This window comes from Erpetoichthys calabaricus, chromosome 4 (assembly GCF_900747795.2).
Source record: "Erpetoichthys calabaricus chromosome 4, fErpCal1.3, whole genome shotgun sequence".
In the NCBI taxonomy this organism is placed as follows: Eukaryota; Metazoa; Chordata; class Cladistia; order Polypteriformes; family Polypteridae; genus Erpetoichthys; species Erpetoichthys calabaricus.
The window spans coordinates 307,613,658-307,685,746 of record NC_041397.2 but is presented as its reverse complement, the minus strand read 5'-3'; the positions used below and the strand labels follow the sequence as shown (position 1 = coordinate 307,685,746).

At 40.0% G+C, this 72,089-nt stretch overlaps 1 protein-coding gene across 2 annotated transcripts; it reads left to right on the top strand.

Moving 5' to 3' along the window:
- Positions 1-15,971: 15,971 nt before the first annotated feature.
- On the top strand, positions 15,972-30,597 carry LOC127527356 (olfactory receptor 8H1-like). Of its 2 annotated transcripts, none has more exons than XM_051925918.1 (3): positions 15,972-16,216; positions 23,946-23,998; positions 29,491-30,597. In XM_051925918.1, the coding sequence occupies exon 3, from the start codon at positions 29,510-29,512 to the stop codon at positions 30,464-30,466; it is 957 nt and encodes a 318-aa protein (XP_051781878.1). In that variant the 5' UTR covers positions 15,972-16,216; positions 23,946-23,998; positions 29,491-29,509; the 3' UTR covers positions 30,467-30,597. The 2 variants fall into 2 exon arrangements, with proteins under 2 accessions (XP_051781878.1, XP_051781877.1); XM_051925917.1 differs by having other exon boundaries at positions 15,972-16,231.
- The last annotated feature ends 41,492 nt before the right edge of the window (positions 30,598-72,089 follow it).

Genomic DNA, 72,089 nt, shown 5'->3' with positions numbered 1-72,089 from the left:
TTAAAAACCAACATCATTCAGTAAAGGATATTACCACGTGGGCTCAGGAATACTTCAGAAAACCATTGTCAGTTAACACAGTTCGTCGCTACATCTACAAGTGCAAGTTAAAACTCTACCATGCAAAGCGAAAGCCATTTATCAACAACACCCAGAAACGCCGCCGGCTTCTCTGGGCCCGAGCTCATCTGAGATGGACTAACGCAAATGGAAAAGTGTGCTGTGGTCTGACAAGTCCACTTTTCAAATTATTTTTGGAAATCATGGACGTCATGTCCTTTGGGCCAAAGAGGAAAAGGACCATCCAGATTGTTATCAGCGCAAAGTTCAAAAGTCAGCATCTGTGATGGTATGGGGGTGTGTTAGTGCCCATGGCATGGGTAACTTGCACATCTGTGAAGGCACCATTAATGCTGAAAGGTACATACAGGTTTTGGAGCAACATATGCTGCCATCCAAGCGACATCTTTTTCAGGGACGTCCCTGCTTATTTCAGCAGGATAATGTGAAGCCACATTCTCCATGTGTTACAAGAGCATGGCTTCGTAGTAAAAGAGTGCAGGTACTAGACTGGCCTGCCTGCAGTCCACACCAGTCTCCCATTGAAAATGTGTGGCGCATTATGAAGCGCAAAATACGACAACGGAGACCCCGGACTGTTGAACAACTGAAGTTGTACATCAAGCAAGAATGGGAAAGAATTCCACCTACACAGCTTCAACAATTAGTGTCCTCAGTTCTCAACGCTTATTGAGTGTTGTTAAAAGGAAAGGTGATATAACACAGTGGTAAACATGCCCCTGTCTCAGCTTTTTTGGAACGTGTTGCAATAATCAAATTCAAAATGAGTGAAGATTTGCAAAACAACAATAAAGTTTATCAGTTTGAACATTCGATATCTTGTCTTTGTAGTGTATTCAATTGAATATAGGTTGAAGGGATTTGCAAATCATTGTATTCTGTTTTTATTTACGTTTTACACAACGTCCCAACTTCATTGGAATTGGGGTTGTACTACTAATGCTTTGTTTTCACTTCATAATTATCAGGATTATGTTTTTAAACCAGCAGGGGTTCTCACAGTTGCCATTGGATGCATAAAAATTTAGAACTGTGACTTTGTAAGAGTTAACATTGTAATGTAAAAATGTGGACATGAGCACCCTAGGAAACAAGTTATCAGAACTATACTATATTATTTCAGTGATTATTTACCACTCTGATGCTGATCTTTCTGATCATAAAATAGGTCATTACGATACGATACGATAGCAATTGACAAGAAAAATTCATAATTAGAGTTGTGGTATTTGAATGTTCCTCTAGAGTGCTTCTTTCTCTTGCAAGATTTGGCTCAAAAACTAATCAGCATATCGTCATCTCATAACAGGCTTATGTTTTGAGTTTGGTATTTTTCTGTACAGCCATTTTAGCTCTAGACCATCCTTAAGACACTGTGACACACTGAAACACACCAGTCATCATGATATCAATGTTTTTGGGATCAAAAAACTTCACAATCCATTGAAATCTGGAGATCAAAATTTTTGATGAATCTAAAGCTTTCACTTCTTATGGCAGGGGAGGGAACAAAGCAAAATTTGACTCAACCTGTTTTAAAATGACACACTACACTTGCAGTAGTTCTCATTTCATAAATGGTGGAGCTCCGATCTGTGTAACAGAATACAACACACAACACCAGCATGTCATACTGCTTTTACTTCTTCTCAAAGGTAAAAAAAATGCTAAAAGAAGCCTGACCTTTCTTGAAAGAGTTATCACTTTAATGAAGACTAAGGTTTCACCGTTGAACAAAACTACCAAGTTAATAAATGTGTGTGTTTGTTTTTCAATTTCATTGTTCCAGGTGGACCTCAGACCCTGGAATGACAAGCAACACTTCTAACTCTGTGTTGGAGTTTGTCCTGCAATGTGAAATCAAACTCGAGCTAAGAAGCTTTGCCATTTCAGCACTCTCTTTAATTTACTTTGTGACACTGTTTGGGAATTTGATGGTTATTCTCATCATAAGAATGAACCACCATCTTCAAACGCCAATGTATTTATATATCGGCACCTTAGCGGTTGTAGATTTGCTTAACAGCACTAACATTATTCCCAAAATGGTGGCTGTCCTTTTAGACTCTGTAACTGTTCCCTATGGACTGTGTTTGCTGCAGATGCACTTGGTGATCTATTTAGAAATGGTGGAATCCCTTGTTTTTGTGTACATGGCTTGTGATCGTTATGCAGCTGTTCTTTATCCACTACGATATCCTTCTCTGATTACAAATAAAATTGTGTGGCTTAGTTTAACAATGTCGAGTATCATTAGTGCACTAGGCCTTACACCCGCTATGGTCTTCATCAGTGAACTTGTTTTTTGTCAGTCTAATGTCCTGCCTTACTGTTTCTGTGATTATGGTACAATCATTAGTGTAGCCTGTATTGACAACCCAAAATATTTTACTCTTTTAGCGACAGCAACATCATTGTTTGGATTTTTCCCGGTAGCAGTTATTCTCTTTTCTTATTTAAGAATTGCTCAGGCAGCACTGAGCATTTCATCTGTTGACGGGAAAAGCAAAGTTTTGAGCACCTGTCTTACACACCTGCTGGTGATGTCACTCTTCTACCTACCATTGATGATCTCCTACATTTTAACAGGTAGTGGTGTGAATCTGTCAAAGGAAGTATACAATATTCTGGTTGTTATTGCCAATGTTGTTCCTCCCATGATGAACCCAATAATATATAGCTTCAGGAACAGAGAAATAAAAAGTACCTTTTACAACTTATTCAGAAGAATAGGAATGTCATCAATGTCCATCAGTCACTGACTGAACCTCTGTTGCCAAAACTGCATTCGGCAGTTTCAAACAGACACACTTCTGTTTGATATACATTTGTCCGCAATGGTTTATTTCATTTTAATAAGATGAAAAATCTGTTACCTGTTGGATCATTCTTTTGTACATATTTGCTAATATCATTTAACAAATGTCTATGTCATGTATTTTTGAGTTCTGTTGTTAATTGTTGTGTTCCAGCAAAATACAATAATATCTCTTTTAGGAATTACAAATTTTTATATAAATCTACTGCACTGTGGCAATGGTTTTCACAATACTTGTGTCCCAAGTTAGACTTTAAAACTGGCTGAGTTATTGTCCTAACCCTAAAACAATATGCCATTTAAAGGACAAACAATAAGTTGCCACACATTTCCAGAGAATACAAATTTTGCAAAAATATCATTTATACAGTAAGTTTATACATAATAACATGGCCTTCATGGTACAATTTAATACTCATTTACTACAAGAACTGGAGTTTTTTCTACTTTCTAAAAATGTACTGTAATATTGCATATGAGGTTACATGTCTGATTGTGTATATACTTCAAAATTGAACAATATGGCAAAATATTCTTATGAGTTTATAAGGCACTAAATGAATAGAAGTTTTGTTTTATAAATGGAAAAAAATGGCATATTTTGTATTGACTGACATGGATACTACTGAGAGGAAAAAAAAATTAAGAGAATCCAAAAGAAGATTAAGAGGAGACATGATTGGTTGGGAATGAAGGGAATTAGTCCTACGGATCGAAACTGTGAGTTTAAAATGAATTCATCAAGAACACGACGACACAGTTGGAAACTTATTGAGAGTTAGGAAATTTTTCGTCACACACAGAAAACCACAGACACATGGAATATGTGACTAAGTAATGTGGTAGACAGTAGGACTTTCAAAACTCGACGATGTTATATTAGAAGAATTAACTGTCTTTGTGTTTCTTGTACAAGTCACCTAATTGTATAGCTATTTATGGTTTCCTAAGAATCAACAGCAGCAAGAAATGCAACTTACACTTTTTTTCAAAAAGAAAACAGACACAGTCCAATAAATTAAATAAATAAGTAGAATCTATCATAGGCATTCATCTTTCTATGTGCAATTCAATTCAAAATTTTGTCCTCTGAATGTTGGCTATGAGCTATGGGTAGTGACCGAAAGAACGAGATCGCGAATACAAGCGGCTGAAATGAGTTTCCTCCGCAGGGTGTCTGGGCTCTCCCTTAAAGATAGGGTGAGAAACTCAGTCATCTGGGTGGGGCTCAGAGTAGAGCCGCTGTTCCTCCGCATCGAGAGGAGTCAGATGAGGTGGCTCGGGCATCTGATCAGGATGCCTCCTGGACGCCTCCCTGGTGAGGTGTTCCGGGCATGTCCAACCGGGAGGAGGCCCCGGGGAAGACCCAGGACACGCTGGAGGGACTATGTCTCCCAGTTGGCCTGGGAATGCCTTGGAATTCTCCCGGAAGAGCTAGAAGAAGTGGCCGGGGAGAGGGAAGTCTGGGTATCTCTGCTCAAGCTGCTGCCCCCGCGACCCGACTTCGGATAAGCGGAAGAGAATGGATGGATGGGTGGATGTTGGCTATTCTTAAAGACAATCTATTTAATAACTGCACACTTTATGCAATTCTGGAAATGTACATTTTCTTTGTAGCAGAGAGTACTGAGTACATTTGTACTTCTATTGTAATTTTGAAGTGTTAAAGTTATATATATTTTGTGCACTGGGGGTGCTGTAGCACCCCAAACACTGATACTAACAGGCTCGAACACAAGTTGCCAATAAACAAGAGGATTTTATTTTGGGAAACCCTTCTAATAAGCGTTTCCCATGCCACAACCACAATATAATACTAATGTATATCTGCTACATTTCTCTTTCACTCTGTCACACTCTGTCTCCTCCGCACCCCTCTCAAGCTTTGTCCACTGACTCTGGCTCCCAGACTGAAGCAAGGCTGCTCTCTTTATACAAAACCTGAGAGTACTTCCTTTGCCTGAAAGTCCTGTCCTGGTATCACTTCCTGGTGATGCTAGAGCCCAACCAAGTGGGGCTCACTAGTCCCTTCTACACCCCCTGGTGGCCCTCATAAAACCCAACAGGGCTGAGCCAAAGACCTCCTGTTTCAAAGATGCCCTGTGGGGATCTGTGGTGCTGTCGTAACCTGGGGGCTATCATCTATTGTTCCTGGGAAGACAATGCCCTGCACAAATTTTCTTCCCGGTCCTTACAGGCTTTGGGCATCCCTGCCAGGAAGGCTTCTCGGTTTGCACCGTTCGCAATTTTATATAAAGTATCAGTGCCCTAGAGAATGTTTAAGAAAAAAACACATATTTGGTTTGGTTTACCCTTGTGCTCCACAGTTTAAAATTACAAATGAAACAATTCACACATGATTAAAGTGCACATTGCAGATTTTCATGTAAGGGTCTTTACAAACATTTTTGTTACACCATGTAGAAATGACAACACTTTTCCTGCATGGTCCCCCCATTTCAGGGCATCATAATTTTTGGATCACGGCAATGGCAGGTCTATTAAAGCCATCATATTTAGGACATTGATGCATGTCCCTTGCATGCAATAACTGCTTGAAGTCTGTGTTTCATAAACATCATCAGGTGCTGAGGATCTCCTCTGGTAACACTCGGCCAAGCCTCTAATGCAGCCACCTTCGGCTCCTGCTTATTTAGGGGACTTGTCTTCTTAAGCATTTTCTTCAGCATATGGAGGGCACGCTCAATAGGATTGAATTTGGGTGTCTGGCTTGGCTATTCAAGGATTTTACATTTTTTTAGCTTTGAAATACTCCTGTGTTGCCTTAGAAGTTTGTTTGAGATCATTAACTTGTTGTACGATGAAGCACCATCCACTGAGTGTGGGGTCATTTACTGGAACTTGAGCAGGTCAGATGTTTCTATAAATCTCAGAATTCATTTTGCCATTGCCATCAGTATTTCACTCATCAGCCAAGAGTGCAATTAGTGTCATTTCAGAGGTCTTTTGATCCAGTCTCAAAATGAGTTTATTCCAAAAAGTAATAAAACAAAAAGACTAAGCAATGAGCCAAAATGGATAAATAGGAATATTATTTTAAAAAGTAAAACTGAAAATATCACTCTACAAAAAAATTTTTAAAAATATAATTCTGATGAAGAGGAATACACAAAACTAGAGCAAGAGATCAAAAAAAGCAATTGAAATGTCAAAAAAGAAAATGAAATAAAAATTGCTAGAGAAGTCAAAACGAACAAGTAGTTTTTTCAGTACTACTCCATTAAAAAGATGATTAAAAAGAATTTAGGAAATGGAGAAATCATTGAAAATGAGAAGGAAATAGCAAATAAACTGAACAATTTTTTCACCCAAGTATTTATAAAGGAAGGAACAAGAACGAGTGGAATGCCTCATGCAGAAGTAAAAATAAACTCTGAGTTCGTAGATTTTAAAATAGAACAGTCAGATGTGCTTCAAACCCTCACTATGCTCTCATAAAGACTCGTAAAACCCTTGGACCTGATGGAATCTTACCAACGGTATTTAAGGAAATGTAGGAAATCATCTTGTTAGGTATATTTGAGAAGTCACTTCAGAAAGAAGTACCTGAGGACTGGAAAGATGCAAATGTAATGCACATCTTGAAGAATTGAGACAAAATGGATCCTAGTAATTACAGAACAATTAGTCTTACTTCTGTGCCATGCAAAATTATGGGAAATACAGGGGTGGGCAAAAGTACGGAGCGATGGGAGCCCTGGCGGCAGGCCTTCGGGTCACCTTGGTGTGCTAAGTCAGAAGGGCACCCCAGAACCTTTCTCGGATGTCTGGTCACAGCTGATATGTTTCTGCATATTACTTGTTTGGCTGCCATCAGGCATCCTGGGACACACAGCAGAAGTCCTAAGAGGCCACAGAGGGCCTAGCCATGCCCGGGGGTGAACCGTGCTGCCTGAATAGAATCTGGGTCGGCCTGGCAGCCCTCCCAAAGGCTCACTCTCCGTCCACCCTTACCTAGGAGCAGGAAATGTGGTGTACAGGAGACCAACTTCCTGGCGTCGAGTGCAGGCCCAAGTTCCTTCTGATCAAGGCTAAACCCATGGATGGTGTGAGGCCAGTGGTGACCCTTTTCATGGTGGGATCAGGTCTCCTGAGAGTCGGGTTGTTTGGGAATGCAGACCAAAGTGGGTGATAAACTCCATCCAAGGCTAAATACTAGCATGAGACCAATAGCCAACAAGTACCGTAAGGCAAAGTTGAAAAGAACTTTGAAGAGACAGTTCAAACCCCCCTGTTTACCTCTTGGTGGGTTCACGCCCTTCACCCAGTAGATCCTACCCAGAAGGCCACCTTGGTCAGCCATTCTGGTGTCAGCGAGCTCGGTCCCTGCTGGCCGCTGTGCTGCGTCACCAGGGTGGGGTGCTCCCGTGTTCCTTGTGGTGCCAGAGGTTGTTGGTGAAGTTGGCTCCCCACCCGAACCATCTTGAAACATGGACCAAGGAGTCTAAAACGTGTATAAATTGGAGGGTCTTGCTTGAAACCCTGTGGCGCCAGAGGAAACTCTTGTCCTGACATGCAAACCGGTCATCCAACCTGGGTGTGGGGCAAATGACTAATCAAACCATCTAGTAGCTAGTTCCCTCTGAAGTTTCCCTCAGGATAGCTGGCACTTGCCGAACGGAGTTTTATCCGGTAAAGTGAATGATAAGAGGCACTGGGGCTGAAACAATCTCAACCTATTCTAAAACTATAAATGTATAGAAAACCCGGCTCGCTAGCATGGGGCTGCGGCGAGGAATGCAGAGGGGCTAGTGGGACAGTTTTGGTAAGCAGAACTGGCGCTATGGGATGAACTGAACGCTGGGTTAAGGCACCCGATGCCGACACTCATCAGATCCCATGAAAGGTGTTGATTGATGCAGACAGCAGGCCAGGAAGTTGTAACACGCTAAGGAGTGTGTAACAACTCGACTCACATGCCGAATCAACCAGCCCTGAAAAAGGATGGCGCTGGAGCGTTGGGCCCATACCAGGCCGTCGTCAGCACTGGTGGCCACAAGGATGAAGCTGCGATTAGTAGGAGAGCCGCCGGGGTGTGCATTGAAGCCTAAGGTAAGGGCCTGGGTGAAGCCGCCGCAAGTGCAGATCTTGGTGGTTGTAGCAAATATTCAAACGAGCATCCTGGCATGTTAGAACAACGTAGGTAAGGGAAGTCGGCAAGCTGGATCCATAAATTCGGGATAAGGATTGGCTCTAAGGGCTAGATCGATCAGGTCAGGGATGCGAAATGGGGCTGTCTCCAACACCCCACACCACTCCACGTTAGGGGTGGTGGCGAAGGCTCGGGGCCAGTGCCTGACCTTGGCCGGCTCCTAGAACCTGGCTTAGAACTGGTGCAGAATCAACCAAAAAATAAAAGACTGGTCCGGTTGATAGGATGGGTACATGACCAGATGTCCATTCACTTCTGTCCCGGGGCTGTGAAGACCCTGAACTCTGACTTAAAGGTAGAGGAGGGGCTTAATAGTCCAAAAGGTAGGGGGTCATGAAACTTAAAAGAGGCAGGAGTGGTATGGGGCTCAATGGAGTAGCAGAGGTCATGTAGCTGGGGAGGGCAAAGGTTCGTGTAACCGAGGCAAGCAGAGGGTCATGTAGTTTGCAACAGGGGCTGGAAAAAATTCTAAGTCCCCTCAGGAGCAGAGGGCCATGCAGGCTCAGAGGCAGAAGATCATTTAGGATGCATAGGAGGCAGATGTAAACCTACTTTTGCCCACCTGTCCCGGCTAAATGACCCTCTACCTCTGAGCTCACATTACCCTTGGCGTGGTGGGCAAAAGTAAGTTTACAGTTGTTTGTATTAAAAAAGACAGGCAGGTTATGATTATTCCAGCGAACTGACAACTGTAAAACCCTGTATAATAAGAAAAAAATGCCAGTGTTTACATCTGGCAGTGCTGTGCTGAATGTGCATGTGCCCAAAAGGAAGAAGTCTGACTGCATTCTTGGTACCATTGCTTGCATCCTGAAGTGTCTAGATCTGGAGGTGAAAGCAACCATTGCACTTTTCGTAACTGATCTTTTCCTGAATAAATAGTGGCATTGCACATTGTGATATGTGGCCAGCCTTTCATCCCAGCCAATACCCCCAGGCCACCAGGTGGACCCCTTCCCGCAGCATGGAGGTGCCCCGAATGCCAGCAGGGAATACTGGACAATGTAGTTTTTATTCCCAGCCCTGTTGGATACCTTGTGTCCACTAGAGGATGCTGCAGGGAGGCACAGAGACTATTTGCCTTACACCCAGGAAGTACAGCAGAGTCACATGGACAAAGGGAATGATGTGTTCCTGGGTGAAGAAAAGAAGGATTTTTTTATCTGACCCGGAAGTGTTCCAGGTCACATGAACAGAGAGGGTGAAACGCTTCCAGGTCAAGGACTTTAAAAAGGACAGTGAAACACCAGAGCGTTGAGCTGAGCTGGGTGGAAAGGTGGCAACGCGTCTGGGAGTGGAGGATTGTTTATTGATTATTGTATTGATTTATTATGTGAGTATTGTGGAGTGTAGGTGCTTTGTGCACTTTATTAGTGTCCAAATAAATAATTATTGGACTTTTACCTGGTGTCTGAAGAGTGGTCAGAGGGTTCAAGGGGTCAAGAGAACCTCAAACTGTCACATGTACTTTGTCAGCATTCCTATGTGGATCAAAAAAAGGAAGCTTTGCTGTCTACTTTGACTTTACGCTTTAGGAAGATAAGCAAATAAATATAGATAAACAACATTCAATATGGCATTTATATAAGTAACATATAAATGTTTTTCATATAACGACAATGAAAAAACATAATCATAAACAGAACTTTGCACGATACCTTGGAGAGCTCTATAGGCCATGCTGTTGGCAGATGTGCAGCAGATTCTCTGGCAGGATGACGGCCAACTTGTTGCTGCATCCAAATGGTGCCATCTTTCACCTTTATGCCTGGTGCAGCTGCATTGTTCTTATATGTGAGTGGATGTTTCTTGCAGGGAGGCCTTATGATCTCTTTCTCCGATGTAGAACCCTCATCCTCATCTGAATTCACCTTTCTTATAGAATGTCTTTATTAGAAAACAGCAGTGTCAGATCGGGGGGAGCGTGAATGTGACTGACAGAGTAAAACTGAATAAAAAAAATGCTAACTTTTATAAGTGCCATATATACTGCTCAAAAAAATTAAAAGAACACTTTCATTCAGAGTATAGCATCAAGTCAATGAAACTTCTGGGCTATTGATCTGGTCAGTTAAGTAGCAGAGGGGGTTGTTAAACAGCTTCAGCTGCTTTGGTGTAAATGAAATTAACAACAGGTGCACTACAGGAGCAACAATGAGATGACCCCCAAAACAGGAATGGTTTAACAGGTGGAAGCCACTGACATTTTTGACTCTGCATCTGTTTTTTCACTCGTATTGCATTTGGCTACAGTCAGTGTCACTACATGGTAGCATGAGGCGATACCTGGACCCTACAGAGGTTGTCCAACTTCTCCAGGATGGCACATCAATGCATGCCATTGCCAGAAGGTTTGCTGTGTCTCCCAGCACAGTTTCAAGGACATGGATAAGATTCCAGGAGACAGGAAGTTACTCTAGGAGAGCTGGACAGGGCCGTAGAAGGTCCTTAACCCATCAGCAGGACCGGTATCTGCTCCTTTTGGCAAGAAGTAACAGGATGAACACTGCCAGAGCCTACAAAATATCCTCCAGCAGGCAGGCCACTGGTGTGAATGTCTCTGACCAAACAATCAGAAACAGACTTTATGAGAGTGGCCTGAGGGCCCGACGTCCTCTAGTGGGCCCTGTGCCCACTGCCTGGCACTGTGGAGCTCGATTGGCATTTGCCATAGAATACCAGAATTGGCAGGTCCACCACTAGTGCCCTGTGCTTTTCACAGATTTACTCTGAGCACTTGTAACAGAAAGGGTCTGGAGAAGCCGTGGAGAACGTTATGCTGCCTGTAACATTGTTCAGCATGACAGGTTTGGTGGTGGGTCAGTGATGGTATATCTGGGGAGGCATATCCATGGAGGGACGCACAGACCTCTACAGGTTAGACAACGGCAGCTTGACTTCCATTGGGATAAAATCCTTGGACCCATTGTAAGACCATATGATGGTGCAGTGGGTCCTGGGTTCCTCCTGGTGCACGACAATGCCCGTGCTCATCTGGCGAGAGTATGCAGGCAGTTCCTGAAGGATGAAGGAATTAATACCATTGACTGGCCCCCATGCTCACATGACCTAAATCCAATAGATTGCCTCTGGTACATTATGTTTTGGTCCATCCAACACCTCAGTGACGCCCTGGTCCAGATCTGGGAAAGAGATTCCCCCAGGACACCATCCGTCATCTCATTATTTAGCATACCCCAACATTGTTAGGCATGCATAAAGGCACATGGGCGCCATACAAACTACTGAGTATGATTTTGAGTTGCTGCAATGAAATTTTGGCAAGATGGACTAGCCTGCTGCATCATTTTTTCACTTTGATTTTCAGGGAGTCTTTGAATTCATCCCCCTGTAGGTTGATAATTTTCATTTCCATCAAACGATGTGGCATCCTTTTGTTCCCAACACATTACCCAGTCCATATCAGTAGAGATATCCAACAGGATTTTTTATCCCATTGAGATCTCATGTGTTTTCAAAGTGTTCCTTTGAGCAGTTTATTTACATAGGCTGTTACAGACTTAAATCAATTGTATATTTTTTATTCTATAATAATAACAATAACAGCAGCTCACTACACAAAATGGTAAAGGTAGGAAGGTCCCACAATCAAACCCACAACCTCTTGATTATGAGTCAGCAGTTCTTACCGCTGCACCACCCAAGTGGTCGTACCAGTGTTGTACCCTAACCCAATTTCTTTTTCTTTGGTTAAGTTCTTGAATAAAAGCACACTTGTTTTGTTATACTTGTACCTTTTGTGAATGTATTTATTGAATATTTGGACTTCAGTCTTCACACATTATACACTTCATGTCAAAATTTTGTAGTTAGAACTAAAACATGAAAAAAGTTTCTGTTTTAGCTATGTGTTCAACATTTCTTGCCTCTCATTTCCTGGCATTCTACACTTACACAGATTGTTGTAGACATGAAACACACATGAAGTGCACGTGTTCCAAATAACAATATATTATTTACCCTGTATAACTCCAGGCACCTCACACCCAGATAAACAGAATTTTGTCCAACTTGAGCTGCGGCAGTGTGGGGAATGGGATAGCAGGCTGCCTGCTGCTTGTGCTGATCAACACATTTACAAAACAAAAGACACTGATGAAGAGGTGCGAAGGGATTTAAGGTGGCCCAGGATTACAAGTTTTTTTGGTAGGCTTCAGTGTTAAAGAAAACGCCTGGTGCAGATGTACTCAAACCAGGATCTTTTCTGCTACCCCAACACTACCCTAATGTTATATAACAATAAAATTTGAAAAAAACAAGGCACTTAATATTTTTTGTAGGTAGTTTACCTTTAGTGCATCAAACATTCTTTCTCAGACTCAGGATTAAAGATATTGTGGATTATGTTAAAGTATTTTTAACATTGTTTTAAATGTTTGTTGTAAACTTGAAATTAAAAGGGACACAGTCCTGCACACCATTTAACATTAGGCTTTATGGGAGCTACCTAAAACCACAAGCTCATTCAGGAAGTGGTCCCCTGAGGCAGAGCAGGCTCTGAGAGACTGCTTTGGAACTACGGACTGGGATATCCTGCAGGGGTCACATAGTGAGAACATTGTGGAGGTTGTTGGCTCCACTACTGGGTACATCAACTTCTGTATGGACATTGCAGTTCCAGTAAGAACAGTACGCTGCTATGCTAACAACAAGCCATAGATTACAAGTGACATCAAGGGCCTTTTGAACCAGAAGAAAAGGGCTTTTAAAGGCGGTGATCAGCATGAGCTCAAGCACGTGCAGAAACAACTCCGAGCGGTGAAGGAGCAGTACAGGAAAAAGCTGGAGCAAACATTGCAGAATAACACCATGAAGGAAGTGTGGGATGGGATGAAGATCATCACTGGCTGCAGCTTGAAGTGGAGTGCCTCCAACGAGAGAAACAGGGAGAAAGCAAACCTGATGAACAACTTTTTTAGCAGGTTTGACCACCCTAACCCACTCTCACTCTCACCTCAGAATACTGCATTCTCTACCCATCCTTCTGCTGATACCAGCATAGGAGAGAGGTCCCCCCACCACCACAATTACAGCAGCCCAGGTAAGCAGAGAGCTGAGGAGACTTCGGGCCAGCAAAGCAGTGGGTCCAGATGGAGTATCGCCACGACTGCTGAAGGCCTGTGCATTGGAGCTGGGGAGTCCTCTACAGCGCATCTTCAACCTTAGCCTGGAACAGGAAAGAGTCCCGAGGCTTTGGAAAACATCTTGCATCACCAGTCCCAAAGGTATCACTTCCTAGTGAGCTGAAAGACTTCAGGCCTGTCGCCCTGATGTCACATGTGATGAAGACCATGGAGTGGCTGCTGCTTCACCACCTGCACCACCAGGAGAAGGTGGGAGCGGAGGATGCCATCATCTATATGCTACACCGATCCCTCTCCCACTTGGACAGAGGCAGTGGTGCTGTAAGAATTATGTTTCTGGACTTCTCTAGTGCCTTCAACAGCATCCAACCTCTGCTCCTTAGGGACAAGCTGACAGAGATGGGAGTAGATTCATACCTGGTGGCATGGATCGTGGACTATCTTACAGACAGACATGAGTATGTGCGTCTCGGGAACTGCAGGTCTTTCATTGTGGTCAGCAACACAGGAGCGCCGCAGGGGACTGTGCTTTCTCCGGTCCTGTTCATCCTATATACATCGGACTTCCAATACAACTCGGAGTTCTGCCACGTGCAAAAGTTCGCTGACGACACTGCTATCGTGGGCTGCATCAGGAATGGGCTGGAGGATGAGTATAAGGACCTAATCAATGACTTTGTTAAATGGTGCGACTCAAACCACCTACAACTGAACACCAGCAAAACCAAGGAGCTGGTGGTGGATTTTAGGAGGCCCAGACCCCTCATAGACCCCGTGATCATCAAAGGTGACTGTGTGCAGAGAGTGCAGACCTATAAATACCTGGGAGTGCAGCTGGATGATAAACTGGACTGGACTGCCAATACTGATGCTCTGTGCAAGAAAGGACAGAACCGACTATACTTCCTTAGAAGGCTGGCGTCCTTCAACATCTGCAATAAGATGCTGCAGGTGTTCTATCAGACGGTGCCCTCTTCTACGTGGTGGTGTGCTGGGGAGGCAACATAAAGAAGAGGGACGCCTCATGCCTGGACAAACTGGTGAGGAAGGAAGGCAGGCTCTATTGTAGGCACAGAGCTGGACAGTTTGACATCTGTGGAGGAGCAACAGGCGCTGAGCAGGCTCTTGTCAATCATGGAGAATCCACTGCATCCACTGAACAGGATCATCTCCAGACAGAGGAGCAGCTTCAGCGACAGACTACTGCCACTGTCCTGCTCTACTGACAGACTGAGGAGATCATTCCTCCCCCACACTATGCGACTCTTCAATTCCACGGGGGGGGGGGGGGGGGGGGGGGGGGGTAAATGTTAACATTATACAAAGTTATTGACTGTTATATCTGCCTCGCACTCTCCACCTTGCATTTTTTTAACTTGCACTGCATTTTCATCACTCTTTAACTAATATTGTTTTTATCAGTATGCTGCTGCTGGAGTATGTGAATTTCCCCTTGGGATTAATAAAGTATCTATCTATATGGAAGGAAATTCTCTAAAATGATAAATTGTTATTATTGTTGTTATTTTTGTTATTACAGTAATCCCTCGCTATATCGCACTTCGCCTTTCGCGGCTTCACTCCATCGCGGATTTTATATGTAAGCATATTTAAATATATATCGCGGATTTTTCGCTGCTTCGCGTGTTTCTGAGGACAATGGGTCTTTTAATTTCTGGTACATGCTTCCTCAGTTGGTTTGCCCAGTTGATTTCATACAAGGGACGCTATTGGCAGATGGCTGAGAAGCTACCCAACTTACTTTTCTTTCTCTCTCTCTTGCGCTGACTATCTGTGATCCTGACGTAGGGGGTGTGAGCAGGGGGGCTGTTCGCACACCTAGACGATATGGACGCTCGTCTAAAAATGCTGAAAGATTATCTTCACGTTGCTACCTTCTGTGTGCAGCTTTTAAGTATGCTGCACGGTGCTTCGCATACTTAAAAGCTCAAAGGGCATGTATTGATTTTTTTATCTGTCTCTCTCTCTCTCTCTCTCTCTCTTTGTCTACTCCTGACAGAGGGGGTGTGAGCTGCCGCCTTCAACAGCTTTGTGCCGCGGTGCTTCGCATACTTACAAGCCAAACAGCCCTATTGAATTGTTTGCTCCTTTGAAGAGGAAGATATGTTTGCATTCTTTTAATTGTGAGACTGAACTGTCATCTCTGTCTTGTCATGGAGCACAGTTTAAACTTTTGAAAAAGAGACAAATGTTTGTTTGCAGTGTTTGAATAACGTTCCTGTCTCTCTACAACCTCCTGTGTTTCTGCGCAAATCTGTGACCCAAGCATGACAATATAAAAATAACCATATAAACATATGGTTTCTACTTCGCGGATTTTCTTATTTCGCGGGTGGCTCTGGAACGCAACCCCCGCGATGGAGGAGGGATTACTGTATTATTATTATTGCATTGACTGTGATGTGAGTCCTCTATAATAAACCCCTGAAGTTAATGCAGCTCTTTATTTTTCTAGGAAAACACTAGGATTGATGTTTTATCAATCAAAGGCAGTTCTCTAAAATGCACATAACAAGCAATTCACTTGATATCATTTTTTTTCAGTTCTCCATGTTGTTTACTAACTTATCACACTTACTGTGATATGAGCCCTCTATAATTAATCCCTGAACAAAGAGCAATGCTTCATTTTCCTAGGGGGTCACTAAGAAAAACATAAGCAGCAGACAAATAAACTGATGCTACCCACAAGAGATTCTTACATTTTCATGCAGCCATTCCCACATGTTAGCCTTTGTTTTAGGAGGGTTTATTTAGCAGTGAGTGTTTATTTTGCAGGAGATTGGTAAATTGGCTGCATTCTAAAATCTTTCCGCTGATACATTAGCCAAAGTGTCTGTCTTATAATATAAAATCAGAACATTTCAAATGACTAAAGTTCTAGGTTTGTGCCAGAAGTATACTGAGAAAAATGTTAACAAAACTCTAAGGTTTATTAAAAAAATATATGAGAGTATTTTTAAAAAATTACTGGTTTCAGTGGACAATCACTTCACCAATATTTCACATTTATGCAAGGTATGATCATTTAAGGTAAGATTATTCACTTTATATTAATATTTATTTCAAATTATTAAAAGAACGTTACATATTTCATGCTAATAATGGTAAAGCTTTATTGTCTGTCTGTGGTCAGTGTTGATCCAATAGATAGATGGATGGATAGATAGAACTTTATTACCCAGCATTTCTTTCTATATGTTCTACAAAAATGAAAAAAAAAATAGAAAATGGTGTAACGTTTAGGTATGTTTGAGGGTTGTGGCCTTCAATGGACTGAGTGCAATAGGTAGTTTCTGGAAACATCTAAATTTGTTTACGGGTTGTGACTCTCATCTCATCAGGATTGGGCAAAAGGCTGTAAACAGCCCAGGGATCTCACTTACCAACAGTTTGGGTGGATTTGAGTATGCACACACCAAAAGAAAAACAGGAAAATGTATACACCCAAAAAATCTGATTTATAAAACCTGGCGTACACAGATTTCTACTCAATTTACCCTTTATAAATCACAATCACCTTGTAAATATTCATACAGGAATGTGTGTTGAATGCCGCTCTAAAATATTCATACCTGTATATGGAAAATGCTAATCAACCTCATACATCTGCAATTACAATGCTGCAGAACTTCATTGGCTGATAGAGCAGCCATACTCATGATGTGTCAGGATCCCGCATTCAAGAGTGTCCAGATGTGCTCTGTAATTGAGAACACAAGATCATGCATGGCATTATAGCACCTCTGTTCTGTGTTTTGGGGGTCAGGGAAAGGCATAAGGCGCTGTCTGAGCAGGTAGGCACTAACACCTGGTGTATGTAATGACATGATATGCTGTTACAATAAATAGCTCAGGCCATATGAAACACTGAGGGTTCAGCCAGTTACGTTACCACCAAGGGAGTCACCACATACAGCCCAGTCATGTCTGTCAAAGCTAATTTGGCTCAAAATAAATGATTCATGGGCTGACTCAGACCACTGAGACATGACATTTGTCAGCCTCCTCTTGTCATCACATATGACTTGTGCATTTAATGGAATGAAACTGCTCACAGTTAACAAAAGCAGCTTCATTCATACTGGTTGCCCTTATTTCAACAGAAGTACAGTAGAGTTATCCGATTACATTAGGAGAACTGAACACAGCTGCAAATTTCATTTTTATGTTGGTAAAAATATGTTATGGCTAATGTATGTACACCTGCACCAAACAAAACATGGATGTAGCACCTCATCGGTGTGCAGTTAATGGTTTCGAGTGCAACAGGCATGATGAGATATTCCTGGTGTGTCAGCCAATTCCTTGAGAAGGGACCACAGGTAGTTGATGTAAACTTGCAAAAAACAAAGTTTTACAGTGCAAATATGCAGCATTGGCCCTCTTAAAAGGGAAGTGAAATACAGTTTGTGCATCATATTACACACTTCTGAGGTGTAATATATTTGTCACGCACATAATAACGGCTTAGTGATATGAATTTATTATGTGTGTGAGTTGTCATTTTGTTGGTTTGGCTGCATTTCCTACTTGATCGAGGGTGCCTGCACATCCCAGTTTCTCAAAAATGTTACATACACATCGGTTAGAGTTATATATATATATATATATATATATGCATGTTCCCTTCTAATTATATTGTGGCGATCTTTGTTTCAGTGAAGCAATGTTTTATTAGATGCTTAGCCTGTTAAAATGAGGACAATTTGATATTCTTCAGTTACTGTATTTATCAGGACACATAGCCTGAAATCAAGACTGTCCTTGTCACCTGAATGTCAGGCCACCATAGTAAATTATAGTGACATTGAAATAGTAAATCATTATAATGTACAGACATTGAGCTTGGATAAGTGCAAGGTAAATTTTCTCTGTGTCTAATGGCTTACACACCGCAGGGTACTTCATTCTTATGTAGATAACTATTTATTCTCCTTGCTTGCATTTTATACTTTCATGGTTAGTTAGATCATTTAATTTACATGTTACAACTTAAAGGATTGGCGGGGGTGGGTGGAGGGAGATGTATTCAGCGGTTTCCTTGTCAGCTTGACATGCTGATACAGGGTTACAGCCTCACGTGTAACAGTGGCAATGACTTCCTTCTGTACAACAAGTCTGATGATTTTTCATTTACTAGTATTGGGGATCTGTTTGCTGTCAGTAGCAGGTGAAACTGAGGAAACTCTACAAAATATACAAGTTGGTATACCTGCTGCCAAGGTAAAACTGAAATAGGAAACTAATTCATAGGTGAAGTTGCATGGAACATTTTACCAATGTAAGATAGATCAGTTTGCAAAATCCCCAATGCTTTTCAATGGGAATTTTTCAAATTTTAAAACTGTGTACAGCATGATCTATTCCATATATTTCAACAAAAATGGAACTGTCTAAACAATTTCCCTTAAAGAACAAATGTGCCACATTTCAACAACATTGGTCCATGGGTGAGCTGAGTTGTTTCATGTGGACAGACAGACAGACATACCTATCGCAATAAGTGCTTTGCACAATATATTCAAACACACCCAAAAACATAAGTATGTATTTACCAATACAATTTCTTTTTAGAATACATGGAGGGGGAACTGCAGATGCATGATAAAATCTTCAATAGTAAATGCAGGTGGAATGGAAAATGGTAAATGTAGCACCTTGTACCATACCTCTGCATTCAGACAATGACGGTAGATTTTTCACCACATGGACTTCAAAAGACTAAGAATTGCAAGGGTTATAATTGTGGTTGAAGTGTTTTTCAATCCAGCACAGTTGTTTGAAAGAGAAAGTGTTAAAGACATTGTAAAAGTGGCTTCAAAATAATACAAAATTCGGTCTAGTGCAACTTTTTTTCTACATGCATTAGTTTGTATGTGCACCCATTCAAAAATATAGTTAAATTAAAACAGAAATTAAAACAAAGAAAAGTCAGACACCTGTGGAGTAAAAAACACAAACATCATGTAGAAATATGCAAACATACAGTACATTGAACATGAACACCATAACATGCGTCATTATAGCATGTGATTGAAGATTCCGATGTATAGTAAGATAAATGTGAACTATATTTAAGAACATTTTTTCCATCATAACTGCTTCATCAAAATCATTCTAAATGATGAACTAGGATAATTGCTTCATTAAATAATTCTGCATAGACAATGTTTAAATGAAAGTGTTTCTGTCTGTGTGCTTCTTTAATTCCATTTCCTGTGTGTAAACAAGCGCACACACTACCTTATGATTTTTGCCACTTTTCTATTTTGTTGTCAGTCCTACATTTTTTCTTTAGCTCTTAGGCTTGAACATTTCTTATACAAATGTTTTTATGTTAAGTTATGGGTGCTTTGGCTGTCTTAAAGGATAAGTTTGGTAATTTTCAAGTCAAAGTGTATTTCTTCATAAACATGCTATATATGCATTTGCCACACATAATTGTGTTCTAAACTTAAGTTCTTTCCAGAAATTTAACAACGTATCTTGCCTGCTCTGGCACTTTACAATGGAGGCCAAGGGGCATGAAAGAAAAGCTTAAAGACCAAATACTTCCATTTTTCAAGCCAAGAGAGCTGTTGAGTGTTGATCCACGCCTTCCATGTTTCTGACATTCTGGAAATACTTATTTTATCATATATTCCTGGTACTATTCTCTTGGTAAAGAAATTATTTTTATTCACCTAATTCTAACTTTAATACGTAAGTGAATCAAAACAAAACAACGATGTGGCACAAAACGTTTACTGTGGTTTGGTGTGAGTCGGAAGGAAACCACACACTGTGTGGGGGTGAAAGGTTGTTGCTAAGGAGATTAAGTGCTGAGATATCATGCACTGCTGGTCTCCTTTTAAAATGGTTGAATCTCATAATATTGGTGTGTTTTGTTAAAAAATTACATGTATAAACTATTTAATGTTGTGTGTGTAATCATGAGATGTGGATCAATACTCAACAACTGTTTTCGGTAGAAAAATGGACGTACAGTATGAGGGGGTACCTGGACTCTGTACCTGGCGTGCAATCTAGACTTAGTTGCGAATTTTAGCGCTAGCTGTAGCATACTTAAAGTATTCTATAGCAGCCTGCCAAGTGGCATTGCTCTGTATTGTTTGTACAGCATTCTGTGTTGGTTTTTTCTTGGTGCTTATTAAACATGTTCTGCGATTTTTGTAATGGGTGATCATAAAGAACAGCGAATCTGTGTTAAATTTTGTTTTCTCTTAGGGCAAACAGCTGCTGAAACTGTAGTGATGTTTGAAACTGCTTTTAAAGAGGAAGCTTTAAGTAAAACACAGCTCAACGAGTGGTTTTCGCGTTTTAAATGAGAAGAAATGTCACTTGAAGACCAACCAAGATCTGGCTGACCTTCCACAATTAGAAATGACAAAAATATTGAAGAAGTTCACAATGCAATTTACGGAGATCGTCGTCGGACTATTGAAGAGATTTCTAAATTGAGTTGTGTGTCTTGAAGTTCTTGCCACCCTTCATACTCGCCTAATTTTGCTCCGTACGACATTTACTCATTCCCACATATGAAAAAAAGAACTCAAAGGAAAGCGGAGAGTATTTTGAAGGAGACTAAAGTTTCAGTAAATAAAAATTATTAAAACTATTTTTTTTATTCCAGTTATTTTTGGGTATCCCCTCGTATTTTGTACGTGTTTAAGCTTTTCCTCCGTCCCCCATAGATTTCAATGTTAAGTGCCAGTGCGTGGAAGATATTTATTTGCATATATAGTTTATTTGTGAAGAAAAAACTTTGACTTAAGAAATATCAAATTTATACTTTGAGCACTAGTTGGATAGGATTAGTTTTACCATCAGGAGGTGGGTAAAGTGATTATTACTGGAGGAGATCTGTAATTTTAGTTCCATCTAAATCATGTGATATGTTCAATGCAGTTTTTTTCTATACAAGATTATTTCTTTTTGGAATATGTGAAATTTTGTTAGTGTTTGCTTGCTACACACCTGTTTCAAGTTTTTCTGAGCAGGATTCTTCAGCCGAACAGAGTACTCTTTCCTACCTTATCCTTCTCTCTGCACACGTGCAGACGGAATTTTTCAGTTCCATCTTGGGACTTGAAAACTATTTTATGTTAAATTTTGGTTGATTTTTTGTGATGAAATTTAAAGTTGGCATGAACTTATACATCTCGCAATTTTGATGTAGCCATCATCATTATTAAGAATCATATTGATAACTTGTGTCCAATATAGTTTAACTTATTGAACAAACGCTGCTAATATATGAATACTGAGTATCTGATGTTGATGTTGAGGTATCTTTTAATACTGTCCTTTGGAAGTTGTACTGTATGACAGTATGTTCATACAGTAGATATTCATTTTGCATGACTTTTAGGGCATTATTCTAATGACATTTTATCCTCACTGGTGCTGATAGCATAACACATTATGAAATACAGTGTCTCTCCATAGCTACTAAAGGCCAGCTACTTCATCGGCCACCCTTCAACACCACTCCTTTTCTGCTCTGTCAATTTCTAGATAAGTAAATTTCTGCTTTCCTTGCTTGCATTTTTTTAAGCAAAGATATAAATTTAATTTACCTTGCTTGGTGTGATGGAAAGCAGCAGGAGAAGTGAGACAATGTGTGATGGAAGCATACCAAAACCCAAATCCAAATTAAATATAACATTCCAATATTCTGATGTGATGGAGAAAGTGGGCATCATCTTATAAAATAAAAAAAATATTTAAAATATTTAAATTGATTAAAAACTCTCTCTTAGGTAAATTTCAAACACTAAACTAATTTATAGTTGCACGCAAACAGAATATTTGCCTATTTTAAGATAAATGATTTCAGAAATTTACTTTCATACTGGAGGTTTTTGCAATTTCCAATATGTGCACAGCATGCTTTTTTTAAGATATCTGGTCGAAAACAGAACTTTGCCAACTAATTACCTTAAACAATAACCTACCAGATTTTAGTGAAATCAATCCTGCGGTTACCAAGTTGTTTGATAATGACAGACAGACATAACAACAGCAGTAGGTGCTTTTAGCATTTTATGCAAAATGTATCTAAAAAGAGGGTAAATGTTCTTTACAAACCTTGACACAGAGGCATGACTTTTGAGTTGCTTAGCTTTCATCAAGTGATTGACACCTACAGTTTACAGAAGGAATAATCTTCATTGTTTGATCACACTCACTCAGGTCATGCTGCTTGTGACCTTAAAACGAGTTTCCAAGACCCCTTCAAAGAAAATCAAACGAACTTATGTCATTCTTAAACTCTGAACACACATTTCACAAACACTGAAGATCCACCTAAACCTCTTGTTATCTTCTATATTACCTTCTGCTACTGAGATATAAACCAAGGGCAACAAAAAAAATGTTGGGGATACCTTTTACTAAGTTCATAAAGAATAAAGAAAATGCTGTAAGGGACCTAAAGATTAAGGGTTCTCATTTGGTGATGGATTAACGCTAATCAGTGTAGCTTTGTCAGGAGCTCTGTCCAAGGGGATGTGCTTTTGTCCAGGACTTGTCTGCCTTTATGGTGTCTACAGTGGACACTCTGGGTGGAGTGTGGGAAATATTATGCACCCTCTTTGGTCTTCTATTCTGAACTTGGATAAAAAGAGAAAATATTGTTAGCGACAGCAACTACTCTCGTTCTGGAGTGGTATCACTTACTTCATAAGAGCCAGGAAGGTGGTCCCCACTGACACTGCCTTTCTTTTTCTCTCTCTTTCGTTTCCCTTTCCTTACGTAAATATCATGCCCAATTTTTTTTGGTTTGCTTGTTTTTAAAGCAGACAAAATTTTGTGTTTTTAATAATCAGGTAAATTTTTGGATCATAAATAAAATGTTTTTGGATCATAAATAAAATGCTGAATTTCCTAGTTCTATATTAACTTATCCATCCATCCATAACTTGAATTTATCTTGTGGTCACAGAAGTGATTTTTTAATGTCCAGATCATGGACTGCAAAAAGCATCTAGAGTAGCTGGGGGGTACCGGCAGTCCCAGACATGGCCAGAGGTCTTCATATTTTTACAGCAGACAGCACCAATGACATTTTTAAATAGTGGTATGTATACTACAAGAGACAAAAAGATATTCTCGTAGACAAAAGCTATAATCCAGCGAGGAAATTACACTTTTAAATTAATACAGAAGAAAATGCCGCAAATGTAGTCTCAGATAAAACTTTGCCCCCTTTTATTGTGAAGAAACGCATAAAGTTTTACTGCACATTGCAGTTTTGCTTGACTGCTTGTGCGGCCTATTGTCCTAATTTACTTTTACTAAACTGAACTTAAATAGCATTTACTATATGATTTAGTTTAAACAGCAGCTAATTCATTAGTTTACTACCGGTTTATTAACAGAAAATTAAGAACAATGTTAATATAATTTTATAAAAGTTAGATTCTAACTCCGTACAAGTCTTATAATGTGGGATGTGGGTTTCAAAATGATACCTTTGTCCAGGATTTGTCTGCCTTTATGGGGTCTAGGGTGGCATCTCTGGGTGGAGTGTGGGAAGCTCTAGGCACCCTCTTTGGTCTTCTGGTCTGAACTGGGGTGAAAAGAAAAAATATCATTAGCAGTTGTCCTGGAGTGGTATTGCTTACTTCATCAGAGCCAGGTAGGTGGTCCCTACTGACACTGCGTTTCTTCGTCTCTGTCATTCTTATCCCTTTCTTGCCTATGTATCATGCCTATTTTTTTTTGTTTGCTTGTTTTTCAGGTATATACCTAATGAAGGCAAAACAGACAAAAGTTTGTGTCCTTTTCATTTAGGTAAACGCTGCATTTCGTAGTTCTGCGTTAATTTATCTGTTCATCCATAACTAGAATTTATCATGTGGTCACAGATGTGATTTATTAATGTACTGATCATGGTCAACAAAAAGCATCCAGAGTAGCTGGGAGTACTGGGAGATTGTGCTTGCAGACAGCAGCAATAGCAGTATTCGATAATATTATGTGTAATGTAATGTGAAAAATCGCATATTATTATCAGAGCCTGAAAAGTATGCTTATCATAAAAAGGACTTAAATAAATGTCTACCATCAAGAAAACAGTAAAAACTGCAAACATCACCACCCTTTGTCATTACTCTTTTTACCACATTCTGAACAGTGTCTTGGCATGCACTAAAAAAAGTGATTCATTCTGTTTCATCGTGGGTCATCACTGTTAAACTTACTAAACTTAATAAACTTGGTGTTGTGTAAAAGTTTTTGAAATATTTATGGTTTTGCTTTGATGTAAACTGTAATGTCATCAGTTCATTTCAAAGTTATTGTCAAATATAAACAGTGCAAAAAAATTCTGTCTGCATACACACACAACAACAATATTTATTTATATAGCACATTTTCATACAAATGAAGTGCTTTACAGGATGAATAAAGAGAAAAAAGACAAAATGTAAAAATAAAATTAGGCAATACTAATTAACACGGAATAAAAGTAAAGTCTGAGGGCCAGGGAAGACAGAAAAAACAAAAAAAAAGTCCAGATGGCTGGAGAAAAAAACAAAATCTGCAGGGGTTCCGAGGCCACGAGACCACCCAGCCCCCCTCTAGGCATTCTACCTAACATAAATGATCTCAATCAGTCCTCATGGTATTCAGGCTTCACATGAAAGAACTTGATGATGATGGTAATGTGGATTTCTGGCCTTTAATCCATCAATGCAAGGACAGCACGGTGCTTTGATCAGGTGGTGGGGGCGCAGATTGCCACCACAGAAAACCGGAAAAAGAGCAGCAGAGAAAGTAGGGGTTAGTATGGATTGTGGAGCCACCATGAATGATAATGTTAATTAAATGCATATACAGAATATCAGGATTAAACTAAAGTAAATGAGTATTTAGCAGTTTTCTAAAGTGCTCCACCGTATTAGCCTGGCGAATTTCTATCCGTCAGCTATTCCAGATTTGAGGTGCAGAACTGCAGAAGGCCGCCTCACCACTTCTTGTAAGTTTAGCTCTTGGAATTCTAATCAGACCCTTTTTTGAAGATCTAAGGTTACGATTTGGAGTATATGGTGAGAGTCATTCTGGAATATAGGACAGAGTGAGATTATTTAAGGCTTTAAGGCTACCACTGTCAAATTCAGCATGGCTAAACACAATATCACCATGAGATAAAAAGATGTTCTCTTAGACAAAATGAGAAAAATAATTTTTTTTCAAAATTAGTTTAGAAGAAAACGTGCATATGTAGTCTTAAATGACATTCTGCTTTGGGTGACTGATCGGTACAAAACGTTGTGCATCTGGAAAGATGTCTTGCCATCAGCCTAGTGCACTCTTGCTGCCTGATGGGAATTGAAGTCCCCTCATTGGCAATGGCAGAAAATTGTGAATGAGATGAAAATAAAAAGGGGAAGAACTGTGTGTTTTTCTGGGCCAATAGCTAAAATTTCACTGGTCAGGAAACTTTGCCCCCCCTCTTTCTATGAAGAAACACAAACGTTTTACTGCACATTGCAGTTTCGCTTGGCCTGTTTGTGCAGCCTATTGTCCTAATTTACTTTTACTAAACAGAATTTTAATAATTTTTACTAGATAATTTAGAATAAACAGTTACACATGTTTTTGTAAAGGATTACCACAGCTGAAATTATTGTTTATACTAACATTGTACTTAGCACTAGAATTACCAGAGCCTACGAAAAAACTCATAGATCCAGCCCACCTTAAATCCGTTCGCACCTCTCCGTCAGCGTCTTTTGTCCTGTAAATGTGCTGATAAAGACAAGCAGCAAGCAGCCTGCTATTCAATCCCCTCACTGTCGCAGAATGTGCACAAAGTTCACCCAGCTCATGCCATGATTGATTATCTGGGAGTGAAGTGCTGGAGTTTTAGAGTGGAAATAATAGATCGTTATTTAGAACACATGCATTTCATGTGTGTTCCGTTTCTACAATAATCTGTGTAAACACATTGTTAAAACAGAAACATTTTTTCATATTTTAGTAATAAATGACAAAATGTAGGCATAACCTATATAATGTGTGAAGCCTGAAGTCCAAAGAGGGAGGGATAAAAGCCACAGAGATAAGAGAGAAGTGTGCGCATTGCAACAGGTACACATATCGTAAATGTAGGAAGGACGGTCCTTGTGTGTGTGTAAAGTGTTAACATTTGAATCTGAGGATTGCATGTAGCGTTGAACTGACCTCTATGTACTATTTTTTTCTCTGCATGTCCTGGAGTACAACAACAACAACAACAACATTTATTTATATATTTATTTATTTAGCACATTTTCATACAAAAAGTAGCTCAAAGTGCTTCACATAATGAAGAAAAGAAAATAAAAGACGAAAGAAGAAATTAAAATAAGACAACATTAGTTAACATAGAAAAGGAGTAAGGTCCGATGGCCAGGGTGGACAGAAAAAACAAAAAAAATCTCCAGACGGCTGGAGAAAAAAATAAAATCTGTAAGGGTTCCAGGCCACGAGACTGCCCAGTCCCCTCTGGGCATTCTACCTAACATAAATGAAATAGTCCTCTTTGTAGTTAGGGTTCTCACGGAGTCACTTGATGTTGATGGTTATACAGATTTCTGGCTTTTAGTTCATCCATCATTGTTGGAACATCACGGTGCTTTGAGTAGATGCTGGTGGCACAAGCCACCAAGAGGATACCGGAAAAGAAAACAGAAGAGAGAGTGGGGGTTAATATAGATTTTAGATCCACCATGAATAGTTATTGTAATGAATTGGATATACAGAGTATCAGGATTAAGTTAAAGTGAAGTTATGAGAAGGCCATGTTAAAATAATGTGTTTTCAGCAGTGTTTTAAAGTGGTCCACTGTATTAGCCTGGCGAATTCCTACTGGCAGGCTATTCCAGATTTTAGGTGCATAAGAAGGCCACCTCACCACTTCTTTTAAGTTTTGTTCTTGGAATTTTAAGGAGACACTCATTTGAGGATCTGAGGTTACGATTTGGAATATAAGGTGTCAGGCATTCCGATATATAAGATGGGGCGAGATTATTTAAGGCTTTATAAACCATAAGCAGAATTTTAAAGTCAATCCTGAATGACACAGGTAACCAGTGTAGTGACATCAAAACTGGAGAGATGTGCTTGGATTTTCTTTTCCTGGTTAGGATTCTAGCAGCTGCATTCTGCACTAGTTGCAAACAATTTATGTCTTTTTTGGGTAGTCCTGAGAGGAGTGCGTTACAGTAATCTAGTCGACTGAAAACAAACGCGTCAACTAATTTCTCAGCATCTTTCAGTGATATAAGATGTCTAACTTTTGCTGTTTCTTAAGTGAAAAAATGCTGTCCTAGTGATCTGATTAATATGTGATTTAAAATTTAGATTACAGTCAACAGTTACCCCTAAGCTTTTTACCTCCGTCTTGACTTTTAATCCTAATGTATCCAGTTTATTTCTAATAGCCTCATTGTATCCATTATTGCCAATCACTAAGATTTCAGTTTTCTCCTTATTTAACTTGAGAAAGTTACTATTCATCCATTCTGAGATACAAGTCAGACATTGTGTTAGTGAATCAAGAGAATCGGGGTCATCAGGTGCTATTGATAAATACAGCTGTGTGTCATCAGCATAGCTGTGGTAGCTCACATTGTGCCCGAAGATAATCTGACCTAATGGAAGCATGTAGATTGAGAAGAGCAGCGGACCCAGGATAGAGCCTTGTGGAACATCATATAGGATATCATGTGTCTTTGAGTTGTAATTACCACAACTAACAAAGAACTTTCTCCCTGACAAGTAGAATTCAGACCAATTTAAGACACTGCCAGAGAGGCCCACCCATTGACTAAGGCGATTTCTAAGAATATTATGATCAATGGTGTCAAATGCAGCACTCAGATCTAAGAGGATAAGAACAGATAAATGGCCTCTGTCTGCATTTACCCGCAAATCATTTACTACTTTAATGAGTGCAGTTTCTGTGCTGTACAAAAAGAACAAAAGAAACAACATGATACAGCAACGTGGAGAAAAACAGGGAACAAAAAAGAAAACACACGAAACACGTGGTCAGTGATTACAACCGCAAGATGTTATGCGGATGAATATGAATAATGCCGCATCCATGCCACAATGTTTTCCGAAATGTACTATACAGGTCATAAAATATGTTATTCCAAATATCATATATACTTATATCTTTTATCCACCCAGATCAGAGAATGTCCAGTTCCAGTGCCTCAAGACACCACTCACATCTACAGTTATTCCCAGTTTCAGATAAAAAGTAACAGCGTCAGATCCCTGAGTGGGGGGGGCGGTAGTATGCATCGTGATCGTAACTGAGAGAATTAAAGAGAAAAAAAACGGTAACTTTTACAAGTCCTATAAATGTACAGCGGCTATTACAGACACAAATGAAATGTATGTGTTTACTGTATAATATTAACAATAAGAGCAGCTCACTACTGAAAACAGTAAATATAGGAGGCAGTCGGGATCGAACCAGGGACTCTTGATTACAAGTCAGCAAATCTTACCGCTACACCACAGAAGCTGTTGTATCATCCTTGAACCTTTTGTGAAAGTGTTTATTTGATATTTGGACTTCAGGCATCATACATTATATAGTTTATGCCTACATTTTGTCATTTATTACTAAAATATGAAAAACGTTTCTGTTTTAACAATGTGTTTACACAGATTATTGTAAAAACAGAACACACATGAAATGCATGTGTTCCAAATAACGATCTATTATTTCCACTCTAAAACTCCAGCACTTCACTCCAGATAATCAATCAAGGCATGAGCTGGGAGAACTTTGTGAACGTTCTGCGGCGGTGGGGGATGGAATAGCAGGCTGCTTGCTGCTTGTCTTTATCGGCACATTTACAGAGCAAAAGACGCTGACGGAGAGGTGCGAACGGATTTAAGGTGGGCCGGCTCTGGTAATTCTAGTGTTAATTTACTGTTATAGTACTATAAAAGTTACATTCTAACTCCATGCAAGGTTTATAATTCTGACAGAAAAAAATCTGAACATCTAAAATCTCAGTTGTTAAATGCTGAAGGTAGAATCTTTATAAAACAAACATAAATTACCATTGGAGTTGAAACTACACGTAACAAAATGCAATGCACTCTACTGCCCAAAACTGTGGAAATTTGGAGTCCCTACATGTGGATCGTCAGCATTTTAAAGACCCATGAACTTTCTTTAAAAAACATGATCACTTTAATAATGACAAAAATGTGACCATTTAACAACACTAACAAGTTAACATATTGGTGAATTTTTATTTTCATTGTTTCAGGTGGACCACCAACCCTGACATGGCAAACAACACGACCAGCTTTGTGTCTGAATTTGTTCTTCAATGTGAAATCAAACCTGAGCTGAAAAACTTAGTTGCTACACTCCTCTCCTTAATCTACTTTGTGACACTCTTTGGCAATTTTGTGGTAATTCTCGTCATAAGAATGAATCACCAACTGCAAACACCGATGTATTTATGTATCGGCGCCTTAGCGGTTTTAGACTTGATAAACAGCACTAACGTTGTCCCTACAATGGTGGGTGTCCTGTTAAACTTTGTAAATGTTCCCCGTGTGCCTTGTTTTATGCAGATGTTCATGATTTGTTATTTAGAAGTACTGGAATCTCTGCTTTTTGCATTCATGGCATGCGATCGTTATATAGCGGTCCTTTATCCACTACAATATCCATCTCTTGTTACCAATAAAATTGTTTGTCTTACTTTACTATTGTTCATTATCAGTACTGGGCTGTGTTATGTACCCATCAACATGGTCTTTGTCAATGATCTTTCTTTTTGTGAGACTAATGTCTTGCATTATTGTTTCTGTGAGTATGGTAGTGTTTTAAATATATCCTGTTACCAAAATCCTTTATTCTTAACTTTTTTAGCAATCACAACATCATTATTTGCAGTTCTGCCTGTAGCAATTATTCTCTTTTCTTACTTCAGAATTGCTCATGCAGCACTAAACATCTCTTCTGCTAATGGGAAAAGCAAAGTTTTAAGCACCTGCCTCACACACCTGCTAGTGATGTTACTCTTTTATATACCAATAATAATTTCATACATTTTAACAGGGGTTAATGTGAGTCTGTCAAGGGAAGCCTATAATATTATGGTTGTTATCTCCACTGTTGTTCCTCCAATGATGAATCCAATAATATACAGTTTTAGGAACAGAGAAATAAAAAGTACAATTTACAAGACTGTGAATGGCGTGTTGGCATTTTTCACTTCCAGCAGCCGTTGACAGAATCTACACTGTACAAATGGCATCAAGGGACTATTGCACATATTTTCAACTTTGACCCAGATTCCAGTATCTGAATGCACTGGTTTATTACAGTTTTCTATGATTTGAAACAGTCTGTTTATTTTTTTAGTTGTCTCTGTTCAATATATATACATATATGTATATGACTTTCAAATTTTCACATTTATTTGTTGATTCTATTGTTTTGTTACTGCCATTAATATTCATGAATACTGAGAAAATTTTGTACAGTTATTTTGTATTTTGTGTTGCTAGGCCATTAGGTATTAGACAGTGCTGCTTCACATGTCTTAGCTTACAGGACTGGGTTTATGTTGGAGTGCTTTTTTGGTAAAGTCCTGGGTGAATCTTATAACTTTCCCGATGAGAACAGGGCATTCAGTCCAACTTATCATTCTATTTTTTATTATAATCCAATTTCAAATGTCAAGTGGATAATCAACATGGAGCACACTGGAAGACACGAGAGACCGTGCAACTGTTACAAACAACATGAATAGCAACTGTTTAGTAGCTGATGCGGATGTAGTCGTTGTCTGTGCTTTTCTTTGTAACATGAAAAAAATGAGGAGTTTGTGTTGTAAATCCTGAAGAAGATGACATTTGTTTGGTAATAAAAACAGGGATGTATGTATATATTCCACTTCTGGTTGAGTGTCTTGTATGCACTGTAGCCTGCCTGTTTTATCATGTTATTTGATCACCTATGACATGCAATTAACACGAAAAGTAACAATTAACCTCTTAGGTTCTTTTCTCAAAGGGTTACAGGAAGAAATGTCAAAACCAGTCATAAAAGGTTACCTGTAATCTCTTTTTTATCTCACTGTTCACATTGTGACACCACTTATTCAACCCTGGTGATATTTAATGGTAGGCTGTTATTGTGTCTTGACTTTCAAACCTTTACCTCAACCCAGTTTACCACCAATACAGGACTTAACAATTGTGTCCTCTTGTACCCTTTAGGAACTGCAGTTAGACTGATCACCCCCCTTGTTTAACTTCCTGACAACCATTGCCAGCAAGTATAAAGTGAAATAAAGAATCATACAATCATACAAGTCTTTATGATATCCCATCAGCAACAAGATGCAGGTGAACACTCCAGGTGGTCATTTCCTTAGCTACAGATCACATGTCCTCAATTGAAATATGAAAGGCAAAGAGAAATCAAAAGTGTCAGTTTTAAAGGCAGTAGCATCAGACTGAGGGAGCTATTGAAAGCTGTTTTTAACAAATAAAATCAAAAAGCATTAGCTACCCTCCCTTCTTGCTCAAACAACCATGTATTCAAACGACCTGTCTTACCGGTTTTTAACTCTGTAAGCAGAGCATGCCGACAGTTCACAGCTTTAAAGGATATACAAGAAATGTTACAGACTAATTATCATACAAGCCCAAGGTTATTTTCCCTCGGTTCTCAGACGCTGTACCTTTACAAAAATTAAATACATGTGAAATATATTTTTTAAAAATATTTTGCTACCTATATGAATGTATTTAATAATACGTTATGTAATACTTTAAGGGTAAATATGACTGACTTAAAAAACCTTAGAGGGAGTTATAGGGAGTTAAAAATAAATTAAAGTCATTGGGAAGATTGGGTTTATGTTTTTTGAGGTAAAAATACAAGTCAAGAACGAGCTACGATGGATCTGGACACACTTATCTCTTTATTATAAAAAAAAAATCTTTGGGAGGGAGACGAGACGTGATCTTCTCAGAAGACAATTTGCTCCCAGCTCTTAAAACAACGACAAACAACATGCAAAACACACAGCTCGCCAGCAGCAGAAAGCCAACAGATGATCCGACTGCTGTAGAACAACTACATGCCAACCACTGCCATGCTATAAGCACCTGTCGCCAATGGATGATGCAGAGAACATCATAAATGCATGGAACAGTATAACCTGGTCCCGACTCTGCCCATTCGCTGTGCCTGTGTATAGGAGAGTGGTAGATCCCGCTACAATAAATAACCGTGCTGTTCTTGTTTCAAGTTAAATAAAGCTGGTTTTGCTGAAGTACTAAGACTCAGCCTCATTTTTGGGATGCAAGACGGCAACTCATAACGTCACATGGTACCAGGAGTGTGGTCTTGTACCAGTGGAACCCCAAGAGGCATATAATATCCTGATACCAACGGAACAAAATGAGGTGTCACAAGTCACCATGTATTTGGAAATGTCTTTGTTACAATATATTAAGGGAAATATATGTTTTCCTATATTTCAGATAGAGTCTTAAAAGCATATATCCATCCATCCATTTTCCAACCCGCTGAATCCAAACACAGGGTCACGGGGGTCTGCTGGAGCCAATTCCAGCCAACACAGGGCACAAGGCAGGGAACCAATCCTGGGCAGGGTGCCAACCCACTGCAGGACACACACAAACACACCCACACTAGGGCCAATTTAGAATCACCAATCCACCTAACCTGCATGTCTTTGGACTGTGGGAGGAAACCCACGCAGACACGGGGAGAACATGCAAACTCCACGCAGGGAGGACCCGGGAAGCGAACCCGGGTCTCCTAACTGAGAGGCAGCAGCGCTACCACTGCGCCACCGTGCCGCCCCTAAAAGATAGATAGATAGATAGATAGATAGATAGATAGATAGATAGATAGATAGATAGATAGATAGATAGATAGATAGATAGATAGATAGATAGATAGATATTTACTGTATATATTTGAACTTTATAAGGGTAGTAGCTATGCAAAACACTCTGAATCCTGCTTTGTTTTTCCGTTTTTTTGTAGAATACACTGCACTTCTGTTCAGCTTCACCAACACAGGCTAAGGACTAGAGCCTGACACCCGTCAGCTAAAAAGGTTGAAGTATCCCATATACACCACTGCTACGACTAGTGACAAAACGCACCTGTTTGTTCTGTCACAGATTGTCACATTGTTTGTATTAAATCGATAGGTTTACGACATGAATGATATGCAGTTTGACAGCTCTAAAGAAAACGGTGTTTTTAGACTTCCAAAACAGTGGCTGTGTGGACTTTTTTGGCTGACAAAAAATAAATAAAAAACTAAAAAATCTGTATAGAGTGGTCCATGGAGTATAATACAACACAACTGACTATATGGGGCATGGTGGCGCAGTGGGTAGCGCTGCTGCCTCGCAGTTAGGAGGTCTGGGTTCGCTTCCCGGGTCCCCCCTGCGTGGAGTTTGCATGTTCTCCCCGTGTCTGTGTGGGTTTCCTCCCACAGTCCAAAGACATGCAGGTTAGGTGCATTGGCGATTCTAAATTGTCTCTAGTATGTGCTTGGTGTGTGTGCATGCCCTGCGTTGGGCTGGCGCCCTGCCCAGGGTTTGTTTCCTGCCTTTGCTCCAGCAGACCCCTGCAGTTAGGATATAGCAGCTTGGATAATGGATGGATGGACAACTGACTATACTGTGAAATAATATACAATTGAGTTAATTAACTTGTGTAGTATTTATTATCTACACAAATAAATGAAGAGTAAAATTAACATGCAATTGAATCAAACAATTTCAATGATATTTAATTTTAAAACTAAAAGCCTTTTGTCTCTCTGCATAGACAGACTGGAACAGTGGTGGCTTAAAAAAGCACATACAAACAATTCTCATGATTTCATTTTGTTTTCATTCAGTTTTCTATGTTATTTATTAACTTGTGATGTGAGCCGTTTATAATTAACCCCAGAAGAAAGAGCAGCTCTTCATTTTCCTAGAGGGCCACTAAGAAAAACTTTTAAGTATCAGGCAGATAAACACTTATGATCTCCTCTAGAGATTCTTACATTTTCATGCAGCTATTCCCCCATGTTAAACTTTGCCTTTTGAGTGTTTAATTAGCAGGAGATCTTGAAAACAGGTGCGTTTTAAAATCATTCTGTTTCAGTCTGCCACCGATACATTAAAAGTACCAAAGTGCCTTTCTTATAATTTCAACTCAGAAATGACTAAAGTTCCAGGTTTGTGTCACAACTATAGTGAGAAAGCAGTTAACGGAGCTCTAGGGCTTTATTGACAATTTTAAAAAAATATATGAAAATATTTTTTAAAAAATGACTGGTTTCAGTGGGCAATCACTTCACCAACATTTCATTTTTATGTAAGGTATGATCATTTAAGGTAAGATTAATCACTTTGTATTAATAATTATTTTAAATAATTAAAGGAACATTACATATTTTATGCTAATAGTGTTAAAGCTTTTTTGTCTGTCTCTGGTCAGTGTTGATTTGATTGATAGATCGATGTGAAAGGAACTATATAATAGATAGATAGATGGGAAAGGCACTACATAATAGATAGATAGATAGATAGATAGATAGATAGATAGATAGATAGATAGATAGATAGATAGATAGATAGATAGAACTTTATTACCCAGCACATCTTTCTATTTGTAGAAACAATTTAGAAAATGGCAATAAGTTTAGGTGTGTTCAAGGGCTGTCGCCTACAATGGACTGAGTTCAGTAGGTACATTCTAGAACCTTCTAAATTCATTTAATGTTTGTGGGAGCCGGAGACTATCTCATCAAGATTGGGTAAAAGCCCAAAAACAGTCCATGGACCACATTTATAAAAATTCACGGCAATTTAAGTGTGAAAGTATGTGCGCTCCAAAAAAAAACAGGGAACTGCGTATGCCCCCAAAAAATCTGATTTTTAAAACCCAGCGTACAAACATTTCTATGTAAATTACTCTTTAGAAATCACAATCACCTTGTAAATCTGTATACAGGAGTGCGTGTCAAATGCAGTCCTGAATCATCCATATATGAAGCATGCTAACCAACTTCATACATGTGCAATCATGATGCTGCAGAACTTCATTGGCCGTAGAGTAGCCACCCTTGTGACGTGTCGGAACCCCACCAAGATCATGTGTGTTATTTACAGTGTCAATTCTCTGCGTTCCGGAGGTCAGGGAAAGGCGGATAGCCACTATCACCTGGCACATATAATGGTGTGATTGCTGTTACAATGAATAGCTCAGGCCATATGAAACACTGAGGGTTCAGCCAGTTACCTTACTAACAAGCAAGCCACCATGTACAGCACCGTCATTTCTGCCAAAGCTCAAAATAAACAAATCACAGGTTGACCGAGGCCACTAAGACACAACATCTTAGTATCACAGATGACTTGTGCATTTCACTAAAAACCTGCAAAAAATTTCGTTCTGCCTGAACTCCCTACCATTCCTAAACATGCGCATGAACCTCATACGTTCTTATCACCACGCCAATTGCCTGCCGATAATCATCTTTGGTTTGCAAATCAAAACAATTAGTTTTCAAGTAATCAATGAACAGCACTCAACCTGCACTCACTTATCCTCCACTCAGCCAGGATAATGCCCTTCCTGACACTGACCCTCTCTATTTATCACCCCTTGCCAGAATTTTCACAAGTCTGCGTTGAAGATTTATTCTAGCAAAGAGTTGTAAGGAATTACATAGGAAATTATATATGTTATTTGAAATACTGTAAATAAATGTTGTGTCGTGTCTACAACGATCTGTGTAAATGTACAATAAAATAAAAAATGTTAGGTCTTGTGAGACAGAAAGAAAATATATGTGTTTATTAAATCAATTATAACCGCTTGAATGTGACTTTTTACTTTTGTGATGATTGTGCTTATGTTACGTCACGGTAATTACAAAGGCACACAGACATAATTTGAAGTTTAGCGTTAACTTTTACAACTAACAAATTTACTCAATTGAAAATGTATTTAGTATATCAGATATAAGTGCTTGAATGTGAAAGACATATTTATTGGAAAACAATATTTGGACTTCACAGTCTGAACTCCTTCACAGGAACATGTCATTTGAATGATTTTTTTTACTCAGTTTTATTTTTAAATAAAAGCACACTTGCTTTGTAAGCGTCCAGCTATGATTATTATTATATAACTAGCCGTGTAAGCCCGTGCTGTAAAAAGCACAGGGTCCTAGAAACTATTGAAATCGTCAGAAAAAAAATTGAAATGTAGAGATGTCAGGTAATTGAAAGGAACAGCTCTGGGCGTCTCTCTCCTAGGAGGATTCGTTTTTCCGATGTGCTCGCCTCTCTTGTGTATTAGCGGCTAAGCGACTGTCTTTCTTCAGGGGTTTCCCTTTACCGAGGTGCTGGCCTTGCTTGTGTACCCTCGGAGGTGGAGCTCTTACCCCAACTGCACCTCTCACTTCCGGGCCGGACAGACACACACACACTTCCACGCGTAGACGTTTATACTGTATATAAGATAAAAACATACATTTGATTTGAGTCTGTAACAGTCAGTGTAAATTTATGGTACGTGTAAACGTTAGCACTAAAATGACAAATCTTTTCTGAAAGTGTTTATTTTATAATGACATTCTATCTGTCTCACACTCTCTCTTGTGGATGCACACACACACACACACACACACATTCACATATGAAGACATCTTTATTTTGAATCGACTGATCACAGTAACATCATTTGAACGATTTCTTTTTGGTTTTACTCTTCTGGATAAAAGCACATTTGTTTTGTGACTGTGACTGTGAAGTCCAAATATCAGTTGGTACAAAACAAAGACATTTGCATGCATTTGTGTGAATTTGCGTGTTTCATATTCAGCTGGTTATCTTTGATATCCACTGAGGTGTCACAGTGGTAACAATGCTGCCTCAGAGCTCCACAGAGGTGGCACAGTGATAACATAAACGTTGGGCCCTCCCCGCGTGGAGCACTTTGAGTAGAAAGGTATTATTATTATACTAAAACATATACATTGGATTTGAGTCTGTAAAAGTATTTGTTACAGTCTTATATTTTATAATGAAGCAAGTGTGCTTTATTTAAGAATAAAACTGAATGAAAAACATCAATTCAAAGTACATGTTTCTGTGAAGGGCTTCAGACTGTAAAGTCCAAATATCATTTTCAAATAAAGACATTTTCATGCATGAATATGTGTGTGTGCATGAGAGAAAAAGAGAGCAAGAGAGACAGAGACAGAATCATCGCGCCACCTGTATGAATCTGTGAGGCAGCATCGTTATCACTGTGACTGCTGTGTGGATATCAAACAGAACCAGTTGAAAACGAAACACACAAATGCATGCAAATATCTTTATTTTGTACTGCGTGATATTTGGAGCTGCAGTGGGCTGACGCCCTGCTCAGGGTTTGTTCCTGCCTTGCACCCTGTGTTGGCTGGGATTGGCTCTAGTAGACCCCCGTGACATTGTATTTAGGATACTGTATATTGGGTTGGACAATGACTGACTGATATTTGGACATGTCATTTGAACAAGTAATTTTTATTCGGTTTTATTCCTGAATAAAAGCACACTTATTTTGTTATTCCTTTTGTGAAAGTGTTGATTTGATATTTGTGCTTTAGTCTTTACACATTCTACACTTCATGTCAACATTACGCATTATTACTATCACATATGAAAAAAATATCTGTTTCAGCTACAGTTGAAGTCAGAAGTTTCCATACATTTAGGCCGGGTTTATACTTCGCTACTGCTACTATTTATACTTGCATGCACCCTTTATGTAAATCTGAAGGATTCCACCAGGTGGCAGAGGTATCATCACAGAGAGAAAACAATGTTCGGCTTCACTGTGTTGTGAATTGTCCAAAACATCCATTAAACAGCCAGGACACCTTGCCACAATATCTCTGAAAATGATGGATATTTAATGATTACATCCATCACTCCTGGGATGCAGAAACAATCCCTGGATGGGGCATCAGCTCATCGTAAGGTGAATACAAACACATGCATACACTAGCGTCATTTTAGCACCACCAAATCCCCAAACCTGCATGTCCTTGGAAGGAAACTGTAGCACACTGTGGAAACCCACCAGGAAAGCATGCAAACTCCAGGCAGGGTACACCAGGGACCTGTGAGGCAGCAGCGCTATGGCTCTGTCATTGTGCACCCCACATGTGTAATTATTAACAGTATTAATCTAAATGAAGTTAATGATTTATCTGTAAAATGTAACATACATGCTTTAACACATATCATCATGAAAGTGATATCAAGTATAAATCTAAGGATTCTAAATGTGCAGTGAGCTGGAATATCATACATTTAATGTGTTCTGTGTGGTAATTGCTGCCTGCCGCTGCTGTTAGTGCAGGAGGAAGCCCCAGAAGAACGTAGTGAATAACAAGTGGGTCGATTTTAAGATGACGTTTACGATATTCTACTTTAAAGGCAAAATAAACTATTAGATTAAACTCAAAATTTCCATTTTAATCACGAAATAGCCCATTTTTCCTTCACTGTGTCTCTAATTTTTTTTTCTCTGTGGCTCAAGTACATTCTGATACTGTTGAGAAGGTGCAAAAAAATGCTTGTATTGCCAATGCAAAAAATAGATGAAAAAAGTCACCACGAATGCATTTGAATGTCTGCATTTAAGTTTGATGATTTGCTTCACCACATCGAACCGTTCATCAAATCATGCACATCGCTCTTGTATTGATCCATTGATCCTGATAGTAAACAAAGACTCTGACATCACGTTCCAACTTGAACATACGGCACCCCTCAATTTGTTGCTGATACTGCAACTCAAATTAATTTCTGAGTCAAATGAATGCTGGGAACACATGAGCATACATGTTCTGATCGTGAAGTATAAACCAGTCATTAGGGTGAATTCTTTTAACCTCACTTTATAAGCCCACCGCAGATTTTATACTAACACACTATAAATTTTGCATATCGTTGAAGGCATCTCTATTGGGCAGGGCAAAAGTAATTTTTTCCAACAATGTTCACAGACCTCAGAGTATTTCACTTTTTATTGACTATATCACAATTCTAGTGGGTCACAAGTTTACATGCACTTTGTTAATATTTGGTAGCATTACGTTTAATTTTTTTTAAAACTTTTATTGAATTTATTAAAAGCATGTAACATTCCATACAATCAAGTCAAACTTAACAAACCTAAATTCAATTCAGTCCCCAACTATGAGAAAGAGAGGAAGGCCAACAGCCAGAGTAAAACTGTTGAGAGTAGTATAGAGAGAAAGAAGTCTTTCTCCCCAATATAAAAGCTTATTCTAAAATATTATTGATTAGATCCTGCCAGGTTTTAAAAAAGTTTTGAACAGATCCTCTAAGTGAGAATTAGATTTTTTCCAATTTCAAATAGTATATAACATCAGTTAGCCACTGACTTAACAGAGGTGGGTTAGGATTCTTCCAGTTGAGCAAGACAAGTCTACGTGCTAGTAGTGAAGTAAAGGCAATTACAGTTTATTTGTCCTTCTCCACTTTAAGCCCATCTGGGAGTCCATCAAACACAACTGTTATTCGATTAGGAGGGATTGGGACATCAAGGCTGTCTGATAGGCTTTTAAAATTTTTTGTCCAAAATGATGTTAATTTGGTACACGCCACCCAAAACATGTGGTCTAGTAAGGCTGGAGCTTAATTACAACATTCGCAGGTTGGATCTTGCCCTGGAAACATTTTGGATAATTTTAAATGAGATAGATGTGCTCGATAAAAGATTTTCATTTGAACAACAACAACAACAACAACATTTATTTATATAGCACATTTTCATACAAAAAGTAGCTCAAAGTGCTTTACATAATGAAGAAAAAAAGAATAAAAGACAAAAAAGAAATTAAAATAAGACAACCTTAGTTAACATAATAAGGAGTAAGGTCCGATGGCCAGGGTGGACAGAAAAAACAAAAAAAAACTCCAGAAAGCTGGAGAAAAAAATAAAATCTGTAGGGGTTCCAGGCCACGAGACCGCCCAGTCCCCTTTGGGCATTCTACCTAACATAAATGAAATAGTCCTCTTTGTAGTTAGGGTTCTCACGGAGTCACTTGATGCTGATGGTTATACAGACTTCTGGCTTTTAATCCATCCATCATTGTTGGAACATCATGGTGCTTTGGGTAGATGGTGGTGGCACAAGCCACCACCAATAGGACACCGGAAAAGGAAACAGAAGAGAGAGTAGGGGTTAGTACAAATTTTGAATGAATAGTTATTATAATGAATTGGATATACAGAGTGTCAGGATTAAATTACAGTGAAGTTATGAGAAGGCCATGTTAAAGTAATGTGTTTTCAGTAGTTTTTTAAAGTGCTCCACTGTATTAGCCGGCGAATTCCTACTGGCAGGCTATTCCAGATTTTAGGTGCATAACAGCAGAAGGCCCCCTCACCACTTCTTTTAAGTTTTGCTCTTGGAATTCTAAGGAGACACTCAGTTGAGGATCTGAGGTTGCGATTTGGAATATAAGGTGTCAGACATTCCGATATATAAGACGGGGCGAGATTATTTAAAGCTTTATAAACCATAAGCAGAATTTTAAAGTCAATTCTGAATGACACAGGTAACCAGTGTAGTGACATCAAAACTGGAGAAATGTGTTCGGATTTTCTTTTCCTGGTAAGGATTCTAGCAGCTGCATTCTGCACTAACTGCAAACGATTGATGTCTTTTTTGGGGAGTCCTGAGAGGAGTGCATTACAGTAATCTAGCCGACTAAAGACAAACGCATGAACTAATTTCTCTGCATCTTTCGATGATATAAGAGGTCTAACTTTTGCTATGTTCCTTAGGTGAAAAAATGCTGTCCTAGTGATCTTATTAATATGCGATTTAAAATTCAGATTACAATCAACGGTTACCCCTAAGCTTTTTACCTCCGATTTGACTTTTAATCCTAATGCATCCAGTTTATTTCTAATAGCCTCATTGTATCCATTATTGCCAATCACTAAGATTTCGGTTTTTTCTTTATTTAATTTGAGAAAGTTACTATTCATCCATTCTGAGATACAGGTTAGACATTGTGTTAGCGAATCAAGAGATTTGGGGTCATCAGGTGCTATTGATAAATACAGCTGTGTGTCATCAGCATAGCTGTGGTAGCTCACGTTATGTCCCGAGATAATCTGACCTAATGGAAGCATGTAGATGGAGAAGAGCAGCGGACCCAGGATAGAGCCTTGTGGAACACCATATAGAATATCATGTGTCTTTGAGTTATAATTACCACAACTAACAAAGAATTTTCTCCCTGCCAGGTAGGATTCAAACCAGTTTAAGACACTGCCAGAGAGGCCCACCCATTGACTAAGGCGATTCTTAAGAATATTATGATCAATAGTGTCAAATGCGGCACTCAAATCTAAGAGGATGAGAACAGATAAATGGCCTCTGTCTGCATTTACCCGCAAGTCATTTACTACTTTAACGAGTGCAGTTTCTGTGCTGTGATTTGTTCTAAAACCTGACTGAAATTTATCAAGAATAGCATGTTTATTGAGGTGCTCATTTAACTGCATAATGACTGCCTTCTGTAGAATTTTACTTAAGAAAGGCAGGTTAGAGATGGGTCTATAATTTTCAAGAGCAGAGGGGTCGAGATTATTTTTCTTAAGTAGGGGTTTAACTACCGCAGTCTTAAGACAGTCTGGGAAGACCCCCGTATCTAATGACGAATTTACTATGTCAAGAACATTATCACTAAGCACACCCGATACTTCTTTGAAAAAATTTGTTGGTATTGGGTCAAGGGCACAGGTGGATGGTTTCATTTGAGAAATTATTTTATGTAAATCAGGTAAATCTTTCCTAGTGAAAGACTCTAATTTATTTATTATGGAGTACTGGGGTTTCGGGGGATCCTTAGTGTTGGGGAGATATACTATGTTATTTCTAATATCATTAATTTTTTGATTGAAAAATACAGCGATAGCCTCACAGGTTTTACTGGAAGTACTTAGGAGGCATTCCTTTGAGTTACCTGGGTTTAACAGATGATCAATTGTCGAAAATAAGACTCTGGGATTACTAGCATTGTTATTTATAATCTTAGAGAAATAGCAGCGCCTCTCAAGACGGACTGTGTTATTGTATTCTGTTATTTTAACTTTTAATATCTCATAGTCAATAGTTAGTTTAGTCTTCCTCCATTTACGCTCAGCTCTACGGCATGTTCTCTTTAAATCAGACACTCTTTGGGTCTTCCAAGGTATAACAATGCTAGAAGATTTTTTAACTGTCTTTTCAGGTGCAACTATGTCAACAGCAGCCCTCACTTTAGTATTAAATCTTTCCACCTTACTATTTACATTCTCCTCGCTATTATAGTTGGCACTATAAACGGACTGATTGGTTAGAATGTTTGTAAGTTTTAAAGTTGCTGATGAGTCAAAGAAGCGTTTTTTAACAATATGCTTCTCATGAGTGTTTTCTATCATTATTTCTATATTAAAAAGTAGAAGAAAATGGTCTGAAAGACCCGTATCAATGACCTGCTTTATATCAACTTTTAGTCCTTTAGTAATTACTAAGTCTAACGTATGACCTGCTTTATGTGTAGGCTGATTAACGAGCTGTCTCAAATCAAAAGAGTCCAGGAGGTTCATAAATTCTTTTACTTTTTGGTCACATTGATTATCTACATGAAAATTAAAGTCGCCGACTATTAAGAGTGCGTTGAATACTTGACTGCTTTGCTCAAATGGAGCTAGAGTGAATTCTGTGCATGGCTGCCTTCCACTCCGATTCTGAAAATGTTGATTAAGAGATCCTTTTCCCACTGTGCTCTGGGATCTTTAAAAAATGTTTTTACATATTATAGAAATGCTGTCTGAGTCTTCAAGACTGATCAGTATCTCTTCTGGAATAGAAATAGGTGGAGGTGAGGAAAATTTGGCAGATTTTGTTTAGCAAAGTTTCTAATTTGGAGAAATTGGAAAAATTATGTTGATGGGAGACTAAATTTGGAGTGTAATTGTTCATCAGATGCAAAGACATTATTTATATACAAATCTCTAAATGATTTAATCCCATTCATTTTCCAAACATTAAAAACTGTGCACGTTGTAGAGGGTGGAAAAAGGAGGTTATCATGTAAAGGTGCCACAGATTAAATATTCTCTAACTTGAAGTGCTTCCTACATTGGTTCCATATTCTGAGTGAATGAAGGACAACTGGGTTGTTAGTATATTGATGATACCTTGTACTGTATTTAACTGGTGTATAAAACAAGGAATACTGTATAAAGAAGTATTGCAGGATTTCATTTCTATTGCAGACCAAGCTTGTGTGTGTTAATCTATTTGTGTCAATGTCCAGGTTTTTATAGCTTGTATGTTTAGCCAGTAATAAAACTGAAAATTAGGTTGAGCCATGCCACCTTCTGATATAGGTCGTTGTAGAGTCGCCTTTTTAGATGCGTGGATTTTGAGTTCCAAATAAATGAGGTTATGATTGAATGTAATTTCTTAAAAAAAGATGTGTTAATGTATATGGGGATGTTTTGAAATATAAACAGAAGCTTAGGGAGAATATTCATCTTGACAATGTTAATTCTTCCTGCTAAAGTAAGAAGGAGGGTATACCATCTATGCACGTCTTGGTTAATTTTGTCCATTCAAACAGCAACATTTTGTTAAAAATTAGCTTTATATTTATTTGTGATGTTTACCCCTAGGTATTTAATCTGATCTGCAATGATTTAAAGGGAAGTTGTCCAATCTATTGATGTTTGCTAGAGAATTCACTGGAAAAAGCGCACTTTTCTTCAAATGAATTTTGAGTCCAGATATCTTTTGAAATTCTGCTACTACAATTAGGGCTGCAAGCGCAGAATTTTGTGGGTCTGATATATACAGTATCATCCATACAATACAATATTTTTTATTTTTGTATAGCCCAAAATCACACGGGAAGTGCCGCAATGGGCTTTAACAGGCCCTGCCTCTTGACAGCCCCCCAGCCTTGACTCTCTAGGAAGACAAGGAAAAACTCCCAAAAAAACCTTGTAGGGAAAAAATGGAAGAAACCTTGGGAAAGGCAGTTCAAAGAGAGACCCCTTTCCAGGTAGGTTGGGCGTGCAGTGGGTGTCAAAAGAAGGGGGTCAATACAATACAATGCAGTACACAGAACAGAACAATTCCTCAATATAGTAAGAAATAAAAAATATAAATTTTAGAAGTACAGAGCAGAATTTAACAGTAGATGATATATTCCATAATAAGATTTGGATTTGTGTAGAGTCCTGGAGACCTCATCCTTCAAGCTGCCGCCCCCATTTGTCCATTCCACGGCTGAAACAGTGCTGGGCCAGCCAATCTGATGAAAGGACCCCTCTTTCCCACTATTCCTGCGATCCTCCATCTGGGATGACTTTTCCTTAGGCAGGCAAAACAACTTGACAGGTGGGCCATGGCACCAAGTGCCACATTTGAGTACCGAGAAGAAAAACAGAATAAGTGAGGGTTATTATACAATTATAACTGTCATGTTACTTGTGTTTAAGTGCTAATGACTAACAACAGAGATGCAGTCTGTACAGCTAATCAGCAGCTCTAGTCAGGATATGCTAAACTGAAGTAGTGAGTCTTCAGCCGGGATTTAAAAGCTGAGACCGAAGAGGCATCTCTTATAGTAGCAGGCAGACCATTCCACAGTTTAGGGGCCCTGTAACTAAAAGCTCGACCTCCCATTGTTATTTTATTAATCCTTGGAACCATAAGCAGACCAGCATCTTGAGATCTTAATGTGCGCTCTGGTTTGTAAGTCATGATAAGTTCAGACAAGTAAGCCGGACCGCGACCATTTAATGCTTTATATGTTAAAAGAAGGATTTTGAAAGTCTGCCCTAAACTTAACCGGGAGCCAGTGTAAGGATTTAAGAACTGGAGTTATGTGTTCGTATTTTCTTGTTCTTGTAATAATTCTTGCAGCCACATTTTGGATTAACTGGAGGCTGTATAAAGAACAGTTTGAACATCCAGTGAACACTGCATTGCAGTAGTCAATCCTACTAGAGATAAATGCATGAATTAGTTTCTCAGAATCCTGTTTATTTAAAAAGCGCCTTAATTTCCTAACATTTTTAAGATGGAAGAAACATGTTTTGGACAACTTTGTAATATGTGCTTTAAATGACATGCTAGAGTCAAAGATAACTCCTAGATTGCGGGCTGATTCAGTAAAATTGACTGGGATTCCAATTGAGTTAAATGATGACAAAATATTGTTGTGATCAGCATCATTCCCTCCAACAATTAACATCTCTGTTTTATCTGTATTTAAAGACAAGTAGTTCTCATTCATCCACTCCTTTAATTCGCTAACACAACTAATTAAAGACAACATTGGAGAAACTTCATTTGATTTAAATGAAAGGTATAACTGGGTGTCATCTGCATATGAGTGAAAATTAACATTATGTTTCCTAATGATAGATCCCAGTGGAAGCATGTAAAGTGAAAACAGTAAAGGTCCCAGTACTGAGCCCTGCAGGACACCATATTGAACTTCTGTGTATAATGATGGAGTATTGTCAGCACATTTCTGTACATATTGGAATCGATTTGATAAGTAAGAACTAAACCAAGCGAGCACGGTGCCTGTAAGTCCAACATCATTTTCTAGCCTATGCAGTAAAATAGAATGGTCGATGGTATCAAATGCTGCACTTAAGTCCAACAACATAATTACAGTTGAGTTTCCTTCATCAGAGGATATCAGAATGTCGTTTACAACCTGCGTTAGTGCCGTTTCTGTACTATGACCAGTGCGAAAACCAGACTGGAATTTCTCAAATAAATTGTAATGCGTAAGGTGTGTCTGAAGCTGACTGGCGACTACTTTTTTTAGTATTTTAGAGAGAAACGGTAAATTTGAAATAGGCCTATAATTATTTAGTATATGTGGGTCAAGGTCTGACTTTTTAAGTAATGGTTTAATGACTGACACTTTTAGTGTATCAGGTACTGTGCAATGCAATAATGAACTATTGATAATGTTTAGGATAGGCACTGCAAGAACATCCATTGCACTTTTTACTAGTTTTGTTGGCACTGGATCTAGGGAACAAGTAGTGGGCTTCATTTTAGAAATTAAAGTTAAGACTTCCTGCTCAGTTACAGGATTAAAATTACTAAAATGCTGAGTGCAATATGAGACAGGGTCTGCTAAGCCAGTATTTGGTTTGTAGTGTGATGCAGAGATCTGGGATCTTATATTTTTAATTTTCTCATTGAAGAAGTTCATAAAGTCTGTACTGCTAATATCTGTTGGTATTTTGCCCTGTTGATCTGAATTTCCATTTGTTAATTTAGCCACTGTGAAAAAACAGTACCCGAGGATCTTTATTATTGCTATCTATTAATGTAGAATAATATTCTGACCGAGCTTTAAAGAGGGCTTTTTTATATTTATTAATACTCTCTGTCCATGCAATTTGTTTCCATCCATCCATCCATTATCCAACCTACCATATCTTAACTACAGGGTCACGGGGGTCTGCTGGAGCCAATACCAGCCAACACAGGGTGCAAAGCAGGAAACAAATCCCAGGCAGGGCGCCAGCCCACCGCAGTATACAGTACCATATCATCTGCATATTGTGATATTTTCTGTTCAAGTCCTTCTCTGAAAATTCCCTTTTATCTCTGATGCATTTCGAAAGTGAACAGCCAATGGCTCAATGGCAACTGCAAATGGCAGTGGTGATCAGGGGCATCCTTGTCTAGTGCCTAGTTCTAGCTTGAAGTAGTCTGAAATAATGTGTGTTAATACAAACTGAAGCGTTTGGAATGGTAGACAGTAGTTTGATCCATACACATATGTTCATGCCAAATCCAAATTTATGCAAAGTGGTGAACACGTAATCCCATTTAACCATATCAAATGCTTTTTCTGCATCCAAAGGTAATATGATCTCCAGAGTGTTAGACTTTATGGGTGAATGTATTACATTAAATAGGTGTCAAAGATTGGAAGCCAAATGTGTACCTTTATTAAATCCAGTTTGATCTTGTGATATTACTGAAGGAAACACTTTTTCAATCCTTCTAGCTATGGCTTTGGAGAGTATCTTAACATCATTATTCAGAAATGCGTTTGGTCTGTATGATGCACATTGTAATAAGTCCTTATATATGTTACGATAAATGGTAATTAATGGTTGGCGAAAAGTTTGAGGTAGGATTTGTTTTGTCTCTGGCTTCTATAAATGTTGCTAATAAGAGGGGAGCTAATGTAACATGAATAATTTTGATAAAATTCAGCAGGGTAGTCATCAGGACCTGGGACCTCATGTATAAATGGTGCATACACACAAAAATGTTGCGTATGCCCGTTTCCATGCTCACATCGCAATGTATAAAAACTAACCTCACATCAAATAAACACTTTCACAAAAGGTTCAAGGATGTAACAACACCTTCCGTGGTGTAATGCTGAGATTTGCTGACTCAGAGCACGGCAGCCCTGCCACACTGTATAGACCTGAGTTTGATTCCCTGCTGGGGAGGAAGTGTTTTTTTTTTCTTTGTAGCCTGAAATGGACATAAAATTTATAAATTGGTATGCACTGTAAATCGTTAAGTTTAAAATGTCAATCGCGGTTATTTCTGTTGATTAATTCATGCTTTTTTACTTAGAGTCAGAACAGGAGCTTATTCAGCTTATTCAGCTTCTGATCTGACTCTAAGTAACAGCGCCAGTATAAATCACACCCAATCTGACGCTGTTCGTTTTCAAATAATATTGCATTACTTCAACGATGTTTTCTGATTGGTACTATTCGCGTCATAAAATGATTTCTTCAAAACGTCACATATATTTGTTTTGAGATAATGAATAGAGCTGCAAATTACAGGTGCTTGTTCAGTGTAATAGGAACCATAGCACAGAGAGGTGTGTACACTGCAACAAGTACACATGTCGTAAACGTAGGAAGGGCGCTCCTTGGGTGAGCTATAGCGCGTCTTTATGTGAAAACAGCAGTGTCAGATGGGGAGTGTCTGATGATTGCATATAGAACCAAACACTGAACAGAAGGTGATATTTATATTGATTATGATATACAAAATTCTGGGAGGAGTCGGGTTGGGACAGCAGGCACGTGCACATAACGTAACTGTTCACTCTGACTGTGATTTATGGAGCTGAAGTACATATAAGTTGGCTTATGCACAGTTTTGTGCATCAAATTTTTTTGTGCATACACACATTTTCACTTTTGTCCTTACACCATGTTATAGTGTGAGTTCTATGCATGGGGGCCCCTGGTCTGGACCTGCAGATTTCTCAGAACAGAGTTCAGATGAAAACAAATGAAGAAAAACTATCTTTTAGAAATTCAGTGTACATAATCACAAAACCACAATGAGACAAAAAGATGTTTTCTTAGACAAAAGATATAATCCAGCGAGGAAATTAGTTCAGAGGAAAATGCTGAACATATAGTCTTAGATGAAACTTTGACACCTTTTTTAGTGAAGAACTACATAATGTTTTACTGCACATTGCAGTTTTGCTTGACTGCTTGTGCAGTCTATTGTCCTAATTTACTTTTACTTTTACTAAACTGAATTTAAATAGCACTTACTATATGATTTAGATTAAACAGCAACTAATTTTTTCATTAACAGTTACCACCACTAAAATAACTATTGTTTATACTAACATTGTTCTTACTTTTCTGTTCATAATTCTGTAAAATTTAGATTCAAACTCCGTACAAGACTTCTTATTCTGACAGAAAAAAAAGAACTTCTAAAATCTCAATTGTTAAATTGCTGCAGGTGGAAACTTTATAAAACAAACATAAATTAGCATTAGGTGGGAATACATCTAACAAAAGTTAATGTCTACCATCAAGAAAACATTAAAAGTTACTAATGTCACCCTTTGTCATTACCCTTTCTACCATATTCTGAACAGAATGCACTAAAAGAGAAGTCCCCTCACGGGGAATGGCAGAACGTTCTGGATGAGATGAAAATAAAAGGGTGAGGAAAGCAATATACTGCCCAATATTATGGAGATTTTTAGTCTGTGCATGTGGATCTTCAGTATATGTTAAAACATATTTTAAAGACCCCTGAACTTTCTTTAAAAACATGACCATTTTAATTATGACTAAAATGTGACCATTTAACAAGATGAACAAGTTAACATATGTGTACATTTTTATTTTCATGGTTTCAGGTGGACCATCAAGTCTGGTATGGCACACAACACGTCCAGCTCTGTGTTGGAATTTGTTCTTCAATGTGATATCAAACCTGAGCAGAGACACTTTATTGCTTCACTCCTCTCCTTAATCTTCTTTGTGACACTCTTTGGAAATTTTGTGGTAATTCTCGTCATAAGAATGAATCGCCATCTGCAAACACCGATGTATTTATATATCGGCACCTTAGCAGTTTTAGACTTGCTAAACAGCACTAACATTATCCCTACAATGATGGGTGTCCTGTTAGACTTTGTAATTGTTCCCCGTGGACCTTGTTTTATGCAGATGTTCATGATTGTTTATTTAGAAGTAGTGGAATCTCTACTTTTTGTATTCATGGCATGTGATCGTTATGTAGCGGTCCTTTATCCACTACGATATCCTTCTCTTATTACAAATAGATTAGTCTGGCTTAGTTTATTATTGTCCAATTTCATTACTGGGCTGTGTTTTGTACCCATCAACATGATCTTTGTCAATGACCTTTCTTTTTGTGAGACTAATGTCTTGCATTACTGTTTCTGTGAGTATGGTAGTGTTTTAAATATATCCTGTTACAAAAATCCTTTATTCTTAACTTATTTAGCAGTCACAACATCATTATTTGCAGTTTTGCCTATAGCAATTATTCTCTTTTCTTACCTCAGAATTGTTCAAGCAGCACTAAACATCTCTTCTGCTGATGGGAAAAGCAAAGTTTTAAGCACCTGCCTCACACACCTGCTGGTGATGTCACTCTTTTATGTACCAATAATAATTTCATACATTTTAACAGGGACTGGTGTGACTCTGTCAAGGGAAGCCTACAATATTATGTTAGTTATTGCCAGTGTTGTTCCTCCAATGATGAATCCCATAATATACAGTTTTAGGAACAGAGAAATAAAAAGTACAATTTACAAGACTGTGCATGGAGTGTTGGCATCTTTCACTTCCAGCAGCCATTGACAGAATTTACTGTGTAAATTGCATCAAGGGGCTATTGTTACGTATTTTCACCTTTGACACAGACTGTGGTATCTAAAAGCAGTGGTTTATTAAAGTTTATATGCTTTTAAACAGTCGGTTTATTTTTATAGTTGTTTTTGCTCAGGATATATTTCAATATTATTTGCAAATTTATGTGTTGATTCTATTGTGTTCTTATAGTACTGGTATGAAACATCATAATACAATGTCAATAATATTGATGAATACTAAACAATTTATGTACAATTATTTTGTATTTTGTGTGGCAGCATTAGGCATTAGACATGCTTTGCATGTGTTATCTTCAAGCTTTGAGTTTATTCTGGAGTGCTTTTTGGTAAAGTCCTTGGAAAATTTTTATAACTTTTTTAATGAGAGTAGGACATTCAGCCATACTTAGCTCACCAATCTCCATTTAACGAATGCAGCTTTGAGGATGTCAAATTATGTGACAAGGAATTGAAGGCAATAATATTTGGAATGACTTCCTCACAAACTTTCATCCTAGTTTCAGACCTCAAGAGATCAATCAACATGGGGCACACCAGAAACCTTGGCAGACCATGAGGCTGTTAACAAACAACGTGGACAGGCTGTTTTTCATCTTTACTTTCAAGTCTTTACCTCAACCCAGTTTACCACAAATAGATGGTTTCACAGGAGTGTCTTCTTGTACCATTTAGGGAGTGCATCCCTTGTTTAACTACACGGCAACAATTTGCAGCAAGTATAAAGTAAAATAAAGAATAATACAATCATGGAAGTCTCCATGATGTCCCATCAGCAACAGCAAGATGCAGGTGGACACTCCAGATGGTCTATCTTCTTAGTTACAGATCAACCACCGGGCTTGCTGGTTTTCACAAAACACATTAAAAAGATACACAAGAAATGTTACAGACTCATTATCATACAATCTTAAAGTTATTTTCCCATGGGATTCAAAAGGTGCATTATCTACCCTTACAAAAATGAAATATATATTTCCATCTATCTAAATGTATTTTACAATATGTAATACTTTAAGTGTAAATATATTACAATGTCTTGCAATATATTGAAATGTATTGTAAAAAATGTAAATTATTGCCATTTTTGTATGTTGCAGCATATTTCCCAAAATATATAAATATATTTCCTAATATATTTTAAAATGCTAAGACTAATATACTGTAAGATATCTTTTAGAAAACTGTTACAATAAATTCTTCTTGTAATTTACTGTGCAGTATATTTTAGAATTAATATTTCAAGATACCTGTCATTTTATATATTGCAGTACAGTTAAAAAAATATTAAACTGGCACTGAAAATATCAATCTAGCAGTTATCTCTTAGGTGTTTCTTATATTGAGTGTTTCCTACACCAAACCACACTATGACAGAGTGTAAATAATAAACTTAGTAATAACGGACTATTAGTAAATAGTGAGACTGTAAATTGAAGCCCATGTATGCTGGAAGAACAACCGACTTCAACAAATTTTATTGAGTCATAAGGAGTTAAAAATAAAATAAAATCATTGGGAAGACTGGACTCAGGTTTTCGAGTTAAAAATATACGTCAAAAATAAGCTGCAGTGGATCTGTTCATACTGTATATTGCACATCTTAAAGATAATATATTTGGAAATGTGTTTGTTAAAATATATTAAAGGAAATATGTTTTCTTATATTTCAGATATAGTCTTAAAAGCATACATATTGTATATATTTGAACTACACTCACCAGCCACTTCATTAGGTACACCTCTTCAACTGTTTGTTAATGCAAATTTGCAGCACCACGGCAGCAACTTAATGCATTGTATATGTAGATATTGTCAAGACAACCTGCTGAAGTTCATCAGAATGGAAGAAAGGTGATGCAAGTGACTCTGAACGTGGCATGAGATGTTGGTTCCAAACAGGTTTGTCTGAGTTTTTCAGAAACTGCTGATCTACTGGGATTTTCATGCACAACCATCTCTAGGGTATACAGAGAATGATCCGAAAAAGGGAAAATATCCAGTGAGTGGCAGTTGTCTGGGTGAAAATGCCTTGTTGATGACAGAGGTCAGAGGAAATTCGCCAGACTGGTTCAAGCTATTAGAAAGGCAACGGTAACTCAAATAACCACTTGTTACAACCAAGGAATGCAGAAGAGCATCTCTGAATGCAGAATACGTCGAAACCTTGAACACTGGGTACCACTCCTGTCAGCTAAGAACAGGCAACTGAGGTTACAATTCTCATGGGTTCACCAAAATTGGACAATAGGAGATTGGGCAAACGTTGCCTGGTCTGATGGGTTTCAATTTCTGCTGCAACATTTGGATGGTGAGGTCAGAATTTGGCATCAACAACATGAAAGCATGGATCCATCCTGCTTGGTACCAGCGGTTCAGGCTAGTGGCAGTGGTGTAATGGTGTGGGGGATATTTTCTTGGTACACTTTGGGCCCCTTAGTACCAATTGAGCATTGTTTAAATGCCACAGCCTTCCTGGGTATTGTTGCTGACCATGTCTATCCTTTAATGCCATCTTCTAATGTCTACTTCCAGCAGTTTGACACACCATGTCACAAAGTACAAATCATCTCAAACTGGTTTCTTGAACATGACAGTGCATTCACTGGACTGAAATGGCCTCCACAGTCACCAGATCTCAATCCAGTTGAGCATCTTTGGGATGTAGTGGAACGGGAGATTTGTATCATGGATGTGCAGCCAACAAATCTGCAGCAACTGCCTGATGCTATCATGTCAATATACTGTAGACCAGAATCCATAAGGAACATTTCCAGCACCTTGATGAATCTATGCTACAAAGGGTTATGGCAGATCTGAAGGCTAAAGGGGGTCCAACACGGCATTGGCAAGGTGTATTTATTAAGCGGCCAGTGAGTGTATATGCGACAAAACATTGAAAGATTCGTCCACATATTTTTTGGATATATTTCCATTTATTTCATTTTCATAAGGGATGGTATGTAAAACATTCTGAATCCTGCTTTGCCTTTGCGGTTTTTCAGAATACACTGCACTTCTGTTCAGCTTGACCAAATGCAGGCTAAGGCCTAAAGCCTGGCACACTTGTCAGCTAAAAAGTTTAAAGTATCCTTTATAAACCACCCCGACAACTTGTGACAAAAATTACACCCGTTTGCTTTGTCACAGATAATCACATTGTTTGTATTAAATGGACATATCTACAACATGAATAATATGCAGTTTGACAACTCTAAAGAAAACTGTATTTTTAGACTTTTTAGACAAAACAGTGCCTGTGTGGACATTTTTTGTTTGCAAAAACTATATAAAAATGAAAAAATCTGCATGGAGTGTTCTAATACTGTATGTATTTAAATTCTAAGAACCACAAACCTTTGAAAAAAAAAAACACTACTTGTCGTGCAGCATAAAATAATCACATTTTGAAATTACGGCCAATTTTTATTAGGTTCTCATTTTTGCTCAAACAAACCAGAATGAATTGACAGAACTCTGACAGGGGCAAGTAACATTGAAAGCATCCCCTCTCGTACAGTCTTCTGTTTTGTGCAAGTAATTTATAAATTTATCAGATTTGTTTCAGTCAGTTTATAATTTAACAGTACAGGGAACAGAAAACAGAGTGAATGCCACAGGACTGCATCTGTTTTCAGTCAGTTTATAACTTGGTAATGGAAAACAGTGTGAAGGTGCAAAAAGGATCAAAGACTTTCAGCAGAGTCATTCATCACAATGACAGCTAGCTAGCCAAATGTGTAATGTCACATGTCCTGGAGCCCCCATGTAGAATTTGAACATAAAATATAGCCTGTCTGAAGGACCAAGGACCGACCACATAGGAACCAACATCAGAGATCAAGACACTCCAGAAAAAAGACAGAAAGACAACATTTCATTTAAATGTCGGGGAATGCAAACTTATACATCACGCCAACAGCTGAATTAAAAAGCCACCCAAAACAACAGCCACACTTAACATTACGATTTTCAGCTTTTTTAAAACTACAGTATATTTTTTATTATTCTTTTCTTATATTGATATTATTATACAGTACTTTAATAAACACCATGTTGCTTTTACATTTCTGTAATGTACTTAGTATTACCACAGAAAAATATTTTACAATACATTACAACTGACTGTACTGTGTAATAATATTCAATTGAGTTCATCATCTTGTATAACATGTATTATGTACACAAATAAATGTAGAGTAAAGCAAACAGGATATTGAATCAAGTGAACAACTTTAATGATATTTAATTTTAAAATCAAATGCATTGTGTCTGTCTGCATAGACAGACAGATTGGTACAGTGGTGGCTTAACGCCTCTGCTCACATCAACGTTTACACATCTTTTGTGGTGTTTGTGTGTGGCTGTGTGCATTCATTTCTTTCTCTTTATCACCAGCATGTGCTGTGATGGGGAAACAAGCTGTGAGTAATCTTCACTTATAAATTTATTTGAGTGTGTGAGTGCATGTGTGTGTGTGTGCTTGTGTATGCATGCATAAGTGCATACCTTTAAATTTAAATAAATTCTGAATATCAAAAACTATTCATGCAAAAATTTTGCAAATCAAATTGGCTGGTTCAAATGAAGTACACTGGAAAAATACTGGTTAAAAGAAACAATTTCTACAGCAGTTACTGTTGGACATATATCAAACTGTTCTTGAAAAACATACAGATGAGATACTTGTTGGACAAAACTGGACTAAAAAATAGGCCTGGAGCCTGAAAGAAGATAAGCCTGTCTGAAAAATGTTACAGAAGTTATTGTTGTACATTGTTTTGCATAAATAAACACATACAAAAAGACACCATGCTAAGTCAACTTTTCTTGATGTTTTGGACATCTGAAATAAATTAAATAGTATAATTTTTGACACCATCACCAAATTTCCATTTACATAAAAGTAAAAACAGAGAAAAAAACAAATACATCTCTATTATAAAAAAAGAATCTTGGAAGGAGACAAGACTTGATTTTCTCAGAGAGACACTTTCACGTCCTGCGAGACGAGACAATGTGGCAAGAGATTTAACCACGCCTGGGGCCGGAAATAAAAGACAAAGACTAGATGACAAAGTAGAACGTCGTAAAGAATTAAAAAATGTTGCCGTGGTACACATGCAGAGCAGGTTGGAGATAATGGAAGTGTGAAAATTCAAAAGTCTCAAAAAAATGATAGTAAAGATCGCATTAGCGCAAACAAGTAAAAATTATTACTCAGTAAAATAACGGAACAGTGAAAAGAGATCAAATATATTGTTCAGATTTAAACTTTAAGTCGGAGACTTGTAGATCGTCTAATTTGTGTTGCCATCAGGGAAAGGTAGTGTTTATTCCCAATGAAGAGGCCTATCCGCAAGAATTAAAAGATCCCCCGGAGAGAAAATTTCAAGCCCCGCAAGGCAAGAGCTTATGCAAAGTGATTTGGAAAAGTCCTGCCCACATTAACCACACACATGGTTCAATCATTTCTCATTTCTGTGAATGCTACTGTCAGACACATTTCTTGTAGAGAGAAAGAAACGATATTCACTCACGGGAAGTTATACTTTGCGTTGCCACAATGTAATTCCAAACACGGAATCAAAATTCATTTGGATTTAAACTAAGTCGGAGAATTGTAGATCGTCTAATTCGTGTTGCCATCAGGGATAAGTAGTGTTTATTTCCAATGAAGAGGCCTATCCGCGAGAAATGAAAGTTTTGTTGTTTGGTGAAAGTGAAATCCACATACGCGTGCGGTAGAGATACGAAGTTCCTGGTGCGGATCGTAGGGGGATTGGCGAGCAAAGCGAGTGGTGAAACACTAAAACTAAAGAAATACTAAAAAAAAGAATAAAAAACTAAATATAAACTAAAAATTATCTTAAAATTAGATAAAACACTGTTATTTCCATGTTATTTATTATCCTGTCACACTTACTGTACCATGAGTCCTCTATAATTAACCTCTGAAGACAAAGCGGTGCTTCATTCCACTAGAGGACCTCTTAGACTACGTTCCCATTCCCAGGGTAAAATGAATCAAATAGATTTTTTGCCTTAATGTGAAACAAATCTGATGTTTTCTACAACTGTGTGGACACAGAAATCTGATCTTTTTAAGTAGGATCTTGTCGTCGAAATGTAACATTTTATTAAAGAAAGAAACATTCACTAACAGGACAATTCAGTAATCAGGCAGGAGAAAGGTGCTCATTGTATCTTTGAATTACTCCTCAGCAAAATGCCTTGGAGGGAGCAGTCAGTTACAGCCTGGTCAGAATGGTCAAAGAAACAAAGAATAGAGGTTCATTATAAACTACTGAATTTACATACACTGTCAATCAAAGCAAACATTTACTCTGATTGGTTCATTGGGTTACACCCAAATGACTTATATAAGATAAAAGTCTATTATATTATATTCTGGTTCTTCTTATACCTTTTGAGATGAGCTACCACCCTTGAAATTTCTGTGCCTATAACAACTGTCCATTCTTGTTGTTTCTAGGACATCTGCTGATTTCTTAGTCATCGCTTAGTCATCCTTTAGTGCATTTTGTACAGCACATCAACCTTTCTTCTGGTACATTATTTACTTGACAATCTCAGTATGTTTCCTAAACCAGTTCTTATATTTCAGTGTACATTTTGTTGTTCACTTGACCTTTATCTGCTTTCCTGGTGTGCCTGAACAGGTTTCTGACATTTATTAAGCCTTTATGCTATTTCTTTAAGATGAATGCTATGTTACCCTAAAATTATTCTTCCACAATCTGAATGTCTTTCATATGTTGTCCAGGATTGAGTGTGTATCTGATTCATGGCCATGCGACATGGATGAGATCACTCAGATCAGAATTCATGTGTTTTCTTGCCTATACGCATTAGCTGAGCGCCATTGTCATTAGCCAGCATCAGCGGTGTGGAAAAACAACAATGGAGGAGAGCTACAGCTGTGACAGCAGTGATAGTCACACCATTTCTGGCTCCTTTCTCATACCCACACATCTCTTGGTGCAGCAGTATCAGATATAGCTGCGGAAACAGCAAAACCAGGATGTCTGAATTTTTGCGCCTTCTTGACCTAATCAGGTACAGCTGACAAATTGTTTGCTGTCCTCCAGGGCAAAATGCGTTGCATACATTAGCTACTACCGCATCCATGTTGTCAGTTTTATTACCGCAAGTCATCTCACAAATATGAAATTTTTTGTTTTTAGTGACTCACATGACTTGTGCATGAATATATCAATGTGCACAGGAATGCCATTTCTTAGGAGAACTCCTTTCATATTATACTTAGATACAGCTGGTCACCTGGACTTATGAATGTGCACCATCAAGATATAAAACTCCAATGTGAGCAAAAAATGGGAATTGAGCAATGAGGCTTGTAATGTGAACATAGCATAAGTAACAAATTTACATAGCAGTTCGACAGGTAGATAAATACTGAGATTCTTATATCACATTATAAATACTGGAGCTTCTTACATTTATTGTACAACCCCAATTCCAATGAAGTTGGGACGTTGTGTAAAACGTAAATAAAAACAGAATACAATGATTTGCAAATCCTTTTCAACCTATATTCAATTGAATACACTACAAAGACAAGATATTGAATGTTCAAACTGATAAACTTTATTGTTGTTTTTGCAAATCTTCACTCATTTTGAATTTGATGCCTGCAAGTAAGTTGAATTAAGGTAAAATAATCTATATATATAATTCACAAAATCGCTGCCAGAAGTGGAAGACACCCATGAAAGCACGCACACCAAAACAAGACACCCTTGAAAGCACACAGGAAGGGGTGTGGATTCACTAAGCCGCCGACAAGTAGGAAGGAGCCACGCCAACCAACTCTAAGACCATTGGATACGACGACAACTCGCAGAGCCACGCCCACCAACTGGGACGCGCCGCCTCAGAAAAAACGCTGTCATTTATGTTCGTCTGTGCAACAGTACACATTGACCTCTGAGCCACGTTGACTTTTCGGTTACGACACAAGACCGCGTGCACCATCGCAAACTGTTTTAAACGCTACATACAGCAATTCACATCTGCGACAAACATGCGTCTTCTTACATGGTCCTGCAGGAACACGGAAGACATTTCCCTGCCCATGACCAGGCGGTGTGTATGCTTCGAGAATGAGGGTGGACGCGGCAGGACCATCTAAAAAGAGGCTGTGTATCAATATATATAATTCACTAAGCCGCCGCCAGAGCAAGCAAGACACCCATGAAAGCACGCACCGTTTTGAAAGCAGTCAACTCACAAAGCCCAGCCCACCAACTCGAGCACGCGTCTACCCACGCTCTCAAGGCATTGACGGTGCCTGCTCATGTGCCCAGACAAAACAACTCACTTTAATCTTTGCTACAGTACACATGCACCACTGAGCGACGTTGACTTTTCATTATTCTTTTCTGTTTTAGCTGCATTTCCATATATAATCCACCAAGTCGTCCAACTGTGGGATACAAACGATAGAGCACCGCCCAAGAACTCGAACTGCTAGAGAGACACGCCCACCAAATCTAAGAGCACCAACTCTAATACGCCTGCCCGCCTGACTGTTACCAGCGTTCACCGCAATGTACTGGAGTGTAAAACCATCACAACTATCAGACGCTGTCTATATCTAAGAAGATATATAGATACTTATTTTCCCCTGCACGCGTCCACCCACGCTCTCAAGGCATTCACAGTGCCTGCTCATGTGCTCGAACACAACAACTCGCCACACACAAATCTTGCTTAATTTGACTCAACACGGGAAACCTCACCCTGCCCGGACACAGAGAAGATTGACAGATTCATAGCTCTTTCTCGATTCTGTGCATGGTGTTGCATGGCCGTACTTAGTTGGTGGAGCCATCTAAGTCTGGTTAGTCTGGTTAATTCTGAAAATGAATGAGACTCCATCCTGCTTAATAGTTACGCAATCGCCAAGCGGTAGGCGTCCAACTTCTTAGAGGAACAAGTGGCTTTCAGCCACGTGAGATTGAGCATTAACAGTTATGTGATGTCCGGTACTACACGCGCGTTACACTGAATGGATGTACGCGTGTCTACCCTGCGCCAACAGGCGTGGGTAAGCCGTTAAACCCCATTCGTAATGGGCACCGGGGCATGCAATTGTTCCCCACGAACGAGGAATACCACTGAGTGCAGGTCATACGCTCCCTCTGAATACGTCCCTGCCCTGTGTACGCACCCCACCCCCCTCCTACTACCATGGTCGGGTGACTTGGATTATATATAGAAAAGCAGCCGGAACCGCAAAGAACAATGAAAGGACAACGTGGCTCAGAGGTGCACAGACGACAGCGACTCTGGTGAGGAGTTGGGGGCAGCAAGTCTTTGATAGGCTGCAACAAAATGATGAAAGAACAGATGCATTTTTTGTGCAAGATTTAATATGCACAAGCGGTAACACTGCAAAACCAGCCCAAACCTGAAAAGATGGCTGGCAAAAAGTGGCTGACAAATTAAACGCGTGTGCATTGTACTTACTGAACGCAGCGTTATGGATTTTGCAAATGTTCATTTTTTTCCCTCTGCTTAAAAAACATTTAAAAAGCGGCATGATTATGTGGCGTATACTACGCCGCGGGTTGATATGCACCGTGTAAAACAGTTTTGTTTGTCGCAGATAATATAAGAATATTAATACTTCATTACATTGATATACCGGTGTTTTCAGTATTCAAAGCGCTATCCACACAGGGAGGAACCGGGAAGCGAACCCCAAATCTTCCACAGTCTCCTTACTGTAAAGCGGCAACACTACCACTGCACTACAAGGCAGAGAATGCAGTTAAAGAATTCACCACACTCGATTTTATTTTCACTTCTGTTTCGACAACTGTGTCGTTCAGGAAGTGTTCACCCATCAATACATAATTATGCGGCGTATGGTACGCCGCGGGTTGGCTAGTTAACTTTAAATTAAGAGTATGTCCTGGGTATGACGTTAAACTGCATCTGGCCCTGCAATCGGTCCTCCAACTTGCAGGGAAACCATGGGGGTTGGTGACAGGATTAGCACTCCAGCCATTGTAAAAAAAACTTCACAAAGCTCCGAGACTACAGAAAGGACTCCTTTTTGCTCTCTGCGAGAGTAGCTCTGCTGCAGCCGCCCATAGGAAGGCTGCTCGCATCATGAAGGGGATGGGGGAAAGCCCTCAGGAGCCCCATCCCCGGAAGAGTCGAAACCGTTGGAGAGCCAATAGGGTCAGGTCTGTTGAGGATCGGAACTGGTGTGGTGCTGAGGCATCGCCTGCGAACGTCTTGTCTCTCCGGCAAGATTATCATCTTCCTCTGCTGTCGGAGGAGCTACGTAAACTCCGCATTTCAGTGGTGGCACTCTCTGAGGTGCGCAGACCGGGGACTGGCCAGATCTCTGTAGGTGGATACACCTTTTATTGGTCTGGTCGGTTTGATGGCTGTCATACTCAGGGAGTAGCTGTTGCTGTAGCGGATTGGTTTCTTCCGATGGTGTCCAATGTCACTCCTTTCAACGAGCGTATTATGGGACTCAGATTACAGCACTCCCTGGGTGCCTTGTCTGTTGTCTCAGTGTATGCTCCGACTGCGGTGAGTGATGTCTCGGCGAGGGAGACGTTTTATTCGCAGCTTCACTCGGTGGTTGATGGGTGGCCACGAGGTGACACTCCTCTGGTCATGGGCGACTTCAATGCAGCCACTGGCACTGACAGGGCTGGCTATGAGGATTGTCTCAGTCCCATGGGTCTAGTGACCGTGGTGAAAGTGGCTCCATGTTCCTTGACTTTGCAAAAGGTCAGGGGCCTTGAATCACTGGATCCTGGTTCCAGCACCCAGAACCACATCGTTGGACTTGGTACTCCAGTACTGGTGGTGCGGTGAAGAAGATCAATCACATCCTCATGGGCAGACGCTGGAGGCTCTTGCAAAACTGCAAGGTCTACAGAAGTGCCCAGTTTGTGAATTTTGACCATAGACTTGTTGTTGCTACTCTTAGGATCCAGCTTAGGTCCAGTAGGTTACCACCTACTAGGAAAATGAGCCTGGACTTGACCAGACTCCAAGACCAGGCTGTTTCTAATGAGTCTGCACGCAGTTTGTGTGAGCAACTTTCAGATTTGGGTACAACTGCCGATCCTAATGTGCTCTGGGAGACCTTCCGTGACAAGACCCTGAAGGTTGCTGAGGGTTGTGTTGGTGTTACTGGTGTTTCATCTCGCAGGGCACCCTGGATATCATCGAGAGGAGTCACAGCACACGGTTCAATGGCAACTCTGGTCTGTACCGGGAACTGAGAAGGACAGCTGCGAGGGCTCTGAGGGCAGATAAAGAGGTGTTTGTTAGAGGAATCTGTGAGCAAATGACACACCATCTGTGGTCTAGTGACCCAAGTCCTGCTTACAGAGGAATCAAAGCATTATGCACATCTGAATCTGTTCCTTGGAGAGTCAGGGCAGCTGATGGAACAGTCCTTACAGATGACACTGCAGTTGTGACCCACTGGGCTGGCTACTTTGAGCAGTTGTTCAAAGCTGATCCTCCGGCTAGGACGTTGGACGTCTGGGTCCACGGTTCTTAAGGCTGATCCTCCAATAACTGTTAACCACCCAATCTCACTGAGATTGCACAGGTGGTGAACCAGCTGAGTGGGAGAAAGGCTGCAGGGATCTGTGGTATCCAGGGTAAACTTCTCCAGGCTGGTGGTAAACCTGTCCTCCTGGCATTGCAAGTAATCTTTGCTTATATTTGGGAGACTGGCATCATCCCAACTGACTGGAAAACGGGACTTGTCGTCCCTATCTGGAAAGGGAAGGGTGATCGCCTGGATTGCAGCAACTACAGGGGGATAACACTGCTCTCAGTGCCAAGTAAGGTCCTTACTAGGGTCGTCATCAATAGGATCCGTGATCATTTGCTCACCTGCCAGTGACTGGAAGAGTCTGGTTTTACGCCTAAGAAGTCTACCATCGACCGCATCCTGGCACTGAGGGTTCTCATAGAGCGCAAACACGAATATTGGCAGAGTTTCTTTGAAGCCTTAAGTGTTTGACTCAGTTGATCAAGCTGCACTGTGGGACATCCTGAGTGTTCGCAGGATCCCCTCAAGGTTGCTGGATATCATGGCTGGCCTGTACACTGGTACTGTGAGTGCTGTGCAGAGTGGAGGCAGGACCTCTGTGTTTTTCCCAGTTGATTCTGGGGTTCATCAGGGGTGTGCTTGCTCCTACTCTGTTCAGTGCTTGTATAGACTGGGTGTTAGGCAAGGTCATGGGGTCCAGAGGCTGTGGGGCATCTGTTGGTGAAGAAAGATTCATGGATCTTGACTTTGCTGATGATGCTGTGATCTTTGCAGAGTCAATGGAGGCTCTCATCGGGGCGCTCGAGAGACTGAGTGAGGAGTGTCTGGGCTTGCAAGTGTCCTGGATAAAAACCAAGATCCAGGCCTTCAATGACCTCTTGGGCACGGCCATCAGCAGATCAGCAGTGTGTCTGTCTGCAGAAAGAGTGTCGACCTTGTCGAGAGGTTTACTTACCTTGGCAGTGACATTCATGTCTCTGGTAACTCTTCCTTTGAAGTCAGTAGATGGATTGGGAGAGCATGGGGAGGTCATGAGGTCATTGGAGCAATGTATGCAAATACAAGAATAAACTGTTGTTTTTCTTTGCGTGTGTATGAATCTGCAATCAAACACATCTAAGCGTTTCAATAACTGCGATTTTGTGCTTACATAATTCAAAACATGGTGTAGCATTTCAATATAGTTGTACTCAAATGATCCAAAAACGTGCCTCATTTATGACCAATTAACCCGTTGCATCGGTCCTTCCATTTACACAAAGAAAGACCACCATTTAATCTTACATTTTCATTCATTGTCAGTCCTAAGTGTCTGAAAAATGTGTCTGTCTTCACTCGAGGCTCGATCATTCCGTCCACTGTGTTCCTTCTCCATGAAGAATTCGTGCTGGCTGTGCACTCAGTGGAATGTAAAAAACATTTACAATGTCATTTCAATTGAGATTATAGTAGCTTTTTACCAAACTAAAATAACTGGAGCGTGGGCAGTTTTCTTTTTTTTCTTTATTCTTCACCACAGGTAGGCCCTAAGTGCGAGCCAGAGGAGAGAGACAACGATGCACACCTGAGTATCAACGTTTAATGAATGTCATTTGTGGTAGTAATAAAGTGTATTTGAAGTAAAAACACAAAGAAAAATATTATTAATCACATTTTCTGAACAGAGTTTCAAAGTAGCTGTTAGGAAATTGGGAAAAGTCAAAGAAGAACAGGAGTGTGACATTCACTCTGATGAAATAATTAAAGATACTCAGATATGGGGACACATTGGTCATTCAAAATAAAATTCCATCCAAAACGTTTGGGGCTCTTGGTCATGATCTTAGAATGTGAAGTATTTTAACAAATGAAATAATGGTCGTGTAATTTTCTCTGGCTCAGTAATTGTATACATCTCAGTGTATCATTGTGTAACAGTCCCATTTACTGGTCAAGAACTGAGTAGGCGCTTTAAAACTTTCTGCCTTAAATCTCATGGGTAGTGACTTTTTGTTTCTGATCTGCATGGAAATTTCTATGCAATGAAAGACGCAACAGAAAGTTCTCAGTGTAAAGATAGCAGAAACACTTTTTATAAAAATCATGAGTGGTCTCCCTTAGACTTTCTCGTATACTCAGATATGGGGATGGATATTTGAGGAGTAAACTGCAAGACAGTGATTATATTTTTATATTAAGTGCATTAAAGAACCATCAACAACAAATCAAATCAAATTAATAATATATTGAACAATTATTATAAAAGTAAAATTGAATAAATCGGACTCTGTAGCTGCATGAATTAAAAGTGCCATTTCTGGTTAGCGGAAATAGCCCAAAAGTTGGTAGAAATCTATGTTTTGTACCTAATACTTGCATGCAAAATTTGGTTGACCTAAGTGAAAACGTAGTCAAGTTATCGTGTGTACATACACACACACACACACGCACAGACATAATTCCAAAAATGGTATTTTCGGACTCAGGGATGTCTAAAACATTGAGATTCATCAAAATCTCGAAATGGAATTTTTGTAGGATTCCAGTACTTTCCCTATACAGTAATCCCTCCTCCATCACGGGGGTTGCGTTCCAGAGCCACCCGCGAAATAAGAAAATCCGCGAAGTAGAAACCATATGTTTATATGGTTATTTTTATATTGTCATGCTTGGGTCACAGATTTGCGCAGAAACACAGGAGGTTGTAGAGAGACAGGAACGTTATTCAAACACTGCAAACAAACATTTGTCTCTTTTTCAAAAGTTTAAACTGTGCTCCATGACAAGACAGAGATGACAGTTCCGTCTCACAATTAAAAGAATGCAAACATATCTTCCTCTTCAAAGGAGTGAAGCAAACAAATCAATAGGGCTGTTTGGCTTTTAAGTATACGAAGCACCACGGCACAAAGCTGTTGAAGGCGGCAGCTCACACCCCCTCCGTCAGGAGCAGGGAGAGAGAGAGAGAGAGAGAGAGAGAGAGACAGATAAAAATCAATACGTGCCCTTTGAGCTTTTAAGTATGCGAAGCACCGTGCAGCATGTCGCTTCACGAAGCAGCTGCACACAGAAGGTAGCAACGTGAAGATAATCTTTCAGCATTTTTAGACGAGCATCCGTATAGTCTAGGTGTGCGAACAGCCCCCCTGCTCAATCCCCCTACGTCAGGATCACAGATAGTCAGCGCAAGAGAGAGAGAGAAAAGTAAGTTGGGTAGCTTCTCAGCCATCTGCCAATAGCGTCCCTTGTATGAAATCAACTGGGCAAACCAACTGAGGAAGCATGTACCAGAAATTAAAAGACCCATTGTCCGCAGAAATCTGCGAACCAGCAAAAAATCCGCGATATATATTTAAATATGCTTACATATAAAATCCGCGATGGAGTGAAGCCGCGAAAGGCGAAGCGCGATATAGCAAGGGATGCTGTCCATTTAATTTTTTTAAGCACTTTTTAAGGACCACTCTCTCTATTGCTGCTTGGTAAAAATATATCATCAGTAACTAAAGAAATGAACTACGTTAAGTGTCCACCAGAGTTTTGCTGTTGTTCACAGGACTGCATGTAGACTTAACCCACTCAGGCTGTATGATTCTTTGTTTCACTTTATACTTGCTGTTAATTGCTGTGATTTAAATAAAGCTTTTTGATTGAAAACCTAAAAGTCTGTGTCGACTATTACTAGCAAGCCGAGAGGCTAGATTGTTCATTCCTTGTTCAGATGTGGTTCCTGAAAGGCACGAGAGGATGCTCATATGTAGCTCTCCGTTGGTGGTAAACTTGTCTGAAATAAAGGTGCGAAAATAAACAATGTCTGTGAGACATATTAGAATTCTATGAAAAGCAACAAAAGGATATAATCAGAGCGGTGCATATGATATTATTTTGTCTTGACTTTATTTTTGATAACGTACCACATGGAAGGCTGGGCATCAAACAAAAAATCAAAGTGGGAATTCAGGGTATAGTATGTGGATGGGAGCAGAACTGACTTAAACACAAGAAACAGAGGGTTATGGTAGGAGGAACCATATCTGAAATTGGTGATATTAAGAGAAGTATCGCTCAGGGATCAGTGCTAGAGCTGCTTGTATTTTTAACATATATAAATGACTAGCAAAATACTCGCGCTTCGCAGCGGAGAAGTAGTGTGTTAAAGAGGTTATGTAAACATATATATACATATACATATATACATATATATACATATCTGCAGCTGGAGATCCACGAAGGGAGAAAAAAGAATCACGTATCATAAAATAGTTTTTATTCCTGAGCTTTCAACCCCTATCAGGGGTCTTCATCAGAGGATAATGCTTAGACTTACAAGAATCAAAGGCAATATATAGCAACACATTCAGTGGGGGGGGTGGGGGGGTGGAGGTGACTAAGTCAGTATGATCAAGGGGGGGGGGGGTTTGTATAGTTTATTTATTATGTACATGTTCTTCTTAAGTTGGCATATGCTGGATTTATGTCCAAGTGTCTGTTGATGGCGTTTTCATCTGATAGCCAAGACTCGGCCAACTTTCTGGCACTTTTAGTACTGGCCTTAAATTTTACTTTTACATTGTCCCAGTTGAATGTGTGTCCTGTTGATTTAGTATGTGCATAGATCAAAGATAGTGCGTCCTTTCTTCTGACGGCGTTGCGATGTTCCTGTACACGTGTTGAGATTCTTTTTGACGTTTGTCCTATGTATACCGCTCAGCAAGAATTGCATGGAATACTATAAACTACGTTTCGTATTTCGGCTGTCGATTTCTTGTTTTTAGCATTAAACAGGACCGTGTGCAGATTGTTCGTGGGTTTGTGTGCTATTCTGATGCCCAACTTGGTCAGGGTGCGTGCTGTGCCTTCTGACACATTATGGTGATAAGGGAGTGAGTGCCAGGTGGGGTGGGGGTTCTGATTTAAGTCGATTGTTTGCTGATTCATTTGGCGTCTGCTGTGTAGACTCCGATTAATGAATGTTTTTGAGTATCCGTTCGAGGTGAAAAGGTGGAAGAGATAGCGTCTCTCATTAATTTTTGTTTCCTTGGTATTACAATGAGTGTGGACTCGTTTGAATAGGGTTTTCACGCAGCTCCGTTTATGAGATACCGGGTGGTTGCTGGAGAAGTGTAGAATCTTGTCTGTGTAGCATTGTTTGCGGTAAACACTTGTGGTCAGGGCGGCGTCACTTTTTCTTTTGATGTAAATGTCCAGGAAGCTGATGTGTCGGTTCATTTCTTTTTCCATTGTGAACTGGATTGCAGGGAATATTGTGTTGATATGATTATAGAACTCATTCAGCTGGTTCTTTCTTAGTATGACGAATGTGTCGTCTACATAGCGTATCCAAATTTTGGGTGTAATCTGGGATAAAGCTATGTTTTCAAATCGTTGCATTACCAGTTCCGCTAGGAGTCCTGATAACGGTGATCCCATCGGTATGCCTTCTTTCTGTGTGTAATACTTGCCGTTGAAATGAAAGTGAGTTTTTTGACAAAGTGATATTAGGTGCATTATGTCTTTGATGGACAGTGTGGTTCTTGTCTCTATGGTGGGGTCACTATCCAGTTTCATTAATAGTGTTTCTGTGGCCCGTTGGATCGGGATCATGGTGTATAGCGTTACAACATCAAACGAGACCATGATCTCGTCCTCAGCGATGGATACGTATTTCAAGCGCTGTAATGCCAACTCCGCGCTGTTGACGGAATAATCTAAGTCGTAAGTTAAATGTTTAAGTAGTTGGAAAAGTCTTTTTGATAAGTTGTATGATGGTCCGCCGAGTCTTGGCTATCAGATGAAAACGCCATCAACAGACACTTAGACATAAATCCAGCATATGCCAACTTAAGAAGAACATGTACATAATAAATAAACTATACAACCCCCCCCCCCCCTTGATCATACTGACTTAGTCACCTCCACCCCCACTGAATGTGTTGCTATATATTGCCTTTGATTCTTGTAAGTCTAAGCATTATCCTCTGATGAAGACTCCTGATAGGGGTTGAAAGCTCAGGAATAAAAAACTATTTTATGACACGTGATTCTTTTTTCTCCCTTCGTGGATCTCCAGCTGCAAATATGCAAACCGTATCACAGACCTTCTTTTCCATATACATATCTACATATACACATATCTACATATACATATATATACATACATATACACATCCACATATACATATATATACATATACAAATTTACACATCTACATATATATATACATATGTACATATATATACATATAAATATATACATATCTACATATATACACATATACAGTATATACATATGCACATATATTGTGACGGACGACCGGCTATGGACTCCGGTCGCCACCCCCAGGCCGCAAGGAGGAGCCCTCCGGACAGCATATTCGTGCCCCGAGTTCCAGCAGGGCCTCATGGACTTTGTAATGTTGTGACACAGCCCTGCTGGATACCTTGGGGGCTGCCAGGAGTCGCTGTAGTGGGGCTAGTGGGCTCTTGCATGCCCTATAACCCGGAAGTGCGTGTCAGTCACGTGACTGGAGGAAGCGACATGCTCCCGGGATGAAGAAGAAGACTGTTTGCCCTGACGCGGAAGGAAATGGACTTGTGGGTTGTGCTTAGAACCACTTCCGGGTCAGGAGCTATAAAAGGACTCTGGGAAGCCCAGAACATTGAGCTGAGCTGGGAGGAAGGTGGGCTAAGTGTCTGGGCGAGGAGGTATTGGTTTATAGAGAGAGTTTATTGTTTATATGAGTGTGGAGTGGAGGGTGCTTGGTACACTGTAAGACAACAAAATAAATAGTGGTTGTATTTTCACCTGGTCTCAAGAGTGGTACCTGAGGGTTCGAGAGGTGGCTCAAAGCAATATCTGCTACACTGGCGTATTCTGCAGGATACTCTGGCCGTCTGGAGGCAGAGGATCTGCATTTCAAATTAAATTTGTTGTGGCAGAGAACCCTAAGAAGGTCCCTCAAGTAACCGCGGAGGTGAAAACCCCACCCGCGACCAAGAGCACTGCAGCTGTGAGCCGTCCTCTACAGCAGACAACCATGGGGAAGAAATCCGGGAAGAAGGCTGGAATTGCCCAGAAGACTTCGGTCCCAGATCCAGTGGAGACGCTGTGGGCTTACCTGACGGGCAGTGAGGAAGATCGTGAGCAGCTTAAGGCCACGCAAACCCGAGCAGGGCGGCAGTCGGAACGTTGCCGGATGGCAACTCCCGAAGATTACTACAGGGAGTTGGAGCGTGATCGCCAATGTTCCGAGGTATGTGCTGGAGCAATGCCCGAAACGCCAGGAGTATTTGTTTCTTGTTTTGCAGGGGCCTGTCTGCACGAAGCGGACAAAGAGCACGCCCGCCTCACACCTAGACAAGATGGCCGCGAAGGAAAGCAAGCAAACCAGTCTAGGTGTCCGGGGAAAGGGAGTCCATTGGCTGAGGATGTCCACGTGACCTCGCGCGCCGGCAACCAGGAAGAAGAGCAGTTGGGAGCCGTTGGCGAGGCGAATACTTCCCCGACGCGTCTGCGCTCCCTGAAGGGGAAGGGGGCCGCGAGCGAAGCAGCGCCAACAATAGATGAAGGTAAAGAGGGGCGGGAAGTGACTGTAGTGTCTGCCGGCAAAGTTAAAAAGGCAGACCGCAGCCAGCCGCGGGAGGCTACCCGTTCCTCTAAAGACTCCATGTCCCAGGAGCCCTTGCGCTCATCAGCAGAACACGTGCCAGACGCGGACGTGTCCATTGGCTCCCGGCTGGAAGGTAAGGGGAACGCGGAAGCTACCTTGCCTCCAGCCGAATTAATGAACTATATGACTGTACGGGATCTCGAAGAGGTACTCGACCCCGTAATGGGTTTCTTTCAGGGGATCGAGGACCTGAGGAGACAGTTGGAGGAGCTGGGAGCCACGGTCGAAGCGCCACTGAGGAGACTGCATGAATACCTTCGGCGGTTAGGCCATGAAGCCCCGGCCTCGATTGATTCGGCGGTGCAGGTGAGTGAAATCTGCGGCGTATATAATAAGGGGACGCAGTGTGAATCGGCACCGCGTTTAATAAGTAGCAGCTGCCAAAGCACTGTGATCCCGACATTGGAATGTGGTACGATGACGGAGTGGTTGGGCAACGATCCGATAGAACCGGGGCAGCGGTATCAGACGCCGCTCCGGGATAACGCGGACCGTAAGAGCCCGACCCGCGTGAAGAGGGGGTTGTTGCTTGTTACTGAAGGGGCGGGGGAAGTACCGATCACCCCGGTGCAGCTGAATAGTGCTGTTACCCGGAGCGATACGGTACTAATGACGCCGCCTCCGAGTTTGCATAGGACAACGGGTGTGCAAACAGCAAAGAGGCTCTCTCTTTGCCATAGAGAGCCTCACGCTGTGCACAAGCCCCAGAGAAAGCAGGAGGTCCCCGAATTAAAACGAAGGTCTCCTGACAGACGGAAGAAAAGGGCGGAGAGCAGCAAAGCGGCCGTTAAACCCTCCTTGGCAGAGGACAGGGTGGAGCTAACGGAATTCCCGAGGTGTTTCCGGTCTCGGGAAGAGAAGCCAACAGGAGGACGTCGGCGGTGCTACAACTGCCGGCAACCGGGCCACGTGTGGCGTAGTTGTCTCCGGAGGACAGGGGAGCGGTGGAATTGCAGATACACCGTTCCCCCAAGGTTCGCTGGGGGATCTAGACAGCAGAACCACGGCCCGGATCTCACGTCCTCCTGGAGGAGGACGTCCCTCGCGGGAATCAACGCTCCGCCCCACTGGTCGTCACTAAGGGGGAGGGACTGTGACGGACGACCGGCTATGGACTCCGGTCGCCACCCCCAGGCCGCTAGGAGGAGCCCTCCGGACAGCATATTCATGCCCCGAGTTCCAGCAGGGCCTCATGGACTTTGTAGTGTTGTGACACAGCCCTGCTGGATACTTTGGGGGCCGCCAGGAGTCGCTGTAGGGGGGCTAGTGGGCTCTTGCATGCTCTATAACCCGGGAGTGCGTGCCAGTCACGTGACTGGAGGAAGCGACGTGCTCTCGGGATGAAGAAGAAGACTGTTTGCCCTGACGCGGAAGGAAATGGACTTGTGGGTTGTGCTTAGAACCACTTCCGGGTCAGGAGCTATAAAAGGACTCTGGGAAGCCCAGAACATTGAGCTGAGCTGGGAGGAAGGTGGGCTAAGTGTCTGGGCGAGGAGGTATTGGTTTATAGAGAGAGTTTATTGTTTATATGAGTGTGGAGTGGAGGGTGCTTGGTGCACTGTACAACAACAAAATAAATAGTGGTTGTATTTTCACCTGGTCTCAAGAGTGGTACCTGAGGGTTCGAGAGGTGGCTCAAAGCAATATCTGCTACAATATATATATATATAAACATAGACATACATATATACATACATACATACATTCGCATATATATATGTATATATATATATATATATAAATATACACATATCTATATATTCATTCATATATACACATATATATATATATTCATTGCATTCGTAGTCTGTGTCACAATCTGATTGTATGGGTGGTTACCAACCAAGTAACGCTTGTGGTTGGTCAGCAAGTCGGCTAACATCTGCCACGGTGCCCTCCTTCAGTTGTGAGAAGCAGATCATAGAATGGTTGAAAATAGCTTACTGTCAAATAATGCAAAGAGTACTCGACACGTGTTTCGCCCTAATTCTTGGCTCATCAGGCATACACACTCACTGCACTCCTTTACGCGAATCGAACCTTGGATGTCAGCGCTAGAGGGGCTTCGCAGCGGTGAAGTATTGCTTTTAAATTTTAATTAAGAAGAAAAGAAAACCTTTTTAAATTGAAGGAAAATATACCAATAACAATTTGTTAAGGATCTGTTTTTTTGTGAAGCTGCCTTTACACAGCTTGTCCGCTGTTTTATAAACGAACGCCATATAAGGCCGTCCTTTTTTCTTTACAGTCAGTTCACGTGATTACGTGGGAGGCGTGATGACGCGATACGCAACCCCCGCAACCCCGCCTCCCACGGCCAGCGAGCTGCATTCCATTACTG

What these genes read in the sequence shown, in the direction of transcription:
- LOC127527356 (XM_051925918.1), top strand. Translation starts at nt 29,510, where the DNA reads ATGGCAAACAACACGACCAGCTTTGTGTCTGAATTTGTTCTTCAATGT.